This window comes from Dipteris shenzhenensis, chromosome 29 (genome assembly GCF_047967505.1).
Source record: "Dipteris shenzhenensis isolate YYH24624 ecotype China chromosome 29, Dip_SZ_1.0, whole genome shotgun sequence".
NCBI lineage: Eukaryota > Viridiplantae > Streptophyta > Polypodiopsida > Gleicheniales > Dipteridaceae > Dipteris > Dipteris shenzhenensis.
Genome location: NC_141624.1, coordinates 22435936 through 22508024, shown reverse-complemented (window position 1 = coordinate 22508024; position 72089 = coordinate 22435936). Strand labels below are relative to the sequence as shown.

At 43.6% G+C, this 72089-nt stretch overlaps 1 protein-coding gene across 3 annotated transcripts; it reads right to left on the bottom strand.

Annotated features, from left to right (window-relative positions):
* Nucleotides 1-23317: 23317 nt before the first annotated feature.
* Nucleotides 23318-58708, bottom strand: LOC147882594 (uncharacterized). Of its 3 annotated transcripts, none has more exons than XM_087400570.1 (7): nucleotides 57795-58708; nucleotides 57413-57652; nucleotides 55364-55453; nucleotides 37102-37251; nucleotides 24860-24984; nucleotides 24194-24323; nucleotides 23318-23787 (listed from the first exon to the last, which is right to left on the bottom strand). In XM_087400570.1, the coding sequence occupies exons 1-7, from the start codon at nucleotides 58539-58541 to the stop codon at nucleotides 23659-23661; spliced, it is 1611 nt and encodes a 536-aa protein (XP_087256696.1). In that variant the 5' UTR covers nucleotides 58542-58708; the 3' UTR covers nucleotides 23318-23658. The 3 variants fall into 3 exon arrangements, with proteins under 3 accessions (XP_087256696.1, XP_087256695.1, XP_087256697.1); XM_087400569.1 differs by having other exon boundaries at nucleotides 57413-57655; nucleotides 57795-58707; XM_087400571.1 differs by lacking the exon at nucleotides 37102-37251 and having other exon boundaries at nucleotides 57413-57655.
* Nucleotides 58709-72089: the final 13381 nt, after the last annotated feature.

Below are 72089 nucleotides of genomic sequence, written 5' to 3'. Positions count from 1 at the left end.
CCATGGTCTATCACCAACAGTCTCGACTGAAGCTTGACGCACTTCTAACAATCTAGCAAGAACTAGAAAAGAAGTGGCAAATCTAGTTTGACAAAATTGCTTGAGTTTCTTGATAGAGTGCGCTCTCTGAATACTGCATGCAATTATTGATGACTCTTTATAAAACTCACTACAACATTAGCATCTTGTAGTACAGGTTGTATAAATGGTAATTGTCCAATATCATTCAACAATAAGTTGAGAGTATGAGCACCACATGGTACCCATGTCAGAGTGGGATACTTTGCCATGACCATCTCACCTGCAATCTTGTAATTCAATGCATTATCTGTTACTAATGCAGTAACATTCTCACTGCCACCAACTTTGTAGATTGCTCTTTTGTATATGTTCACAATATATGCCGAAGTTTTTTCTTTTAGAGGCGTATCAATACTCTCCAAAAACATAGTTCCCTTGGGAGTGATGCACATTACATTTATCAAGGGTCTGGCCTACTTGCTAGTCCATCCATCAAACACAAGAGTGCACCCATACATAGGAATAAAGTCCAATATCTTTTTTTTCAAGAAATCCACCACAGTTTGTTTGACTCTATCAAGATTATCGGTACACATTTTATTATAATCTGGCAAAATAAATCCTGGTCTAGCACATGATTTCAAGGCATTACGAAACGTTTCATCTCTCATGACATTGAATGGTATACCATTTTTAATAAATGCTTCTGTCCATCTTAAGTGCTCTTCATGCACTTGTTGTCGAAGAAATCCATCCTCCATAGAAGATTGTTCTCCCTTTTTTATCTTCTTTACTTGACAGACATTAGTCACATCAAAACTCACCTGCGATCCGCTTGCTATAATATCTACATTACCTTTATGTATGGATACACTCCTCGCATTTATTGGTGCTTCTCCTTCAACTGTCTCATCAACCTCAGTGCTCACATCTTGTTGATTTGCACAATTTCTTATTAAGGTTGGATTAACCACTTTCTTCACTTTCTCTAAATACGATTTGCATAACAGAAGGACATCAGATGGAGTGCATATGCAAGCTCCAATGTCACTACCTATTGCGAGAAAATGTTGCTTGATGCAAGTAGAACCACCTGTGAATTTGTGTCCACAATATTTACACTGCAAGAAAGAGACTGAGGCATGTACTTTTTGTATCTCCATCATGTATGACCAAATCTTGCCGCGCACCATGCTTTTGAAGTTGCCAAAAACAAAATGCAAAAACAACTAATTTGAGTATACAATAGGAACATATTGTAACACATTTTATAAAAAACAACACATATTCTTTGAAAGACACGTTCAAGTATGCAATAAATTAATTATCATTCTATCATGCTCTTTTAAAATAATTCACATTCTATTGAAAGAATATTAAATATTAATTCAAAAGAAAGTGTAAAAGTGAGACAACTCTTCTAATAACTTTTAAAACTTTCAGTTCGTACACTTTAAAACTATGTATTCTTTCACATTCTATTGAAATAATATAACATATTCATTCAAAGAAAGTGTGAGAATACAAACACAATAAAATCATATTTCTCACATGAGGCCTAGCCCATTTATCACAAGAGATCTAAGGAACTCACCAAAGAACTCACCAAAGAGATCCTAGAACTCCCACGTACAAAATTCTATTCACATGAGATCTAAGAAACTCAACAAGGAGATCTTAGAACTCCCACAAACAAATTTCATAGACACAAAAACAAGCTCATTTCTGACAAGAGATCTAAGGAACTCACCAAAGAGATCCTAGAACTCCCACGTACAAAAATCTATTCACATGGGATCTAAGAAACTTAACAATCTATTTACATGAGATCTAAGAAATTAACAACTTCCACAAAAAAATTTCATAAACACAAAAACAAACATATTTCTCACAAGAGGTCTAAGGAACTCAACAAGGAGATCCTCAAACTCTCACAAAAAAATTTATCTCACAAGAGATCTAAGGAACTCAACAAGGAGATCCTAGAACTCCCATAAACAAATTTCAACACATAAATATCTAAATTATTTTTATCACAAGAGATTGAAGGAACTCAATAAAAAGAACCTACAACTCCCACAAACAAATTTCAAACACATAAATATCTAAAATATTTTTATCACAAGAGATCAAAGGTATTCAATAAAGAGAACCTAGAACTCCAACAAACAAAAGAAAAGACCAAAACCAAAACAAAAGAAGAAAAGGCATTCCAACTCTGACACAGATTCTAAAATAGAAACAAATACTGATGCAGAAGATGAGGAAAGTGATGCTACAGAAGATGACACATCAAATGATGAGAGTGAAGAGGAAGAGACCTCAAAGAAAAAGAAAAGATAGAGCAAGAACAAAGAAAGTCAAAAGGCAAGAAGAAAACAGACAAGCTCTCTAAGTTAGAGCAAATGATCAAGGATCAATTGGAAACTTTAAAAACACCCCCACCCCTGCCCAAAGTTACTTGTGCATTTTGGGGAGGACAATCATGAGAAAGAAAGATGCTGGTATATTCCAAATTATAGGGAGAGAGTTCCTCCTCATGTACAAAACTCAAACAACCAAGCCCCACCCATGGTAGCTAATCAAATTGCAGTAAATAGGCAAGGACAACAAAGATTCAACAATGCACCACCAAGAAGACCCAATTAGCAGAATTGGGGAAATCAACAAGGACAAAAGCAAGACCAACCATGAACATACTATGGCATGGAAAGCCATAGATAAGGACCTCAATGTGAGCTTTGGTGCAAGCATAGAGGAGAAAGAGGAATCCCCATCATCAATTACAATGCAAGAGGTAACTAGAATCAGTTGTAGCAGCCACCACCCAGTGTTCACATGGTGTACTTGGATCCTATAAATGAGGATTACAATCAACAAAATGAAAGAAGTCAAGGTAATATACATGCATTAGTAGTGACTAGATTTAAAGGTACAAAGCCCATGCCCGGCCTTGGAGACGCACCCAGAATGACAGCAAAGCCAATGAACTAGCCTAATCAAGCATAGGTTGAAAATAAAGCTCTATAGCAAATACTTGACAATAATGCAACAACAGAAGCAAGAACATCACAGCTCCAAAACAAGGGTAAGGCCCAGCTCGGACAACTCTAAACACACTCTGACAGTCTTCTGACAGAAAATGTCCGACATCAAACTACAACTAATCAACTTCAGCATGACAACATACAACTTAACAAGGTTCCAGACACACACAAAATAGCACACCTTCTTCCAACTGGAGATATATTCCAAAAGATTTATGATTTGTTGGCCAAAACCAACTCGGACTTAGTAGAACAAAAAAACAGTGGTGACAGAGTCCACAGCTGATAGAAATCAAGAAGGAGCAAGCTATTCCAATTGCCGACATCACACTAAAGAACAAAAGTCAAATACAGGAAAAGGCTAAACATGAACATGAAGACCCCACACTCTTCTTTAAAGGGCTTTTAGATTCCAAAGTTCAAATAACATTGGATCAACTTCTGAATCTCGTTCCAACTTTTAAGAGTCAATTACATCAGAGTTTGCATTTTACGGACGTTCATCAACCAACAAATCACCCATAGAGTGATGAGGAGAAGGAAACACCCGACATTTGCACATCAAGCATTGAATTTATGGATTACCAAGTCCCACTCATAGATGTGTATTATAAAATGCAAAGGATCCCAAAAGTATTAGTAGATGGAGGATCAGGAGTAAGCATCCTCTCTAAGGATCTATTTTAAAAAATTTATTGCAATGAACTTGCATCAGCACCATTTCACATCAGACGGGCTGACCAAAGAAGGATACAACCTCTTGGAATACTGAGAGGACATGAAATTACTATTATGGGACTATCCTTCACAGTTACATTTGTAGTACTCAAAATGGAGCCTGAAAGAGATTGTGCCTATTCCATGTTATTGGGAAGGCCATGGCTGAGAGCTTTGCCAAAGTAAAACAAAACTAGGGATCAGAAAGAATTACAATTAGAAAAGGCAAAAAGAAGTTTAAAATCAATCTCTCTTCAAAGAGGAGCTTCCCAAAACAAGTTCAGCCACTACAAGCAGAGGGCAACAACATGATAGCTGAATTTGACGAAGATGAGGAGGAAATTTTCCTTAGGAGAAATCCTATTGTTTTCCCCATATTTGAAATTGATGTAATTAAAATCATTGATTAGTATACATGCTCAAATCAACAAACAAACCCACCCAACCTACATTCGACCACAGAAGAACAAAACACAGTCGAAAAATAGTCAAAAGTAGATTCTATCAACCACAGTATCACAAGTGACAATCATGTCCACCCAGATGACACACTACATGAAGACAATAAAAAATTAGCTACATAGGCTATCCTAGAAGCTGAAGCTCAATTTGAAGAGCATATGCAAAAGAGTGCCAGAGTCTAATAGGATGACTTGGAGGAGATGAACCTTGGAGACCCCCACAACCTCAAAATTGTTTTGGTAAGTACATATCTCCCTCCACCTTTCAAAATGGCATTAAAAGATTTATTGACAGAGTATAAGGACATCTTTGCTTGGCATTATACTGATATGAAAGGAGTAGACCCTAAGTTTTGTCAACATAGGATCAACTTAAAGCAAGATGCTATCCCAATGATACAAGGAAGGTACAGAATGAATTCCAACTATGCAAAACAAGTCAAGGAGGAAATTGATAAGTTGTTGAGAGTAGGTTTTATATATCCTCTCACCCATGTTACATGGCTATCACCTATTATCATTGTGCCCAAAAAGAATGGAAAACTTAGAATATGTGTGGACTATAGAAAGCTCAATGTAGCCACCATTACTGACCCTTTTCCTCTACCATTTTGTGATTCCTTACTAGATGTTGTAGCAGGTCATGAAATCTATAGTTTTCTTGATGGTTTCAATGGCTACAACCAGATAAGAATAGCACCTGAGGATAAAGACAAGACAACATTTGTCATTGATGGGGAGTATTTGCTTCTAATGTCATGACATTTGGTCTTAAGAATGCCCCTCCAACCTTTCAAAAGTACATCCAAGAGGTATTTGTTGAGTATCTTACATCTTTCATGAAAGTATTCCTTGATGATTTTTCAGTATTTGGGAAAAAAGTGGAGCATCTACAACACTTGAGTTTATGCTTTGCCAAGTGTAGAATGGTTGGTCTAAGCTTAAACCTAGCCAATTGTGCATTTGCTATAAGTAGAGGAATTCTCCTAGGGCACATTATCTCACAAGATAGAATGGAAATAGATCCAAATAAAGTGTCAGCCATTCAACATGCCAAACTACCCAAAAACATTAAGTAGCTTTAGAGATTTATAGGCCAGATTAAATGGCACTGTAGATTTCTTAGATACCTTGCTGACATTTGCTATCCTCTTACAAAACTCACATGGGAAATAGAGCCATACATCTGGGGTGATGCATAGCAATATGCTTTTAATATCCTAAAGAAAATGTTGATGATAGCACCCATACTACAACCCCCTAAATAGACACTTCTATTTGAGGTTTTTGTTGATGCTTCTAATGCAACAGTAGTTGCAATGCTTATGCAACAAAAAACACCAAAGTGGTTCAGACCAGCTTACTATGTCACCAGAATCTTAACCAAGCATGAGAAGAACTATGCAGTCACAGAATGGGAAGAACTTGGAATGATTTATGCATTGTGCAAATTTAGACATTATTTATTGGGCATTAAAGTGCATTTTCATGTGGATCGTCAAGCTCTCATTTACCTAGTGATAAACTGCAATTAACAGGAAGATTGGATAGATGGATGCTCTTGTTGTAGGAATTTGACTATAGCATTGTGCATAGGCCTGGAAAGCAACATGCAATTGCTGATTACTTGGGCAAGTTACTATCAGGAGAAACTCCAATAGGAATACCAGATGAACTTCTTAATGTAGGCATTTTCATGGTAAGAATTAAAGAACTGCCAAGTTGGTATGATAAAATGCAGTTCTTTCTTACTGATAGTTTGATCCCTGAAACATTATCTAGGGATCAGAGAAAGAAACTTGTTTTACAGAGCAAGCCTTTCCTAGTCATTGCTGGTGTTTTTTATAGAAGAGGAATTGACCAGGTAATCAGAAGATGTGTCCAAGATCATGAGCAAAAAGCTATCCTAGCTTAAAAATCCTATGGAGGACCAATAGGAGGACACTTTTCTAGAGACATTACAGGTAAGAAGATTTTGCAAGCTGGTTTATGGTGGCCTACAATTTTAAAAGATGCTCATAATTGGGTCAAAGCATGTTTGCCATGTCAAAGAGATGATAGACCACTGGACAGTGATAGGATGCCCCATCAACCAATTCTGCCCTTGGGACCTTTTTTAGAAATGGGGACTGGATTTTATTGGACCCATGAAACCTCCAACAAAGTTTTCACATAATCAATATATTTTGGGTGCCACTGACTATTGTACAAAATGGGTTGAAGCTGTAGCACTCAAAACATGCAAGGCTAGGACTGTGGCACATTTCCTTTATCACAACATTGTCACCAAGTTTGTGTTCCTATTGAAATAGTGTCAGACAGAGGGACCCATTTCCTCAACAAAACCATTAGGAAGATGACTAAAATGCACATGATGTTGCATAAAAAGTATACAGCCTATTACCCACAAGCCAATGGGTAGGCTGAGAGCTCCAACAAACTAATGAAAAAAGTCTATAGACGAGCAGTAGCTGATCATCTCGAGGATTGGAATCAGCACTTGGATTTAGTACTATGGGCACTTAGAACAGCACACAAGGTTGCAACTAGATTAACACTATTCAGGTTGGTGTATGGTTGTGAAGCAGTAGTACCTATGGAATTTCTGGTAGGTAGCCTAAGAGTGGAAATAGAAAATAGATTATCCCCAGAAGAATCCATCAATGCAAGATTAGAAGAACTTCTGCAATTGGATGAGGATATGCTCACAAGTTCACATATTGCTAATATTATTTAGAAAACGAGGGCTACATGGATTAATAGAAACATCAAGTTCAAATTGTTCAAAAAAGATGATTTAGTGTTAATGTTTAACAGAAAGTTGGGGAAAATGCCAGGAAAGTTCAAGCTCAAATATGATGGTCCCTTCAAGGTGCTTGAAATTTTTGATCAAGGTACCTTCAAATTAGCTGACCTACATGGGAATGCATTTGACAAACTAGTCAATGGTTTCAAGCTCAAACCTTATATTGGACCTGACCCCACTCAAGCAAAGATAAATACAATCTCTCTACAAACCTGCAAAGACCTCAATCAGGATGATATATATGTTTCAGCTATACAAATTGACAAAGTTGTATTCAACACACTCTAGTTGTAGTTTGACATACACAAATGAAAAGTGTTGTTTCATCTACATAGACATTTAGGTGTGATCTATTCCCTACCAGTCCAATCCAATAAGTGGTGCAGGTACACCAAACTTAAATGAAGTGCCCACAGTTGTGCGCTTGGACCCAACGACCATCCGCATCCGACGAGGCAAGATCTGACTCCAAGTCCCCCTCTGACTCCAATATGATGGATATAATGCAAATGACTGAGCACTCCGAGAACACTCCGACTTTGATGCCAATCTAACAAGCGCCTGTGAGTGGGTGAATGTCTTTGACTCCAATCTGCCTGACACATGTGACATTACTCATCCCATCTGACCCCACTTTGACTCACATTTGCCTCTGACATCCACTTTACACAAAAGGGAACACTATACCTCCGATCTGACTACTATTTTGCCATCTGACATAGCTTCAACGTACAGAAGAGTCTCTGATAGTGCCCGACCCTACTCCAACAATAAGAGAATTTGTCTCATGCAGGACCATCTGATGGACTATTTCCAATAAGGGTTCGAGTCTTCCACTTTTTTGCAAAAAATTTTACCACCGAGTCTGCCAGGTGTTGAGGGTGACCTCTCCACCCATGTGGACTTCACCCAAGGAGGGGTTAATACACCCCTAGTAAAGGGAAGTTACATTAGTGAGTAGTGGATGATTTTGTAACTGTAGGGGCAATTATAACTGTCCTTAATAGCGAGTAGTAGTGGCCTTATCCACCACATCATGTTTTGAACTATGTCTGTTTTTTATTGTTACCCGACTGAAGTCGAATGATGTTATAAGCTTATCTTCATCTCTTGTATCAGGGTGGTTGTTGTGATCTACTGAAATACAAACTATTAGCAACATTTCCACTCTATAAGCAGTTGTCTTAGCTCTTTCTATGTTTTGTACTATCTTTTCCTCTTGACATTAGTCAGACTTAAGCCCGACCCTGGCATTTCCATTGTCAGGAGTGGATATGTGTAGGTGTTTTCTAGTATTTTAGAGACACCACTAACAAAAAATATGTAATCATTTTGCTTTTATTATATTTTTCTACAACTTTTTTGTATAAGCTAATGAGAAATCATTACCTTTGCAGTACTGTTCATTCAATGTAATGGGGGACGAGCATTTTCTGAGCGAAATCTTCCGAGCGTCCGAGCGAAGGAAAAAAAAAGCTTCCAACTATGCATAAATATGGCAAAAATCGATCAGAAGAAAACATAGTTTCACTTAGAAATATGCAAAGTATTATAGCAATGCCTATTTTATACAAAAATCTTTAGGTGAATCTGTAGGAATGGTGAGAGCATAATGGGATGGCTTTTGAAGAAACCCACATGTCGAGTAGACTTCTCTATGAAAATTCCCTTATGATCCTTCTTACAACTTTTACTTAATAGGGGGTGACATTGAAAACCCTCTCTCAACCTATCTTCATGAAAGAGTTTCTTCAAAGAAAACTCATTGAAGCAAGCCATCCAGGTAGTTTCGCCAGCGAAACCCCTTTGAAGCAAGTCTCCCAAGGTAGTTTCGCTGGCGAAACTACCTTGGACAGCACTTTTAAAAGTGACATAACTTTCATATCCAATGTCCAAATATAGTCATTCAACCACTCAAATTGATCGGAACACCCCATTTGAGCACATCTATGAAGTTATATTTTGAAAAATCTTTCATATATAGTATTAAATATTACATGTATTTTATGAGAGTGATATATAAGCCCAAGTTAATACTTATTTATAGTAATTTAAACTTCTTTAGAAACATGTCCATAAATATGCTATAAAAACACTAAAAAGATATTGCCATATGATATAAATGTGTTAATAAGTAATTATATATGCATAGTATTATTACATTGAGAGTGATTATGAGGAATGTTTCTTAAAGGAATCAACACTTTTTTAAGGTAATAACAGGGGTACAAAGGGATGTCTCTAAATAAGAAAATTATGTTGTGTAAAAATGAATGAGTGACTAGTCTGTATATTTTTATGATAAAGGGATCTAGTTCTAGTGAAAATAAAAGTGTAAAAACCATGTTTCCTAAAGAAAAACATTTTTAAAAATCTCTTGAAAAACACGCTCGGATAAACCTGCTCATAGGTTTTTGCTCGTAAAATTGACGCATCCCAATGTAATGTGGGCATATGGTAATCATTACCAAGTAGAGAAAACTGATATAAGGCACAACACATTTGATCGAGGAGTCATGGCCAATTTTTTGCAAGAGAGTAGAGCTAGTGCAAATCTCATCGTAGGTGAAATGGATTATGTTGGAACCATACAAGATATTTTGCAAGTTTGCTTCAGGAAATTCCAAGTATTTATATTTAATGTGAAATGGTTCAAAGTCATCTGTAGAGGTGCTCAAGCTTCGGTCACGAAGGATCCAAGTGGATTTTTGGCCATTGACTCAACAAAAATCTGGAATGACCTTAGTGACACATTTGTGCTACCCACGCACTATGAGCAAGTAGGAATTTCTTATATGGATATCATTTGCCATTCAACTTCATCAAATATTGTATAAACATATCATGGATTTTTGTTTTAGGTGGTCTTTCAACCCGATCGAGCGGACAACCAGTGGTGGTTTTTTGTGATTCAAGTTACACCTAGAAACTAACATGTATTTCAAGATGCGAAAGTAGAGAAAGGAATAAGAGAGCAAGAAATAGATGGATTAGAAGCTAGCACTTCCAGTACCCCTTCTACCATAGTTTTAGAAGGTGAAGATAGCTTAAGCTCCTCAGAGTGTTCCTCAGATACTAATTCGGGAGAACTTCATCTACATGCTGAAGATGTGTAAGACTTGGCCATGAATGATCAATGAGCATTGATCTCACAATGAAGATTCTAGTGACGCTTCAATTGATTAAGAAATGGAGAAAAACATTGATCCAATATATGTTGCAATGTGAGAGCATTTCAATTTGATTTGAATTTTGCAAGGTTTAGCAAGGATGACTATCGATGCTTTTTTCAATGCTGTGTTTTTCTAGACCTTTTTTGGTGGAAATATCAACGCTAATATCGACATTACTTGTAGTAAAAAATACTAATATCGATGCTAATATGGATGAAAAAATAGACGTTATGACTTTTTGACTGTAATATCAACGGAAAGATTCTTGGCCAAAAAACTGTGTGTTGAAAATTAGTGTCAAAAAACGAGCTAATGGTAGTAGTGATTTGAATTAGTTCAATATAAATACAAGCCATTTTGTAGGAGTAAGCTTTGATGATGAGGTTTGAGCTCTCCTGATTTTATGTTCATTGCTAGAAAGTTGGGATGGCTTGGTCATGGTGGCTATGAGTAACTCTATTTCTAGTTCAAAACACTTTCAAGTTTGATGATGTTGTTAGTGTTCTCCTTAGCAAGGAAATGCAATGGACAAGTATAGCTGAGACATCAAGTAATGCTTTGACACTTGAGAATAGGGGAAGACAAAGGGAGATAGGAAAAAGCTCAGGACATCATGATAAGTCAAGAAGAAGCAGATCCAAATCCAAAGGGAACTTGGAGTGTTGGCATTGTAGGAAGAAAGGACACCTAAAGAAAGACTATTAGTTATTGAAAGAAAAGGGAAGGACATGGACAACAAGAGAATATGCAAGAAGAAAATGTAGCAGGTATTGTTTTGCAAGATGCCCTAATTCTTTCATTGGATATTATCATTGATGCATGGGTAGTGAACTCAAGGGCTTCATTTCATGCTACACCTCATAGGAAATATTTTCAAGACTGTTCAAGGGGATTTTGGAGAAGTTCATTTTGCATGCCCTTTTGTAACCAACTTTGCCTACACTCCCATTAGCCTTGTGCTTGGCTTTAGGGAGGCCTAATTAAGAGGGAGAAGGCACTTTCAATGTGGACCCTTGATCTAAATCTAAGATCAATGGCTAGGGCAGATCTAAAATATTTGAGGATTTGCTACCTAGTACTAGCAAAAATATTTAGGAACACGATGACTCATCCCTAAGGTAGTGTGCAAATTAGGCACTTAAAAAGCTTATTCGTCCAAATCTATGCTAAAATGCACTAAGACACTAGAGTAGAGGACATTGTCGAGGATATGAAATCCAAAGAAGGATAACCTTGATCTTTTGGCGAATAAAGTGACCTTCTTGCCATTAAAGAGAGATTTGATCTTTTATTACAAGAATAACAAAATATTCATGGTTGACTCAAGAGAAATAGAACATTAGGCTAGGACTCCCATTGCCAATGAGAAATTAGTATTTTATTTTGTTTTGGGTGGAGCATAGGACCCCAATCATGAAAACTATGTATTTTTCTTGCCCTCCCTCAAATCAATGAAAATAAATATTGAGAACATGACAGAAGAAAGGAGAAAGCCTTGGTTGGTTGCTTCGCTTGTTTGTGCTATCTTGTTTGCTTTGCTTTACCTTGCCTTTCCTTGCTTTGCTTTGCATTGCCTTGCTTGCTTGGTATGCTTTGTCTTTCCTTTCCTTTTCCTTGCTTTGCTTGCTTGCTTGTTTTCTTAATTTGTTTGTTTTCTTGCTTTGTTTATAGGACTAAAATATAGTATTTTAAGTCATTTTCACACGTGCAAGTCCACCAAAATTTTCTAATATTGTTATGCTACTTTATTTCTATTTGCAAATATGATCTCATAAACTCTACATAGCTTGTTATGGAAATTGTATTTCTAATATTTCTTGCTATGGAAATTATTTTATTTTAGTCGTGTGACTATGGCAAAGTATTCCATAGGAGCGCGGGAGGGTTCCTAGAGGATGCTTTGTGTATTTTAGTTGGGGACACCTAACTAGCCTGTGATTTGCCATGCTCGATGATCAATATTGTGGGTGATTCCATATTAATACTAATGTCTCTAGTGTTATTGGTGTTATGTTTGATTATTGTACTTTGGGCACAATTATATTGGGATTGTTTATCTTGGTGATTTGTTCAATTGATTTTTAACAACTAATGTAATTGGTGGCTTGAGTATGGGTGATGTAATGAGTGTCGAGGGTTGGAAAATAAGTGCGAGGATATCGATTTAGGTGTTGCACTGTGCATAGTATATGGCTATGGGCCAATTTTATATAGTTCATTGATATTGTAAACCTTGGGCAATATTTGTGATTACATGCATAAATCATATTTGCATAAAGCAAGCCCAAAGTGGCTTTATAAAAAGTCTGGGACGTGCCAAAGTGGCTTTGTAAAAGTAATCCCCTACGTCGGGGAAAAGGATTCTTTTGGATATACTATTTGTGGCTCTTTACCTTGGAATATGCAATTATAAATACTCTAGATGGGAAGCAAGAGCCACCATCTAGAGGGGGTAGATTGGGCCATGAGGCATCGCTCTCTCTTCTCTTTCCCTTATTCATGTTTCCTTTGTTCTTTGCATTATGATTTTTGTGGCTCGTCAATTTATATGGTTAATCTCTGAATTTTTGTAATATATCTATTTAGTTTGTAGCTCAAGCTTTTTGTGTAAGTAATTTCTCAAACTAATTTAGTCTTTTTATTTGTTTTAATGCTCTTTTCAATATAGTGGCTATGTTTACTAGTTATGTTTACTAGTCACGCTCTAGATTAGAGCTGAGCCAACAATCTGTGTATTCATGGATCTCCTAGATGAGTCTTGACTAGATGGGTGAGTTGGTCTCTAGCATGAGCTTGTAGCAATTTGAGGCATTCCAATGGGCCATGTTGGAGAGGTCTCATTAGACATCCACTCATCCCTCTCCTTTGAGTCTTTATATTAGCCCACCTCATAGTTGGGGGGCGATATGCCTCGTATTGACATTGGGCTAGGAGCCGACATCATCATGGGACAGGGAGTAACAGTAGATGTTGCAATCCATGTCAAGATTCAGATGATGTGGTAGAATCTGCACATCAAAGCTGAGAGCTTGTTTATGAGACATATCCCACTAGTAAAGTCTCCATCGGCCCCATTAGTGGAAGAGCTACATGAGCCCCAATAATTCCATCTGGTATCAATCTTGCTCTAGGAGCCACCGCCATGCCATCTAGCATAGGTAGTGCCAGAAGAGATAGAGGATCCATAAAGATCACCACACCACCACCCCATTTGCCACCCCTAGGCCCATCCACACCCTTCTAGAAACCCCCTCCCCTCCCATAGATGTGCCATATGAAGTTGATGACTCATGAGGAGATTTTGTGCATCTTCTTTCATGGCGATTCTCAATAAAGTCCTTGTGGCTTGCCCACATGTTTTCCATATGGCCCTCACTTTCGTTAGAATCTCTAAAGTAGAGCTAATCTTTCAAAGACAAATTTGATCATGATTGATTCTTTCAGACTCAATTAGATATCTGTGCTGGTTCTTGAAGATGCATGTAGTACTAGAATTGGGGTATCCTATAGAAGATCTCCTTTGTATTTCTCTTCTATTTGAGTGCCTCGTTGGCATTATCATTGCAAGCATATGCAAAGCCTTGACCATCTTTAGGCTCAAATGTGTAGAGGAGTAAGAATTGTCTCCTTGCATCTTTTAATATGCGCTCATGTACCACAATATCAGCTCCTTGTCCCATAGCTACAACTCTTCCTCCAAGATAGTTAGTGACCTCTTTCTAAAACTCCAAAGGCCCATGGAGAATGACCATATCATTCTAGCTAGGTTTGTGAGGTAGATATCTCATTAGACAGAGCACTACATTTGGCTGTACTAGCTTCTTTCCATCTACCAAAGTGTCAAATTTTTGTTTAGTCAAATCCAGTTTTCTATTGTTTGTAAAGATGCTTGCTCTCTCCATGGAGGCATCTTCCATTAGGGGAGAATTGGGGTCTCAAAAGGGCCTCATAAGGAATTGATTAAGAAATGGATTAAGTTAATTACAAGTGAACCACTATGGTAACCCATGGTCTAAGGGCCCCTTAACATTTACTCAACTGACATGGTTTAAAATTGATCAACCTTGGCCTTTGCATGGAGATGGGTGGTGGATGGATCAAGGGCCAAGGACGTGATAGCCTCCAATTTTGGCATAAAAAATGCTAAAAGATTGTGGTTCTTCATCGAAAAAATCTATTTTCGTGCACGATTATTGGCATTTATGCCTATCCATTGTAATAATTAATATATTTTTTGTCGTTGTAAGTGATGGCATATCTACCGGGTCCGCACTTTGTAAATGCCATGCACATTTGCTCATTTCTTTGGTAGCACATAGGAACCTTAGGTTGCAAAATAAGGCTTAACGTATTGGAAATTATATTGCAAATGAATAAAAAAATCAAGAAGTGGTTTGGGTGGTTGAGGAACGGCATGCTTCATCAAAAGGGGAGGTGTCTCTTCTTTCGTCCCTCTCTTGCTTTCTTGCTTCTTGCATCTCCTCTTGCAATCATGTCTTCTCTCAGTGATGGAGTGGGTGAGGCTCATGAAAGCTTCCTAGCTTAGTGTGTATGCGGTCTTGAGCATTTCCTTGTGCAATCTTCGTTCCTTTCTCCTTCCCAAAGCCTAAATCCAATCTTTCAACATAGACTTTGCTGGCTTCTTACCCCATTTTTGGACTACAAAGAGGGTTCTTCATTGGTGCGTCTATCTGGAGGAAGCAAGCTTTGGAAGGTCAAAGAATTTTGAGGTGAAGAGCTTCCCATCATGCACAAAACAAGGAAGAAGGTGCTGGTTGTGTTTCAAAATGCTTCAAAGGAAATAAGTTTGCTGGTTTTTTTGCTACTTCAAAATGTGTAAATTGAAGGAAGAGATTATTGTTGCTGTAGCAAGCATGCGGGTTTCCTTCATCCCGATCTAGAATTCTATTGTTGATGGCCCATCATGGGTTGTTTTGTGTCTTGAGGTTACTTTGTGGTGATACTACAGGAAACTTGTGTTGCGCTTAAAATTATGGCATCAAGAATGTAAATTGCCAAAATATGAACGTGTTATTCATTCTATATACACATCGTTGTGCCATATCCTATGATGGGCAACCATATATGCACCTGCAAAAACATGCAATTCATCTAAGTAACATTCTGCTACTATTCCGAGAGGCATCCAATCGTGTTTGCAGCTTACAATAACCGTTTCTCCCAAGAAATTAAGATCAGCAAGAGAGTTGCAGGTTCTTGATAATTGCCATACATAGCCGTTTTCACATCTTGATAGCTAGCAATGGTGAATACAAATCGCTCATGGAAAGAAATAGTAGCAGCTACAACCTGCAACGACAAGCAAATATGCAACATGCTCACTTCCTCTCTAAGAAAACTGCTCAAAAGATCGATGTGTTTACTCAGAATCGGCCAACATCCCATGAGCCTCTATGACTTGCACGAGGAGAAGAATGATTGAAAACGAACAGCATCGACTGTGCAAAAGAGAAGCGCATCTCTTTAAAGAGAGACTTGCATGTGATAGTGAACCAATCGGCCTGATCAGCTAAGATAAGTTTCATTAGCTTTTGACATTTATAGTCCAACGGTTAGGATAATTGCCTTCCAAGCAATAGACCTGGGTTCAACTCCCGGCAGACGCACCAATGAAGGACCCTCTTTGTAGTTCAGAAATGGGGTAAGAAGCCAGCAAAGTCTACGTTGAAAGATTGGCTTTAGGCTTTGGGAAGGAGAAAGGAACGAAGGTTGCACAAGGAAATGCTCAAGACCACATACACACTAAGCTAGGAAGCTTTCATGAGCCTCACCCACTCCATCACTGAAAGAAGACATGATTGCAAGAGGAGATGCAAGAAAGCAAGAGAGGGAAGAAAGAAGAGACACCTCCCCTTTTGATGATGAAAGAAGACATGATTGCAAGAGGAGATGCAAGAAAGCAAGAGAGGGAAGAAAGAAGAGACACCTCCCCTTTTGATGAAGCATGCCGTTCCTCAACCACCCAAACCACTTCTTGATTTTTTAATTCATTTGCAATAGAATTTCAAACACATTAAGCTTTATTTTGCAACCTAAGGTTCCTATGCACTACCAAAGAAATGAGCAAATGTGCATGGCATTTACAAATTGCGGACCCGCTAGATATGCCATGATGGGGTTTGGACATGGGAATGGAAAGATACAGGGAAGATTCCTTTCTTATAGGAGAATAGAATATTCACGTGTATCTTTCCATGGGAATGGAAAGATACATGTGAATATTCTATTCTCCTATAAGAAAGGAGAGGCAAAATAAAGCTTAATGTGTTTGAAATTCTATTGCAAATGAATAAAAAATCAAGAAGTGGTTTGGGTGGTTGAGGAACGACATGCTTCATCAAAAGGGGAGGTGTCTCTTCTTTCTTCCCTCTCTTGCTTTCTTGGTTCTTGCATCCTTTCCCATCCAAACCCCATCATGGTATATATCGTTGGAAAGCCCTCAAAGAGTAGGTTCTAAGACTGCCAAGTTTGACAAGTTTTGAGCTAATCTGCAAAAAATTATCCATGCCCCCCTTTTTTGAGAGAATATTCTCAAGGGAAGCCCTTAAAGGGCCCCAAAATGAGCTCCAAATTTCCCTAATGCTATCTCCATCGACCTTGGAGTTTGGGCCTTTCTGCTGCTGCAACTTGGAGCATTGAAGGTCACAATTTTTGCATTTGGGACTGGTTCTTGCAATCTTGAAGCCTTGGAGCATGCTGCTTCCAATCCAGAGATCTTTCTTGCTCTCATTTGTTGTTTTTTCACCTCAAGTTGAGAGTTTTCTACCTCTGGATGCTATTGTACATCTGTTGTCCTTTTTTCTTCAAGCTTTTCACCTTTCTTGAGCTGCATACTTGTTGTCCACTCGGCATCTTATTTGGGACAGCAAGATATTTGTGCAGTTGAAAGCCTTGAGGTTTGTGCAGTCACTAGTACTTGCAATTGAGAGTTGTATCTCTCCTCTTTTGCCTTTGTCTGTTGTGGTACTTGTTTTCTGTTTGCATGAATGGCTTCCTGCAAAGATGATCTTTTTGTGATGCTTGGGGCTGATGACAAGCTTGATGTCACTGATTACCCCATGTGGTCATACATGATGGGGTTGTATTGGTTGCCAAGAATTTGTGGCACATTGTTTCAGGCTCTGAGGCCAGGCCTACACGTAATGCAGCTACTAGTGCTCCACCTTCTGCCTCTAGTACTACTTCAGGTGATGGGTCTTCAAGTGATGGATCTAATGCTACATCAAGAGTATCTACATCTACTACTACGGGTACTTTGCCTCCTACGCAAGAGGAGATTTAGTGGGATGGTCGTGATGCCAAAGTACATGCCTTGATTTCTCTTTTAGTCAAAAGGGTTATTATCCCTCATATCTGGTCTATTGCAAGATAGCTAAGCAAGCATGGGATCAGCTTGCATCCTTATATCAGGTGCTGAATGAGGCAAGGGTTGCCTATCTCCGCAAGTAGTCGAAGGACTTGAAGCTTGAAGAGGGTGGTAACATGGATGCCTATCTTACTAATGTGAAGGATTTGAAAGAGCAATTGGTCAGAATTGATGAGGTGATGCTCGATTCTCAGCTTGTTTCTAATACCCTTGATGGGTTGCCTGATTCTTATCAGAGCTTTGCTACTACATTGAGATTGGTTGCGGGTGGTAATGCCAACCATTATTCCTTTGACCAGCTGGTTGCTCTTCTCCTTCAAGAGAAACAAAGTCGTGCAAATCGTGATGCTTCTATGGCTAGTGATCAAGCCTTTGCTACCCAACATAAAAACAAAGGCAAAGGCAAGGTTTCAGCTGGTAAACCCCCTCAGTCACATGCTAGTCATTCTCATGGTGCCTCTTCTTCGGGGGATGACAAAAAGGAGAAGAGGTGCAACTATTGCAGGAAACTGGGCATGATATCTCTGAATGCAAGAAGAATGATAGTTTCTGATGCATCTAATGCCTGGTTCTTTGATAGTGGTGCTAGCAAGCACATCACTTCTTGCAGGAAGTTATTTAGCTCACTTGAGCATACATCTAAGGGGGCAGTGTCACATGTGCCAATAATGCATCATACACAGTGAAAGGTGTTGGGCACGCTGCTCTTACTTCTGTTTCTAGTAGTCTTGTCACTCTAGAGAATATGCTTTATGTGCCAAGCATTCACAAGAACCTCATTTCTATTTCAGCAATAGCTACATGTGGCTATCTGATTCTTTTTTATGGTGCTCGGTGTGCAGTATATGAAGCTACACATGCCTTTATTATGACCTTGACCTGGGGTGCCAACTCCGTTTAGAAAGAAAACCTATCAAAATCTTGAGTATGAGATGAATTTAACAATATGCCATGAGTAGAAATTATTTAAATTAATATGGTTGTGTTCTACACTAAAAGAGCTTCAAATATGTCTTTACAGCTTGAAATTTGGCTAACACATGAAAAGGTTACATTAATTTGAAAGGATATGGGTTTTCATATTTGAGTGTAATTTTTGTTTTACCCCCCCCATCCAAAAGGCCCCCCCCCTTGGGCCTCACATATTATGAGAAATATGTACAAATCTTAAAATCTTGCATATTTTTAAAGGTATATACCTTATATTTTATGGGAGGGGGGACATGAAATTTTCATATTTTTCCCTTGCATATTTGAATTTTTTTCAAGGAAAGCCATGCATATTATATATAGACCTTGTCCCCCCATACCTTAGATTTTGGGCGAGCGTAGTAACATATTACATATTGAGTTGGCACCCCAGGGGTCTTGACTGGCACATTGACTAGAGTTCTGTATAGACTTGATGCTTATGACATATGTTTGGATGATGCTGCACTTGCAGATGCATGTGCCTTTGCTGTTGATTCCTCTACCGTGGCAGATACCCATTTGTGCCATGAGAGGTTTGGACACGTCAACTTTGGGGCATTAGTGAAATTATATAAGGATTGCATGGTTGTTGATCTTCCCCACATGCATATGCTTTGAAAGCATGTTTGTGAACCTTGCTTGCTTGGTAAGATGCACCATTTTATATTTCCCAAGGATGGGACGGTTGGTGCCTCACGCAAGCTTTATTTTGTTCACGTCATGTTTGTGGACCCATGCAGGTTGCACCTCTTGGGGGGCTCTATTATTTTGTTACATTCGTTGATGACTTCACCAGGTTCACTTGGATTTCTACGTTGAAATCCAAATCTGAAGTTTCTGCATGCTTCCAGCATTTTATTGCCTTGGCTGAGAATGAGAGTGGGCTGCACATTGCTCACCTTAATACAGACAGGGGGGGTGAATATATGTCAAAAAAGTTTGCTATTTTTTTTGCCTCAGGTGGCATCATCATCGATGCACGGTGCCTTATACTCCTCAATAGAATCCCGTGGCTGAGCAAAAGAATAGATCAATGATGGAAATGGCCAAGTGTATGTTGAAAGGCAAGCACTTGCCTAACAAGTTGTGGTTGAATGTCGTTATGTGTGCCAATTACATTTTGAATAGATGTCCCACAAAGGCATTGCAGACCATCACACCCTATGAGGCTTGGGCAAGTCATAAGCCCCGAATTTCTCACATGAGGATTTTTGGATGCTTGGCATATGCCCATGTGCCTTCTCAGACATGCACCAAGTTGGAGGATAAACATGTCAAGTGCATTTTTATCGGGTATAGCTCATGGAGCAAGGGCTATAAGCTCTACTAGCCCCGCACGGGCAAGTGTTTTGTCAGTAGGAATGTTGTCTTTGATGAATCCACCAGTATACCTTTGCTGGACTGTCAAAAATAGCCCGTTGTTGAAGCCCCGGATCTCTTTGACAACTTGATGCCTTTGTTTCCATCAAATTCTCATGACGATGTCACATCTGAGGTTACTCCTCCTTCCTCTATTGGTTGTTTGTTGCCACATGTGCAGTTTGAAAATTAGCATGATTTACTACTTGATATGCCTTAGCTTGACCAGGACATTGTGCACAGAGCTCTTGACCAAGAAAGAGCTGAAATTCAGGAGCCCAAAAAGTTCCCCTGTTGGCTCCTTGACACATTAAAAGACAGCAAATAGGATACTCCTCTGCCCGCCCATACTAGAGCAGTTGTCCGAAAAGAGCGTGCTAATTTTGTTGCTTCTGCATTGGTTGCCACAGAATGCAATGAAGAGCCCCTATGCATGAGGATACCTTCAGAATGATTCTTGGTTGAAGGCTATGCATGCTGAATTGGATTCTATTAATCAAAATAACACATGGGAGTTATGTGACGCCTCCTAGCAAGAATGCCATTGGAACTATGTGGGTTTATAAGATTAAACAAAAAGCTAATGGTTCAGTGGACCATTACAAATCTCATCTTGTTGCTAAGCGCTATGCTTAACAGCAAGGTATTGACTTTGAGGAGACTTTTTCTCCCACATCCAGGATCACTACTGTTCCATTGTTATTGCCTTTGCTGCCCACTATCATTGGGAGTTACATCAGATTGATATCAAGACAGCTTTCCTTCATGGGCACTTGCAGGAAGAGGTCTATGTTTCCCAACCTCTTGGCTTTGAGGTTGAAGCTTCTGAATGCAAGGTATGCCGCTTAAAGAAGGCCCTCTATGGATTGAAGTAGGCACCTCGGGCTTGGTATCCCAGAATTCATACTCATTTGCTCACCCTTGGCTTTCAGAACAGCCCTACAAAGGCTACCCTTTACATCCGCAAGCGTGGGACAGATTTGATGATTTTAGTTCTTTATGTGGATGGCATGCTTGTGATTGGGACACATACTAAGCATATTGCATATTTTAAGCTTGACTTGCAAAAGACATTTGCTATGTTTGATCTTGGTCTTTTGCACTACTATCTCGACATCCAATTTGCTAACAACGAGGGGGGCATTTTGATGTCACAATCCAAGTATATTGGACAGCTTTTGCGGCATTTTTAGTTTGAGGACTGCAAACCAATCTCCATACCATTACAGCCTGGTTTTCAGTTCTCTTTTGAGGATGGCAGCGATGCATGTGATGTCACTCTCTATCAGTAAGCAATTGGTTGTTTGATTTACTTATGCCATACGAGACTTGATTTACAATATGTCATCTCATAGTTGAGCAAATATATGCACAGCCCCCCTACGCACCACTAGCATGCCGTAAAGCATGTATTCAGATATCTCAAAGGCACTCAGCATTTGGGCTTCTTTTATGAGGCTGATTCTTCACTTATTATGCATGGATTCACTCACAGTGATTGGGTTGGCTGTTCGAACACCCGTGTGTCATATAGTGGCAACTGTTTCATGCTTGGTACTTGATGCATTTCTTGGTTCAGCAAGAAGCAGAGTAATATTGCTACTTCTAGCTATGAAGCTGAGTACAGAGCAGCTTTAACAGCTACAGTGGAGTGTGTGAGGCTCGAGAAGTTACTTGCAGATCTTTATGCATGTCAGACTACTCCTACCGTCATCTTTACTGATAGTCAGAGTACTTCGACTGTTGCACAAAATCATGTTTTCCATGCTCGCACAAAGCATATTGAGGTTCACTATCACTATGTCAAAGAGAGATTATCAGCAGGTGATATTCAATTGTCTTATGTTCCCACTAAAGACAACTTCGCAGCTCTTTTTACGAAGGCTCTACCTTGACCTAAGTTTGAAGCTTTTCGACAAGCTTTAAACTTAGTACCTTTTGTGACTTGATCTCTTGTACTTTGTACAATCATAGGTTGCTATATCCCTATAGGATGAACATGTGCAACCATGCCATTAGATACTCGAGTATACTGCGTCATGTCCAAGACCTAGTTACAATCAATTAGGTCAATTGGTACAGTTAGAACATGTACCACATAGGACAATTAGGACATTTAGCCTTGGGATTGTCATATTGGCTCCCTCTTAAGCCTCCATTCATTGTAGCAACATTTTCAATATAACAACTCGTTTTTTAGCTTTCCCACTCATTTTCTAAGCTTCCATTGCCTGCCCTAGCCCACAGGGAAAGTAGGCATGTTATGTATACATCTTTACTTGAGGTTAAGTATAGATGGAGAGAATTTGAGTACGTCAATTTTCATATCGTTCGTCTTACCAAGGCCCTATTTAATCACATCGCCCCTTGTCTTAGCGTCAAAGTTCAACTAATAATAGATTTTGATATTCGTCCAACCTTTCAAAGATCCCATTAGAAGAGAGATGGTTGTTAGGCTTGGGCTTCAAAGGAATTGAGAGATTGGACAATGCTACCTTCGCCTAAAGCTTTGCTGATAGCGACACATTATAGAGGGCTATGTCCTATTGTCCTTTCAATGAAGGTCAATGCCAAAGGGCTTGGTCTCTTCACTTAGAGCAAAAGATGACATTGCTTTTCAAAGAGTAGCTTGCATATGAGACCTATTCAAAGGATAACACAACGAAAGGGTTATAGGCGACGAGTAGTTGATTGCCGCCTTGTTATTGTTTCATGTTTACAAACAACCAAGGCTTGATATTGCATTGCCATTCAAATCGATGAGAATACCCGATGAGAAAGGAACAATTTAAAGGAAAACCTAAGAGCACAAGTGCCATGAGCAAAGTCCTAATAGCAAATTTACAATGGGATAGGAACGAACTTAGGGAACGGAATCAAGAAGAAGATGGCACTAAGTGATTTCGAAGGGGGAAGCAAATCTGAGAGGAATGAGCTCTTGTTCCCTTTAGGTAAGGTGTTGCATGAGGTGCCCTTTTCTACTAAAACGCAAACTCAAACCAATAGTAATAGGCCTCTACAAACTTAGCAGCCTCCCCTCAACCGACTCCTTACAAATTTGAAATTCACTTGTGTTCTTGGAATGATGTTTGGACAACAAGAAGATCCCCTCACATTAAAGATACTGCCTCGAGGGACTGCCTTTTCTAAAAACAACCCTCTCTTCCATGACCCCTAGTAGAACCAACTTGCATGTCATCCTCCTCTTTCTTAACCAAGTTGCCCTTCCAGACTCAAATATTTCCCACACACACTTAACAAAATGCAAAAGCAAAACTCCAAAACACTGACAAGTCCACATCATATTCTATGCGTTCTCAAAGAGGTGTGGGCATAACTTTAGGCATAATTTCAAGTAACCATTGAAAACAGCAAAGATCAAATTCTTTTATGCTATATAGATGCATACTGGCTCTGTCATCATTTTAAATAGTTTCATATTACAAAATATGGCATCTTAGCACCCAGCACTCCTGGGATAATGCTGTAACACACCATCATGACTCATGAGGCATCCCAACGCAATCTTCCATACGTATATGTATATAGCAGTATCTACAAATTTGCCTGCCACCAGTTCCATGCAACCTTTGGCAAGTGTAGCATCTTAGAAACCAGCATCAGTTACACCAAAACTTATTCCTTCAAGGGTTTCAGTATACAGAAGAATGCCATTTTAGAAGAGGAAGAATGTACAAGTTGATGTAAGGCATTGTCAGAACTCAACACCACTGGTCAATTGAATAGAGAACGATGCTCTACTTATGTTTTCCATTGGTGTCTCCACCTGTAATGTTAGGCCAGAACTTCCGGAGTGACTTCCATTCTGTTTGGCTCTACCCAACTGCAAATTATCCGAGTCATTTAGCCTTTACATGTACGAGCAATTGAACTTCACAAATATAGTGAGCAATTAATAGAAAGCTATGACAAGACATCTAAGCCCTGAAACATAGATGCAAGCAGTAAAAGAATGACTCAGCTACACGAACTGCCCTGCAAGGAAATTTCAGTAAATTACAGATTCCAAGGACGTGCACTTGCCACACACCCATATGCGCACACATTAACACACAAGGAGATCATGCAAACCAGATGGCAATATTCAGACGACATACAACAAGTGAAAAGAGAGACAGAGCTTAACGGCACACAACCAAATAAAACGACATCATGTTTTTTTTTAAAAACGACATCATGTTAGACATATATATGAAATAAAGCCCTTTAGCTCAAGTAAGAGGACGAACAGAGATTGAAGCAAAAGCAGTAGGTTGAATTGTTAAAGAACAGCCACAAGCCCAACTAAGCTTCTCCTTAGGCGAGTGGATTAGTTCAGCCCTCCAGCCCGCATTTCTTCCTCCAACAGTAGGTGTAACACTGCACAGCACAAAAATACAATATTAAGCCCATGATGACTTTAATAACAACCCATCCCTTACAGATACGTGGTCAACCAACTCATGGACTCGATTGCTAAAAGGGAAAAGGCTAAAAACAGACCATAGTAATACGAAGCTATCGACACTACAGTACCTGCTACGACAGGAAATTCTGACATCCTACCTATATAAATATTGGCCATGCTCTGTGTGTGTGTGGGTGGGGGGGGGGGGGGGGGGCGCAGCGCAAAGGGCAACCGCGAAGGTGGAAGGAAGATGGGGCTAGGGATGAGAAAAGACAGTGACAGTGAACAAAAGGAAGAAGGAAGGTGGGAGTAAATGGTGACCCATAAATGCCCCTAAATTTGGGACATGCCAAATTGGCAGATTCCTTGACTTTCTTCCAAAATGAAAACAGGGCATTGAACGTAGCACTCATCCCTTCACGTCTGGCTAGAAGGGTTTCTTATGATCCCAGGCACAACACTGCAAAATGATGCTCAGTGCTAACCTCCATTTAAGTAAATGGCATACCTCAGCTGAACCGTCGGTCTAACAATGACACCTGATCTTTGCCATGCTAATGGCTGCATAACACCAAGGGAAAATGATTTCTCTGGTAGCTGCACAGCAGGAGTTATTTGCATTCCCCAACTAACCTGCAGGTACACAAAAAGAAAGCTCAGCAAAAAGCACAGGCCTTCACATTGGTACAACCCATGAGCCTTGATTTTCATGAATTTTTGTAGCTAGAAACCTTTGTTACCTAAAGAAGCTTCCCCAATTTTCCCTTTATTTCCTTCAAGGTGGCAAGGGGGGGGCGAGGTGTTCTGGTCTTAGGAAAAAAATATGCAAGGTGTTTAAAAAAGATGATGAGAAAAACGTCTGGAGATTGGCAAAGTATGCACTTAGAATCATTGTACTGGTGTTCTTGGAAGTTTAGAAATTGTAACTGTAGACAGCAAGTTATCACAAGAGTAAAAGAATCAGGTTATGAGTTGCAAATTCACGAGAGAACAGTATCTGGATCAGAAATCGCAAAGGCAGGAAATGATGCTTTGGAAAGCAAGAGTTCAAAATGGATGCATAGTTATCTGTTGATGTTGACTTCCTTTCCCAACTGCATGCTTGCAGGATTGTCCTTGCTTGCTCAAAACTGAAATAAGCATAAGATTTACAGCAAAATTTGTCTAATTACTCTGACTGCGTCAGAAACATATAGTGGTGTGAATTGGTCCTTTGCATGACTGCCAAAGCCATCAAAAAAACACGTCCCCAGGGTTTAGCAGCCCCTCAAACATTTACCGAAACTGCAAGCCTCTGCTGACATGCCACAAAATGGCGTACAAGCATAAGGGCCGCAAAAGCAATATCCTACTCCTGCTGCTTGGAGCCCTTGCAGTTACTCCCTCAAGTCTTGGCCTCACTTCAGTCACGGCCTCCTTTGCACTTCAGGCCTCATGTGCGACCTGGAGTGCTCACTGCCATCATTCACGGCATCAAAGACATCATCTGAAATTGTGCAGAAAGGAGGTGAGTGGCAAGTGACTCGTTTCATCAAAAGGTATGGCACATCCGGCACAAAAGTAGTCAATTTGAAAATCTGCTGGAGAACCTATATCTAGCAAGCGAGGCTCCATGTGCACGCCCATTTCAGTTGGCAAGGAGGCCAGGGCCCAGAACATGATTCTAGAAGATAAGTTCCTCACTTCAACACTCTCCAAGTATGAGGTGGCTGCCGTATGTGGAAAGAGGCAGACAGTTGGAGGGGTAGGAGTGGATTCCCTTCACCGGATCATCAGAACCTGTTGGGGAGGGCTAGTGGTCTAACCAGCCTTTGATCAACAAAGGGCAGTGTAACTGACTCTACTATCTCACAGAACTAAAATACAGCCAACTTGAAACATTGCCATTGTCCACAAACAAAACTCAGATCATATAACTTCACTGCATAGCATCATTGAACCATTTCAGACAAGGGAGGCTAGAATGCCCCTACTCAAAAGCATGAAGAGTGACACATGTTGGCCCCAACACCTGGTGCCCCTTGCGGTTCCAAGCCATTACTGGCTAGCCACTGCGCCCCCAAGAAGAGAGTATCACAACCAGTGCCCCAATCCTCTCCCAGGGCATCCAACCTTGCAGAAACTCAGAAAGAATGGCAGTAGAATAGAGTAGGAAGATAAGATGAGAATCCAGCCAACAGAAAGAGCCTGTTTCAGCCCGAAACAGCTCTAGAGGTAGGTTGAATAGCAGACATCAAACTCTGGTAGGAGGGAGCTGCCTATGAGTGACTTCCAGCACCAGAAAAGATCTGAAAAGAGAGGGTTCAGCAAGCTGAAACAGATCCGCCATGTTTTCGACCACCAGAATGGTGATTCCAGCCCACTAGCAACTCCGTTTTCAGTGCACCGTGCACCCGGCAGGAGCAGGAAGAGAGGCGTCCAAGAATATGGCTTCAGAATCAAGAAAGGAAGGCTTTCGTCGCCAAGAAAGTCGAGAAAAGCTCCAAAAGTGGCCTAGAATGGAGGCGTCCAGGTCCAAGAAGCATGCCAGCAGCAAAGAGCACCAAGGGGAGGAGAACTGTCGCGAAGAAAGCTCGAAAATCGACTTCAGCCAGCAAGAGGGAGGCTGCAAAAATCCGCCATCTTCACAATGAGGCTGCCTTGGTAGGGGAGAAGACTCAAAACAGCAAGGAAGGGCTCCAGGGCCTTCCAGGGGTGACACCTACGTGTCACAAGGCAAGCAAAGAGGCCACACACAGACACATGTACAAAATGAGGCGTGGGATTTTAATGCCCCTAAGGGGTCAGATGGCACACCATGACCCTAATGCTTGGGAACCAATGACCCTAGTTTGTATGATCTCTAGGGGGTCAGTTTTTAAAGAATGACCCCACTGAACCAAACCAATGACCTTAGAAATTGAAACCACTCTGATAGCACTAGGAGTTGCACTTATTGCACATAAAATCATAGGTACCTTTTGGGCATTAACTAAGGCCCCTAGCTTGGTACCCTAGGCTAAATTCACTGACAGTTAGTTTGTACACTTCACCATCACCACCACGTCCCCATGACATACCCCCTCTTGAAACAACAAACTATCTTGTTTGCTGTCCCAAAATTACAGCAAATAGAAAAGGGTGTCACAATAAGCATAAACAGCCCATAATCAATAGTAGTACATCACATGAAGTACCAAAAATACAATGTACATACAGCAGGACTGCAGATCCATCCGTATGGCAGTGTATCAATCAACTGGAGTGTCATGATCACTCATCACAGAAGTCTCACGGCAGAAACACTGTCAGCATCAGTGCCTCGGGTGAAACCGCAGTGTCACCAAGCGACTTCTACATATCCTGTGAGCCTGTCTGCATTGTGGGTGCAGATGTGCTACCCCCCCCATGAGCGTGCCCCAGACCTGTGCTCTGCTAAACCGGCATGAGTCGCTACCGCAGTAGGCTCGAGATCAAATGCCTCAAGGTAGAGTTGTAAAACTTGTGGTGAATCTGCCAATTCACTCTCTTCCATCCAGATCGTTCGCAGGATAATTCTTGCACTTCACGCGATAGCGTCTGGCAACTCTACCATTAACCTTCCGATCCTTATGTGCCACAATCTGCTCAGGAATCAAGACCTCATCTTGCTCATCAACTTCAAGTTGCTCTTCAACTAGCATATCCCGTGGCATTTCTCCATGAAAAGGCTTCAACAAGCTAACATGGAAAGCATTGTGGATTGTCCACTGCTCAAGTAACTTCAACCTGTAAGCTACCTCATTGATCTTCTCAAGAACTTGAAAGGGGCCATAGTACCTCATATTCAGCTTGGTGTACAGCTTTACCTTCGCTTTCTTGCTCCTGAGGCATGCCTTACGAAAACGCAGCAACACCCAATCACCTTCTATGAAGACCAAGCTTCTGTGATGCTTATCTGCAGCTCTTTTTTGCTTGTCCTGGCTGCGTTGGAGGGCATACTTAACCTTTTCATAGGCTGCCCACAAGTCCGCCACATACTCATCTGCCACAAAAATCTTCTCTTTTGTATGCAAAAGAGGAGAAACCTTTCTCGCTCCTTCCACTATTTCAAATGGTGCCTTACCCGTGGAAGAGTGCACTGTATTGTTGTATGCATACTCAATCAGCGGCAAATATTGTTCCCAGTTTGCTTTGTGCTAAGATACATAACATCGCAGCAAATCCAAAGCTGTAGAATTTGCCTCTTCTGATTGACCATCAGACTGTGGACGATAAGAAGATGAAAACAGCAGTGAGGTACCCATGTCATCAAACAAACCTCTCCAGAACATGTTGGTCATCCGTGGATCTCTATCGCTCACGATAGACTCAAGCATCCCATGATACTTGGAAACAGATTTCAAGAACTCCTTTGCCCTCTGCTCGGAAGTAATCTTCTTCCTTACTGGAATGAAATGAGCCATCTTGCTGAATCTGCAAATTATGATCCATATGCCATCATGACCAGGAGGAGTGCGAGGGAGATCAAAAACAAAATCCATAGCGGGCTGTTTCAGCCTGTCATACTTCACCTTTTGACAAGTGATGCATGTCCTGACATAAGCCTCAACATCCTTCCGTAAAGAAGGCCAATAAAAGCAGTGCTCTACTGCTTTGATTGTAGCCTCAATACCCCTATGCCCTGCATACGGTGGGGCATGATTTTCAGTGAGCACCTTATGCCTCAATGGCTGCGTTACACACAGTTTTCCATGCATCATCATAAATCCCTCCTTAAGTGTATAATGATCATGCCGATTGCCCTCCATAAGCTGATCATAAATACATGCAAAAGCATCATTTGTAGCATACTGCTCCTTCATGGCATCAAGCTCATTGTGATAAGCAATGGTAACTACAGATACCTATGGTTTCTTGGACATAGCTACGTGGCCTTCTGGAAAGTGCATCAGCCACTACATTTTTCTTTCCAGCCACATGCACAATCTGAAAACGAAAAATGGAAAGGAAGTTTGCCCATCTCATGTGCTTCTCTGACAACTCTCTGAGTGAGAAAGTATCGCAGCGATTGATGATCAGTTTGCACATAAAAATCAGCACCTGAAAGATAGTGCTTCCACACAGTAAGGGCATGAATTACAGCTACCAATTCTTGCTCATACACATTCATGTTGTGTTCAGCATCTCGGAGCAACCTGCTCTCATATGCTACCACTCTGCCTTCCTGCATAAGCACTCCACCAACACTATTGCCGCTTGCATCACATTGAAGAACAAAAGGCTTTCGCAAGTCTGGCAAAATGATGACAGGATCAGAGCATAGCTTTTCTTTCAGCTCATTGAATGCTGCAATTTCCCCAACGGAAAGGCAATGCCTTCTTCTGCAAAGCATGTAAGGGTGAAGCTATCTCAGAAAAATAGCAAATGAAGCACCTATAGTATGAACACAAGCCAAGAAAACTACAGACTTCATGTACGTTCTTCAATGGAGGCCAATTCTTGATTGCCTCTATCTTGGCAAGGTCCATCCTCACTCCATCTCGTGAGATAATGTGTCCCAAGAAATGTATCTCTGGCATGAAGAACTCACTCTTCTTTGTGTTGACCAGCAAGTTGTGTTTCTTGAGTTCTGCAAATACAACTACCAAGTGTTGCCTATGCTCCTCTCATCTTTCAAGTGCACAATAATGTCATCAAAGAATGTACCCACAACCTTCATGTGCTCTCTGAAAATGCGATTCATCATGCGATTGAAGGTAGCAGGAGCATTAGTCAAACCAAATGGCATGACAAGAAACTCATAAAGCCCAAAAGTGGTCCTGAAGGCAGTCTTATGTACATCTTCGGGCCTGATTCGTATTTGATGGTAACCACTCTTCAAAACAATGCAACTGAAGATGGCTGATCCCCCTAATCGATACAAGATGGAAATCGATTCTTGATTAAGATCTTATTCAAAGCCCTTTAGTCAATACACATTCTCCAAGATCCATCCTTCTTCTGCACAAGTAGGACGGGAGAACAATATGGAGAAGAGCTTGGCTGAATCAGCCCCTTCTGTAACAATTCATTCACCTGACACATAATCTCCTCCTGCTGTGCCGCACTCACCCTGTATGGTGGTCGATTAAGTGGAGACCTGCCACGAATGATATCAATGGTATGATCTTCTGGCCTCTCAAGAGGTAACTCCTCTGGGAGTTTATTTGAAAAACGATCTTGAAACTGAAATAAAAACTCAGTTTGCAGTTTTTCCAGCTTGGAAAAATTAGAGTTATCCTCAACTGGTTCTTTTTCTTTGACAAAAATCAAAAACGCTGAAAGATGGTTTTTCATTGTAGAAGAAATCGCCGAAGCGGATACAACTAGGACTGATTCCCCTTTCGAGTTTACATCTATGACTTGGGTTTTACCCCTATAAGTCAAGGTAACCTTCTTATCATGTGTATCTATGATAGCATGCACACAGTACATCCAAGGCATCCCAGCAAAACATCACACTCAGGTAAAGGCATCACATAGAAATCCTCATAGTCCACATATCCCTGAATGTGAATCCGTAGCTTCCCTATGATAGGAGTGACAGGGTACTGAGCTCCGGATTAGCCATGTTCGCCTCACAAAGAGGGCCAATCTCTTTTGGTCAAAGACCCAACTGAGCTGCAAGTTCAAGAGTTATAAAATTTTCTTTGGCTCCTGAGTCAAAGAAGTACAGACAATGCTGATCCCATAGATTGCCCCATGCTCTGCACATCTCTGTCATCTTCTCGTCATTCTCACCCCCAATAATGTCAGGAATGTGGCCAGCACTTGGCTTGGGTTTCTTGCCTCTGGGGTCCTCTCTAGTGCCTTGATTAGAGTCAGCCCGAGTTGCTGCAGGTTCTTTCCTCTTCTTGTTAGGACAATCTGCAGCCCTATGACCCGTCTCTTTGCAGAGAAAACATCTCCCTTCAACAAACAACTTATTCCTCTCTTCAGGAGTGAGAGAAGAGGGCTGATGTTTTCTCCTTTGTCCTGCCACAAACTTTGATTTGACAAGGACTTTTCCAGCTTGCTGTGGTTTCTCTGGCTCCTACTTGAAGTTGCTTTTGAAACCTGAGACTCTGCCCTGCATGAGTGAGTAAGCTGTGTTGGCATTCCCTATCAACTGTGGCATGCTGGAAATGTGTGTCTTGGTGCAATAGATCCTCAACTCTTTGGGAAGACCACAACAATACTTTTCAGCTTGCTTTGAAATGGGGACTGTTCTGTAAGAGCTCACAGGTAGAAGCGCATCCCAAAACTTCTTGTTGTAATCTTCTAGATTCTTGCATTCCCTAGCATTCAAGTTATGCCACTGAGTCATGGCATCCACTTCAAAAGTAGTGGTGAGCCATGCGGCTGAGAATGCCTTCTTAAATTCAACCCATGTAGCCAGTGTTTGGCTCCTTCAATGCCGCTGAGAATGCCTTCTTAAATTCAACCCATGTAGCCAGTGTCTGGCCCTGAAGGAGAAGGTTAGACCACCACTGCATGGCATTACCCTTAAGGAATGTGGCTGCCCGACGCTTTGCTGCCTTTGACATCTCCGTGGGGTTCGCCTCTAGTTGTCCGACTATTGGTGGTACTGAGAATAGAAACAAGACATAATACACCTAGTTGATGTGGCTCCGCTTGTTATTGTCAACCATAGCTCTAGTAGTGTCAAAGGTCGACGGTCGAGTGTAAGTCACCATGGTGGGAGCTGGAAGGATGGGAGGCTGAGTGCAAGAGAGCGCAAAGAGCATGAAGAGCTGAAGTGTGATGCACAGGGTTACAAATGACCAAGAGAATGCGCGATAGCAAGCAAAAATGGGCATGCAAGGGCAAGGAGTCATTTGTGTGCATGTTGGGTGATGATGACTTTTTGGGATGTGGCACCCACGAATTGCAATTAAGTTGGAGCACATCATTTCACCTAGTGACTTAGCATCCAGCCAAATTAAATCCACACGTTATGACCGGCTCGTCTTCCAATTTCTTAGGGAAGGGATATTGTGGCATGGAGACAACATAAGGCCTAAGGTGGTAGCCATTTATTGGATTTTTGATTTTGTAAACAAAAACTTTTATGAAAAACAAAAGGAAGACATACTTAGCAAGCAAAGCAACACTTACGTCGTCATCAGTGCCCAAGCATAAGCAGCTTTCTAAAGACCCGCGGAGTCTCTTGGGCAAACCCAGTGCTTACTAAAATACGTCAAATAAACAAAAGAGAAAAAAAACAAGAAATAAAGAAGAAAGGAAGCAGATGACTAAGCAAAAATAAACAAGCAAGTCAAGAAACAAAATCTTCCAAAAAACTGGAATATCGCTCTCTCTCTCACTCACTCACTCTCACTCTTATTTAAAACATAAAAAGCTAAATGGTCCTTTACACTTATGTATCGTTTCCTACAAAGAGGCAAAAATACATTTCTAACTTAGAAAGCACAAGCATACTCAAACAAACTCTCTTTTGAAACAGACAATCTAATAAAACAATAGATAAATAAATAAATACGCTGAAACACGCACAAACGCACGTGTGTGCCCACTTACATAGAGAGAGGCATGTATTAATGAAATTTCCATCTTAGTGTCTGTGGGAGGTATGAGCTGAGCTGGCATTCTGGGTGGTATTAATGTCTTTGGATCTGAAATACATTCTGGTTGCAGGAGCCAAGTTTCTTGCATCTATTCACTTAGGTGTGTAGGGCAATTTGTACTACCTTTTAATGCCAACAAATTTTAATAAAGAGCTGAGGTTTGTATTACTCCCACTTTTAAAAGAAGGACTTTGGTCCTTTCCATCCAACTGTGCCTTGAAATTTTGAAAAAATACAAGTCATTTGAACTGTGAGCCATCACGTACACCCAAGTTTTTATCGACTGGTCATCTTTGGAATGAAATCGTTGAGAGAGAAACAGCCCACCCAAAGATATAGTCTAGATGGATCCTAAATCTGATTGTACAAGTTCTGACATATATGTTGCCAAGTATGCCTTGGCCACCTTGAAAATCAATCCCCATTCTGTTTTCCATAGAATTCTTGCAAGAAAGTAAGAGCCTTCATCCTATCTGCATGACCATTAAAGGTCTCAAACTTCACTGCTGCCCCCCCTTCCTTGTAATCCTTCATCTTGAGCATGGGCTCCAACTGATCATAGCCAAGGGGCTGCAAATAAAGAGGCTGCTGTCCTTGGGGTCCTTCTGGAGCTTGAAGAAAACCCCCACAGCTGGGTTTGGAGGCACAGGTGGTACTGGCTGAGTGTGTGACATCATGGGACTGCTGTTGGAAAGGTCACCTCCCCATTTGTAAGCCCCCAAATGAGGAGAGCATGGGGGAGGGAGACCTAGGGCAAGGTATGCCTAGAGAAAGGGGACAGCCACTGTATGGATCAGTATGGGCTCTTGCAGGGCAATGTACGGAAGGTGTGCAGGGTGCGCCAGGGTCCAGACAAGGGCTGAGCAGAGGCGGATCAGTAGCAGCATGGAGTCGCACTGTTGCAGCAGGTATTGGGCAGGTCTATGGCCTGCAAACAGGGCTGGCAGGTGGCGGGGTAAGCAGTCCAAAGGGGCTGGGCCCTGCATCGAACAAAGGGCTGGAATAGGGCCCTAAATAGGGCTGGATAGGCAGCCAACCAGCCAACCATCTGGTCGGTTGGTTAGGGCTGCTACAGACCAGCCAGTCGGCCCAATTAGGGCTGGCTGGTCGGTTGGCTCTGGAGGGCCTTGTGCCCTATATAAGGAGGGCCTTTGTACCCTCATATCTCATTCTCTGGAGCAGCAGATTTACAGCAGACAGGGCTTCCTTGGTCCTTTTCCCAGGAGGTGAAGGAGACCTAAAGAGGGCTGCAGACTGAGCTAGTAAGTGCTGCCCACCTAGGCTGATCTACAGGCAGTAAGGTAGAACCATTCTGGACAGAAAGTCTACAGACGCTCGAGGTGGAGCACGCGGGCTCGAGTCTAGAGATAGCCAGCAGATAGGAGAAGTACCTTGTGGTAAGATCAGAGGACCACACCATTGGTGGGACTGTGGATCTCTCTCTTTTGTATTGTGTCCATAGCTTTGGACAGAAATATATTATTTTGGTGGTTTCTCTATCTGGCTGGTTCATTGTCTATTGATGAGTCTACACATCTATTTTATGCACATAAGTTAAGAAGTTTGTGATTCCACACCCCACACCACACTGTGTGAGCTCCTCGGCTATTCTATCAGTCTTCCGCTGTGCGTACCCTGTGTTGGGTCATTTCTAACAACTGCCTCCCTGCAGTCCAGGCTGTATCCCCACATTGGCATACAAAGAATTTGGGGCTGGCTGTGAGGTCATGGCCTGAAATATGGATCCTCCTGCAAAGTGTGTAGGCTGAACCACATACTGTGGTTGGGCTTGCTGCACATTCTGAGCATTGCTACCATGCTCATTCCCATTTGGTCCCTACCTCTGTGGCTCTGCAAGTGGCTGTACCACTGGTGTCGGTGGCTCTGATAGTGGCTGTCCCACATGCATCTGTGGACCTTGAATGGGTTGTGCCTTTGCCCTCGGCATCAAAGCTGGATTATGCACAATCTCAGCAAAACTCTGAGTGAACTGAGTCAAAACTTGCAACACAGAAGCCCTCTGTGTTTGCATTACTGCCATAGCATTTGACTGTACACTTCGGTCAACACCCAATGCAACTGTACCCACAGGATTCTGCGCTTGTGGAGCTGGCTGCCCCAATGCATCAACCTGAACATTCTGCCCTTCATGGGCTGCATCTTGCACTCTTATTCTAGGGTGTGCTCCCCTTATCTGTGGCTTTGGCTCATACTCTTAAGTCTGCATCATAACCAAGCCTTATATGCTCCATATCCAAAAGCAATGGATGGCTGTACCAAAATCAGCAAATGCTTTCTCTACCCAAGCTGCCCAGGGACTCCTTTGGATGATTTGATGAGGGTCCCAGCAACAGAACCACTGTAACCGGCCTTTGATCGACAAAGGGCAGTGTAACTGACTCTACTATCTCACAGAACTGAAATACAGCCAACTTGAAACATTGCCATTGTCCACAAACAAAACTCAGAGCATATAACTTCACTGCATAGCATCATTGAACCATTTAAGACAAGGGAGGCTAGAATGCCCCTACTCAAAAGCATGAAGAGTGACACCTGTTGGCCCCAACACCTGGTGCCCCTTGCGATATTTATTAAATTACCGGTTAGCTCAAAATACAAAGGGACACCCTTCAAGAGCTCACCCGCAGGTGCAACCCAGTACAATGCCAGCCCGTGGCTGTGCTAGTGACCAACTCCCAGTGCTATTCCATTGGTTCCTTTCAGCAGTCATGCATAACACAAATAGAACAACCTCACAGCATGCCAAGCAATGCATTCACACATGTCCAAGCCATTACTGAGCCCAAGGCTAGCCACTGCACCCCCAAGAAGAGAGTATCACAACAAATGCCCCAATCCTGTCCCGGGCCAACAGCAGGGCATCCAACCTTGCAGAAACTCAGAAAGAATGGCAGTAGCATAGAGTAGGAAGAGAAGATGAGAATCCAGCCAACAAAAAGAGCCTGTGTCAGCCCGGCACAGCTCCAGAAGTAGGTTGAATAGCAGACAGCAAACTTTGATAGGAGGGAGCTGCCTATGAGTGACTTCCAGCACCAAAAAAGATCTGAAAAGAGAGGGTTCAGCAAGCTGAAACAGATCTGCCATGTTTTCGACCACCAGAATGGTGATTCCAGCCCACCAGCAACTCCGTTTTGAGTGCACCTTGCACCCGGCAGGAGCAGGAAGAGAGGCATCCAAGAATATGGCTTCAGAATAAGAAAGGAAGACTTTCTTCACCAAGAAAGTCGAGAAAAGCTCCAAAAGTGCCCCAAAATGGAGGCGTCCAGGTCCAAGAAGCATGCTAGCAACAGAGAGCACCAAGAGGAGGAGAACTGTCGCGAAGAAAGCTCGAAAATCGACTTCAGCCAGCAAGAGGGAGGCTGCAAAAATCCGCCATCTTCACAATGAGGCTGCCCTAGTAGGAGAGAAGACTCAAAACAGCAAGGAAGGGCTCCAGGGCCTTCCAGGGGTGACACCTACGTGCCACATGGCAAGCAAAGAGGCCACACACAGACACATGTACAAAATGAGGCGTGGGATTTTAATGCCCCTAGGGGGTCAGATCGCACACCATGACCCTAATGCTTGGGAACCAATGACCCTAGTTTGTATGATCTCTAGGGGGTCAGTTTTTAAAGAATGACCCCATTGAACCAAACCAATGACCTTAGAAATTGAAACCACTCTAATAGCACTAGGAGTTGCACTTATTGCACATAAAATCATAGGTACCTTTTGGGCATTAACTAAGGCCCCTAGCCTGGTACCCTAGGCTATATTCAGTGACAATTAGTTTTTACACTTCACCATCACCACCACGTCCCCGTGACAAGTGGTGAGACAAAATCCCATCACACCTGAAAAGCCTCACATCCTACACAAAGCTTGGACCCCCTGAATGTACCAAGCATACCCTTGCTTCATAAACCTAGGTCTCTCTCACAATGGGAGCATCTGCAGCAGCGACACATGCACAGGGTACTTTAAGCAATAAGCAATATACCAGCTTGCACTCTTTCTTTGAAGGAGGAGGCTGAGATTGCCTAGGATAGGATTTTTATTGGTGCAAACATAACTTCAATACTGCACGCACACCAACTTTAAAAAGGAACTTTTTTTACCAGTGTAGTTCTATAGCCCAGGAGGTGGTGCATCAACTACTCATTAATATAAACATTACCTTCTTTGAGAAGCTTATCTTAGTATCACCAGGTTGCCGGCTTTGAGCTTGGAGAAGGCCCCCAAAGATTGGCAAGAATGCACTACTTGTGAATCCCTCTCCAGCAACAAAGGTACATTGACCGTTTGGAAATTGCAAGTCCATAAACGACTGAAACACCAATAATGCAAAAATATAATCACTAGGCAAATTTTGTTTGCTCACTCCAGCACTAAAACCATGTAACAGGCATATACCATCACATGCATGCATAAAACCTCCATATACTAGTAATTTCAATCTTTTAAACAAGTTAACATGTACCTCTGATATAATTCTCAACCCTAGAAATTTCACTTCGTATATGACAAGGATAAAAAATTTGCTTACTTAAAACTGCTTGTTGCACCAAAGGTGTCAGCACTCTAGAGATCCACATGGACAGCTCAGGGTGTCCTAACTACAGACAAAACGATGTACTATCCAACCTGACAATCTGCTCCAATATCTGCTGGTCTCTCCTACTAAAACGCAGCTCCAATATTCAATTCGCATCAAATCTGAGCACTTAGCACTTCAAAAACGATTTTCAATTCTGGCTGGAAACCACAGTACAGCAAGAAAACTTAACAATGAAGCTGGAACTTCAATCGCAATAGAGGGAGGGGGGGGGGGGGATATTAACGTATGCGTGAGGCCTCACGGACCTATGGGACAAAGTACAGCAAATGGAAAGAAAACTCATATAGGCCTCAAAGGGTTGAAGCAAAAGGGCGCGCTAGGGCACTTGTTGAGTGCTATGCTAATCTAAGATATAGCTATATAGCTCAAAATCTCAAAACAAAAAAACTGGAGCTGAAACGTTTCGTAGCTCCAGCCACACAGCTTGTTTGTATCAGGATTTTTCAGTCTCATAGACCCATCGGTCTTTCGAAGACCTCTCTTTCTCTCTCTCTCTCTCTCTCTCTCTCTCTCTCTATCTACACACACACACATATATATATATCCACAGAAAGTGCACGCACAATCGAGGTCCGACCCATCTCCACCCTCCTTAGAGGAGACTGCCCGAGATGAGGCATCACTCTTGATATAGCGCATCGGATACATAAGTAGAGGAGACCACACCCTCCGCCACAGCGGTAGACAGCTTTGACAGAAGCAGATTCGGGATATCTTTGCAGCCCACCAAAGAGCCACCACGCTACCGGGTTTTGGATACTGAGTCTCAGCTTGGAAATAAGTGAGCCCGCCAGATGATGGCCATCTCTGGAGATCGTAATATGTGATCAAATCACGGACTTCAATGCAAAATGCAAATGATAAGTGCTGAGTGCTACATAGTCATGTCAGAATGATGAGTACTGAGTTCTACATAGTCATGTTAGAATGATGATCGCCTACACAACACTAACATCCTCATCATCAGAGCGTGGAGGGGGATGAGGTAGTACAGACGAGGTCCTATGTCGTCTCCTGGTCGTAGCTCTGTGTCTGATAAGGGCTAGGGTGACACCTGTCGATGGAGCCCCAACCCTGAACAAAGAAGAAATATTCCCAAGCGTAATCTGTGGATCAACCCTCTGTCTAAGCTGTCGTGTCGCTAGCTCTCTGTCACGATCATGGCGGGGCCTCGTGGTGTGGGAGCCCGCATGGTCTCGCTGGAAGAACTCGGTGATCGAGCTCTTAGAAGATTCTATCAAGGAGGTCTGCTCCTATCTCCGTGATCGAAGTAGATGCTCGTGGTGTCTGACTGCCTCGTGATGAAGGAGGTTAAGCATCTTTGGTCTCAAAAGGAGAGAAAGCAAGACAATATCCCAGAACTATCTCTGAAGAGGTAATAGAAGCGTCCTCGGATCTCATAGTATACGGGGCGTCTGAAAATGAAATGCTCCTCCGACTCAATCTCTTGGATGTCACATAATGTGCATATGCGCCTCTCCCTGGGCAAACCCTCAGCCCTACCACTCTCAATGCGAAGTCTACGTGAAGAGACCTGAAACTGCTAATAGAGATCCTCAGTAACTAGGGTAGGTGAATCTGCGTATATCCTAGTGGGTCAATAAAACCCTCCGCTGTGATATATAAACAATGATCCCTGTAGAAGCTGAGCTTCACTGGAAGCTCGCTCGGTGCCAACCAAGTCCTTAATGCGTGTAGCTGCAAAAGATCCGCATGAATGACCTGGTTGACATCATGAGACAGGAGAGGGGAAAAAGGCGTCTCAATGCTATACTGAAAGGGGGGGAGTCTATCCATGTGGAGCCCCATTCACTCAAACCATCTCTCTATGCGTGCAAACCAACATCTCTGATAACCTGCTGCTAATAGTGCCACAGAGGAGGACAATGCTAGCCACGGTAATCTGTTGCATCCAAAAGTGCAATCTTCGTACCCCTGACCCAATATAGGTAGATGATAACCTGAAATGCTCCATCAAGTTGTAGTAGAGATGACCCACACTCAGCCAGAAGTGAGGAGCTGATGGCTTACTACGAGTCATCCGTGATAGCATGAGAACCTATAGGCACTCCACTCGAGCCCACTCTATATCTGACAGATCCGGCCCCCAACTAGGGCTATCATACATCCCCACTGGGCAGAACAAGGAGTCAAAAAGCAAGCCCTTGGTCTACGGGTCTTGAAAATGAGAGCGAAAGCACTGCCTCTCTAATTTGACCAATGAAGCGTATCCTCTGCTCAGTTGGGCCTGCATCGCCGGTCTCATTGTAAAGATAGGTCTAGAAAAGAGAACCCTTAGATATGTGTATTACGAAACAATCTCAACCGGTGACCCATCGAAAGTGAACTGCTCCCGGTGCATAACGGCTCGGAATGTGTTGAAGATCATGACCTTGGTTTTACCGGTTGCCCATCAAATAATGGGAATCACAAAAGGATTGTAGTGCATCTAGGTGTCTCTAGAGACCCTCTGTTGAGGAAGATAAGAGTGCCATGTCATCCGCGTATAACAAGATTTGAATCAAAGTGCCAGTGAGAGAGCATCCATCCCCCCCCAATGGTTGGTGATAAAGGGCACCCTTGTTTGACCCCAATAGTACTCGTGATCTCATCTGTCCATCAAGACCCTATCTGAAATCTGCCTAAGACCCTCTCGTAAAGTGCCGTGACAACCCAAATGATCTCCTGGTCATAACCCAAGTCTTGCAAACGCCTAATGAGGCAGGCTCTCGGAACTGTATCAAAGGCTTTGCGGAAGTCCACAAGCAGCAATAAACAGAGAGCAGCAGGGGGTGGTCAGACCACTACAGGACATAGAGGATGACCGGACACAACGGCACGTCACAGACTTCTATACATTTGAGTCAACCCCCGGACACAGTGGAGTGGAGGTAGAGGAGCTAGCCGATATGAGAGCATTCTGGATAAGCAACCGGCATAGTACCGCCGAGAGAGGGGCGCAAAGGCCACAGTGCGATAGAAAGCCCCCAGAGTACACTCTATTGAGGTTCGACCTATCACAGCTTTCCTCAGAGGAGACCGACAGAGACAAGGGATCACTCTAGACATAGCCCAGAAAGTCCAAAGAGCGAGCTGTTGTGAGGGAAAGAGGGGGGTGGAACGGTAGGAGACAGTCGACACTAGGGAGTGTGGGTGTGTAAGAATGTGTTGAGCCACACCACAAACTCAAAGGTTTTATTAGGATTAGGTATTCACCCTATGACTGTCTTAAGACAGTCATAGCGGTCGTAACATTTTAAAGGGTGGCAATGTGCCTTTACCCCAACAACCTCCCACCTAAAGGCCAATGTGCCTAAAGGGGAGAAAAGAATAAAAATTACAGCAATATACAGTCACTGTATACAAGACCATAAAATAAGAATGGTCTCAACCTAATCCCATGATGCGGCGACAATGTGCAAACCGCTCTGTAGGCAAGCTCTTAGTGAGCAAATCTGCAGGATTATCATCAGTATGCACCTTCACAAGCTCAAGCCGCTTGTCTTCCAGTACCTCCCTGATGAAATGGTATTTCACATCTATGTGCTTGGTCTTCTGATGAAAGACCGGATTCTTTGCCAACATGATAGCACTCTGACTATCACAATGCAAAACTGGCATATCTCCTGTAATGCCCAAATCTCCCACCAGCTGAGTAAGCCATATTGCTTCCTTGCAAGCCTCAGTGGCTGCAATATATTCAGCTTCAGTGGTTGACAGTGCAATGCATTTCTGCAACCGAGACACCCATGATATAGGACCTCCTGCAAATGTGAAAATATAACCGGTAGTAGACTTCCGGTTATCTGCATTCCCTGCATAGTCTGAATCTGTAAAACCATGCACCAATGCATCCTGCCTACCATAGCATATGCACAAGTCTTTGGTACCCTTGAGATACCTCAAGACGCCTTTCACTGCTTCCCAGTGCCGCTTGCCTGGGTTTGCCATATACCTGCTGATGACTCCCACCGCAAAAGCAATATCCGGACGAGTGGCAACCATGGCATACATCAAAGAACCAACTGCAGATGCATACGGAACCTTGGCCATCTCAGCCTTATCATCATCTGATCTGGGGCTGTCCTTACTGCTGAGTTTTAAATGAGGAGGCAACGGGGTACTAATAGACTTCCCCCCCTCCATTTTAAACCTCTGCAGTACCTTGCCAATGTACTCTTCCTGTGACAGAAACAAAAGTCCCTTAGACCTGTCACGAGTAATCCGCATACCTAGTATGTGATTTGCATCACCCTAAAACATCATGTCTATCTCCATCACTGTCCGCTGCTGCAACATTGACTGCATCCAAGTCATCTGCCTTGGCCTTGCCTTTGCCTTTGCTTCCACTGCCGCATCCTTTGTCTCAGCCTTCTTGGCTTTCTGATCCCGTATAAACTTGAAGCACTTAGACTTCACGTGTCCCTTCTTGCCACAGTAAAAGCATTCAATATCCTTTTTGCCACGGGAATGACTGCGGGATTTGGACTTGCCAGCAGATCTCCCCTTCTGCTGAGTCCTACCTCTTTCCTGCACCTGCAAAGCATTGGAAGACTTGCTGCCCATATTGTTCTTCCTGCTCATCTCCTCCATAAGGAGAGAGCTCTCCACATCAGCATACATAAGAGTGACATTTGAATTTGACAGGGTGGTCTTGAAAGTGTCCCAACTCTCAGGGAGGGTACACACAAGAAAGTAGCCTTAAACTCCTCATCAAGGTTCAATCCCTGTGCGATAAGCTGTGTAAAGATGGCATTGAACTCACTCAGATGTGAGGTCATAGCTGTACCTTCCTTCATGCGAAGGTCAGCGAGCTTTTTCAGCCAATAAACCTTACTGGCTGAGCTCTTTTGGGCATACAACTCTTCTAACCTCTGCCATAGGCCATAAGAGGTCTTTTCTGCCTGAACATTGAACACAAGAGAATCAGTGAGAGTAAGCATGATAGACGCCCTTGCGGACAAATCAAGCTCCTCCCACTCATCATCTGCCATCCCAGATGGCTGGACACCCTTCAACCTTATGGGCTTAGAAATCTTCTTCAACAGAAGTACATTCAAACACTGTTCTGCCCATAATGCATAATTGTGTGCCCCTTCCAATTTCTTTATGTTCAGCATTGAGGATTCACTTCCCCCTGATGCCATATCAGACAAGGAAAGTGCCTGACTCCCTGTAAGTCAAAAAATGACTAAATAAAATTCTGATTTCTCAGAAAACCTGCTCTATCAAGAGCCAGGAGCACTCACAATAGTGCTGTTTTTTACTGTCAAAAATCCTGCAGCAAAACAGAAAATTTTCCCTCCAGTCACCGTACCTTCTGACACACTGTACCGTGCTCAAATAGGCATAAAACAGTAACTACAAAATTGCTGCAGCTGTTCCACAAGTGTTTTATCAGTGCATCATCATCTGACGAAGCACAAAACACTGCTGTCCTGGACACTTCTCCCACCTCAAATGAGGTATTGCACTGATTTTATATGCATAAACCACTTGGCATACACCGTTTTGTCCACTGAAAAAAGCTCCAAACACCTCAGCCTGTCACAAACCTGCAACAAAGCATGGGACAAATCCCAACCAATCACCCTTCTGCCAAGGGGATAAAAGGCATCTGAAGTTCTCAAACAATAACTCAAGTGCTCACAAGCAAAATCTGAGCAAAAGCCCCTTGATTTGACACCTGTACCAAGTGAAAAACACCTCAACACTGAGGTAGCATACAAAATACAGTTCTCTGGCACAATCACCTGACAATGTGATGCATAAACTGCCCTGTGTACACAGTAACAACACAGATCCCAACGTACAAACACTGAAGAGAAAATCTTTTGAGCACTGTCAACAATGGACAGTTAGGGACCGAGTAAAACTCGATGCGCCCTGGCCAAGCGTGGCTCAACTGAGATTTTCAAAGTGTCGTACACAGAATGTGACCTGCAAGAAATGTCACTGAGTACACTACGGAAACAAGACCAATGTGGGCACCCTAGCTCCACACTGCCCCAAGGCATACACTGCATACACTTCCAGGCAAAAGCCCTTTGTAATAGTCACCCGAAAACTGAGATTTTCACTCAGTGTAAGCATAAAATCCCTCTGCAAATCAAGGCATCTGACCTTCCCGAAAAATAACTGTGCAACCACCACACACTGTGGCACTAGTCACCTCAAGCACGAGGGACACGAGTGTACTTGCTGTACCTCAAACACATAGTTTTAAAACTGAAAAAATTCCGGGAATGCATCAAGAAAAAAAAACTCGTTGTACTTCTGTACCTGCGTGTACTTGCAAGTACCACGCAAAAGAGCAGAGTGCTCTCACTTTTTCCTTCTTCCCCAAACAAAGTCTGTTTGTGCCTGTGCAGCTGTACCTTCTGTACTTGCGAGGGCACGGATCCCCAAAAAAAAAAGTCAAAATTCTCAAAAAAAAATTTGCACTCGAACCTTGGCTGAGGGTACAACCGGTACGGCTGTACCTGTACGTGCACGCGTCCCGAGGACGCTGCTGAAAGGGAGATCTGTGCGTGGCCGGTTTGTGCACGGCTATTCACAGCCCGCTGATGGAGGTCGGCTGCCTGTGTGCAGCCGGCTGCTGCTGGTCACACGACCCAGCAGCTAACAGCTGCACGGCCGGCTGCCTGTCGCAGCTGGTTGCGGTCGCGACCAGCTGCCTGTGCAGCCTGGCTGCGCGCGGCCGATGCTGCGCGCTGGCTGCGCCCGTCTTGGAGCTGGCGATAGGCGAGCTGAAGAGCTCGCTGCTGCCCTTGAAGAACCGCGTGCTACCTGCTAACAGAGGGCACGAGACCCGAGGGGAGAGGGAGGGGTAGACCGGAGTGAGAGAGGGAGGAGGTAGGCTCTGATACCACTTGTGAGGGAAAGAGGGGGGTGGAACGGTAGGAGACAGTCGACACTAGGGAGTGTGGGTGTGTAAGAATGTGTTGAGCCACACCACAAACTCAAAGGTTTTATTAGGATTAGGTATTCACCCTATGACTGTCTTAAGACAGTCATAGCGGTCGTAACATTTTAAAGGGTGGCAATGTGCCTTTACCCCAACAGCTGTTTCCGTGCCCTCGCCTCCTCAATGATACACCTAAGTGTGAGAATGTGATCCATGGTCACATGATCACGTCGGAATCCAGCCTGTCCATCTGCTCAAAGTCCATGCATCTCTGCGAGTCGACTAACCTCAGAATCAAGCACTGATGCATAAATCTTGGACATGACATGTCCGATCATAATGGTCCTGTAGTTCTCCGGGCTCATGGGATCCCCTGCCTTGTGGATGGGTGAGATAGTGTTAACAGTCCAAGTGTGTGGGAACCCAAGACAAACAGCTTCATTAAAGAGCTTCGCTAAGATCAGGGCTAGGAGATTAATCCCATATGCAATGAATTCAGTGCATAGGCCCTCATGATCTTTTGCTCGGCCATTATGAAGTTTCATCACAGCATCCTCCTTCACCCCCCCCCCCCCTAGTGAAGGGTGTGCAGGATGTGGAGCGGAGTATGTGTGAGAGGTCAAGAGATATATTGTCATCCTCTTGCTCCATCTCCATACCAGAAATTGGGTGTGTCCATCTTCCACAGTTAAGGTCCCAACCACCCCTCTGGCTTTTCAATCTTCTCTTACTAGGTCACTTAGTGCTAGAGCTGCCAAGTGCAATGGATTCAGCCATATTAGGCCAAAAGATTATGATTTTCTTGTTGATCCAAAAGTGATCGGCGCGATATCGCAATTTCGCTGATGTTAATTACTGATTCTTTTTCCCAAAAAATCAGTATAAATATTCAATTACTGTCTTGGACAGCTCCAAAAGCTTCAAACAGGAACCTGCTTCAAATTTGCAAGCAGTTATCGACTTCTGGACTGCAATTCGTCAAGAACTTGGGCTTGTCAACAATATATAATTTGTCAAATAAGATCACCAGGAATTTGGGGGCTGGTTGAAAAAAAAAATGTCAAGTCAAATTTGTCAGAGATCACAATCTGCTTTACGCCACAATCTAATCGCTATTCATCTTCTGCATCGCTTCTCAAGCGTGTTGGTACTCTTTCCGTGCAGTAATCATCCTTCTAGCAATTCGTGAAGACTTCAAGCTGATCACCAAGATTCGAGGCTGGAATCATGAACTAGCAGTCTAGCTGATTGTCACACGCAATAATTGTCCACGCAGCTGAGATGACTAGGAGCTCAAATTCGCAGCAAATCTGAACACGTAGCACATCAAAAACGAATTTGAATATTGGCTGGAAACCTCAGTACAGCAAGAGAGCTAAGCGATGAAGCTGGAACTTGCATCCCAATAGAGGGAAGGGGGAGAGAGAGAGAGAGAGAGAGAGAGAGAGAGAGAGAGAGAGAGAGAAGGGTGGCACACTAGGGCCCAGAAATAAGAGTTGGGACTCCCCCAAAGGTCTTTATTGCAATAGAAAACTCTTTACAATTGGCTCACGATGGAGCATGAAGCTGATGCAACTTGGATCCTCAATCTTACAAAGAGTAGCATTGCTCAATTATTTATAAGCTTGGCAAAGCTGGGACTTGCTTTAAGCCAAAATAGGCAGGCTTTTCCTAGAAAGCAATAGCTTTCTTCTCAAAAGGCGATTTCCCTGCTTTTAGGCTGCTCATCCCCTTACCACGTGCTTTCTATGAGAGTGCAGTGGAAACTAAAGAGAGCACACACACAAGAACCAAATTGCAGAAATGGAGAGAGAGAGAGAGAGAGAGAGAGAGAGAGAGAGAGAGAGAGAGAGCAATGGATCTCAGGGGAAAGCCCTCAACTGCTGGGTAAAACCTCTGCACAATGAGATGAATACAACAATGGGAGGGGGGGCCTATATGTAGCCTCACCCCCTCCAGTCAGCCTACGGTAGTGGGCCAAACAACCTGCCCCAAGGGGGCCAACCAGGCTGCCAAAGGTGGCCAACCAGCAGCTCGGTCCACCCTGCTTCTGTCCTGGATCCTGAGCCTTGGAAACCCAACCAGTCAGGTCGGGTCTGCTGTCCAGGCGGTGGCCACATAGGCCCCCCATGCTGGCCCATACAATGCCCAGCAAAGGGGCTGATCACATTAGCAAGCATGCCTATACAAGCCCTGAACAGCACGGTTCTGACCAGCACCCGTCCTGGAAACACCCACAGCCAGCACGACTCCAAAGTGGCCTGCCAACATGCACACCACAACCCCAGCCATGGAGTGCCGTACTGGTCTGCCTAAATCTGCTCCCCTCAGGGAAGCCCAGAGGCGGCTGGATCCAGCACAAGACCCTGGCAGACAACCATGCCCAGGTATGCATCCAACCCTCCCCTACACTATCCTCACATGGGGCGGGCACACCCGACAAAGGCCCTCACTCATGATCTACACATGTAGATCAGGAGATGCTCAACTCCAACACTTTGTCCCCATAATTAGGCGCTCCATATCTGCTTTCCTCTTGTGGGACCTGCTTTTTCTGCTTCTCCCCTTAAAATGAGGGCCTTTTTGCACTCTCCAAGGTCCTGCCACCAAATCCAACACACTTTCACCCATGAGAGGTCAGCTAATGCATGCATTCTAGTTCTTGGACTAATCTGGTCCCTTGTGGACATCCTACAGTGCTTACCAATCTTTTTTTATCGAAGTCAATAATAAAAAGGTTTCTCTTTATTTGTTGGGAGAAGTACGATCTCGTGACACCTCACTCTTGATGCATGCCTATGAAGGCTTCAGCAGATGGAAATGACTGAAGAGAGAAGCCCAAAGAGCCCTTTATATGGAGGGGGGTGACGGGCCTTGACCATAGATCTAGCTAACCTAGGGCATACGTGTGAGAGTTTTATATGAGTTCATGTTTCAGAAATTACACATCCAGCCAGCTATTTTCACGAAATCAGGTCATCTTCAGTTACAAAGATCCATTGTCTGTGGTTTTTACACCACGAATTCACACCGACTTTGCTATGGCGGTGGCCGCCTTCAAGAGGGTAGCAACAACTAAAATTTTATACACATTAAGCTATGCTTACAACCCATGTTCAGAACCCATAGGTCTTGGTACATTCTTACCAAATCACCCTCCACCTATAAGCATACCTCCTGAGACTTGGATGCTCCACACATCCACAAGGTTTCGATATCCACTCATAGATTTTATACGCCATCCAAATATCCTAGTACCTTCAAATTTGGCCTAAGAGGTGAACTTTGGCTTGCTAGGCAACAATGCTTGGTTTATGAGGACAAAACAAGATTATTTAGTCTTCATGTGTGAAATGGACATAACCTCTAGAGCTAACAACCCATGAGTGAATTCTCAAGTAACCTAATCACTTGCATTTCCTAGCAAACCTAGAAAATGCAATTTGCCCTAAGACTTATTTGTGTAATAAGCTGTGTGCATGGGTAGAGGGATCAAGGGTATATTTTCTGAAATATTAATTCATTACAATATTATACTTAATTTTCTATTTATTAAGAATAGAATATTTAAATCAAAAAGTACTCACATGAACTATATCTAAATTACCTCTCCATTAATTGCTAGAGGGCTTGAACTGGCACATCTAGCACTTGCAGTTTACTCTCACTTGCACGTGTATGTCAAGCCACCATCTACCTACAACCTATAGCCTTATTTCACGATTGTGATTTGATCAAATCACATGTTGCCAAACGTTTGGAAACACGTTTGGAAAATTTTCCAAACGTGTTTTGATTCAAAATTTTCCCCAGGTGCCTGTTTTACAAAAAATTATATGCCTACTATATAAGTACACATTCCTGGGAACTAAAATGCATGATTTCATGCACTAATGGCACCTAGGACACTGAGGAACATAGAGGAAAACATTTCAGCAATCTAATATGTTCATACACTTAGAAGTGAGCCCGGAAAGGCGTTTTCCAACAGAGCGTGATGGCGACAACTCCTTTGACTGTTTTGATAAAAAATAAGGCCAAAAATTGACCTTAGGGCCTTTTGCCCCAAAAACCACTGCCAAAAAAACGTGTTTTTTATTTCCAAACGTTTGGCAACATTTGAAAACGTTTCAAAAAATAAAAAACGTGTTTCATTGCAACTATGATGTCTACTCAACATTGACCCAATCTTGCAAGTTCCAGATTTCTCTTGCACAGTTTCGGCCAACCCACATGCAAGTCGTCACCCTAGCACTTCTTGAGCTGACAAATAGCACCACAAGGCATCTCTATGAATTCTGATCAACGCAAGAGCCCCTTCTTGCAATTGTGATTTGACCAATGGGTAAATGAAACGTTTGGCAACGTTTGAAAACGTTTCAAAAAATAAAAAATGTGTTTCAGTGCAACTCAAAATGTCTAAGTATATGTAAATTCTAAGAGAAATCAGAATTGTGTCTGAACATGCCACATCACACCAGTAAGAGACTATAAAAAGAAAGAAAGTCTCTCCAAAAATTGTCGTCCTCACCATGCAAGCCTAGACGTCCCCTACATCCTCAACCAAATGGCCATCAAGGTATGTAAAATGTCTATTTAGATGCTAGCCAAGGCATGAGCTACGTGGACCTGGGTGCCGCCTATAGCCTCTGTATATATGGATCTCCAAATGTGCTAAGCGATGATGATGCTTGCAATGATATCCACGTCATGCCGACCAATGCGAGTGGAGCCTATACTAAGGGGCAAGAGGAGGGTCAAGTCGACAAAACTCTACAAGATGATGCTGACTAGAGATAGTAGAGAACAAGGAATAATTGTATTGCTTGAGTGTCTGGAGTGTGTCATCCATACAGTTGGGCCTCTCTTATATAGAGAGTGAAGAGCCACACATGAAAAGAGGTGTGCTCCCAAAGGGTATGTGCATGAAGAGGTGTGTATCCCTTGTGAAGGGCGTGACCCTTGATGAGAGGGTACATTACAATAATAAAAGTAGTAGTCTGGCACCTTTCAGCTCTGTCAGCCTGCCTGCTCACCAAGAGCTTCGGTGGGCTGGCTTTATGCTCCTCCTATGTACAACTCTTAGTGATCTTCTCCCTGTTGGAGATCTCAAACTTTGTAGGCATTGCTGAATGCCAAGACCTTCCAATGGGGCCTCTATATGGGGCATAGCTGATTGGTCTTTGCATGGAACACATGATTCTTTGCCAAATACCAGAGTACATAGCTGCACTATCATTTTGTGAGATCCCAATCTCTGCGAAGGAGCCTCACCATAAGTTTCATCATGTACTTAAAACCATGCTCATCCTTTGGACCAGAGCTGTTATCAGTGACATTAGCATTTCTCCCTCTTCCTGCAAGTGATCTTCCTCCTCTGCCTTTGCCTCCGCCTCTATCTTTGCCTGCAGAAGTACTTCTCCCATGGCCACCTTCCTTTTCCAACAATTTAAAGTCCAGTGACCTGGCTTTCTATACTATAAGCATGGCACCTCCTATGCTCATCCTAAGCTTGCTTTTTCCTTTCCAACCAACACTTTCTTTCGATTTTTTCAAGCTGAGCACATTTTTTCTCTTTTCTCCTCTTGCAAACAACTCCTCAAAAGATGGGAGTTTCCTCCATGCTGCCAGATTGCTCTCATAAAACTGAAGCATGATTCAACCCATTGAGTAAAATCTGGACTGAGCCACTTTGCTAATTTATATCAGCAAGTTCATTTCGGTTCTCGTCTGCTGCAAGCCTTGGCTTGCCACTGGCCCTGCGCAGGCTTGCGCACCCCTACAGCAATGCTGAACAAGATCTGCCTCTGCAGGAAATCGTGCACCTGAACAAGTCCTACAATGGCCCACAAACCCAAACAGTCTCCGAAGCCAATTGTGGGAGTGATCACAAAGCGCATCTCCAGGAGTGGATAAGCAATTGACAGCCAACCAGTCCTGAAAACATCAGGTGCAATGGGCACCAATGCAGTTCTTTCTCCCGCAGCCATCATCTCTACTCCGACCACTGCCTCCCCCACCAGTGTACCACTCAGCCTGCCCCCCACAGGAGAGGGTCACAGTTCCTCACCCCCCACACAGCTCCCTTCTGTCTCCACCACTCTTATGTCCCCCCTTCCCCTCACCCAGGAGCCTTTCTCCACTCCTCTGCCATATACAGCCAGCCTACCGCCCACGCCCCCTCAGCCATACACCATGTCTCAGTTCGCACCCTCCCGGGTCCCACCTGAGATGATAGATTACATCTTTACGGAGCTACACCAACTACGGGATCATACCGTAACACAAGATCAGCTTATTCAGAGCATGCGCCAGGAGATCACTCACCTCCGCCAGGAGGTTGTCTCTCTCACTGCTACAATCACAGCGGCCCCGCGCACTACACCAGAGGTGGAGGAGCGGATCGCTACCATCCAGACTGCTATTGCGGAGACTACTAGATGGGTGGACGTTGCGAGACGGGCACCCAAAGCAGCAGTCTCAGCCACCATCGCCGAGCAGGAACAGAGGGCCAGTAAGGCTCTCAACATCCGAGTACGAGGTATCCCCGCGCAGATTCACTCACCCCCTTAGCGAACGCGACTGCTTTCGTGACCTCTACCCTCGGCCTCGCCGAGCATGGGATCGAGCATGCATGGCGCACAGGACGGGACCCCACGCGCCCACAACCACTCATCATCCGATTCAGGGATACTCAGGCTCGACTTGCAGCACTCAGGCAGCGTGCTACACTACGGGACCACCCTACTATCTTCATGGATGAGGATCTCACACCTATGCAGGTGGAAGAGCGGCGCACCTTGCTTCAGCAGCGAGATGTAGCCCGTCAAGAGGAAAAGTGATCTGTCGTCCGAGATGGCCGCCTATTAGTTGGCCCCTGCCGCCGAGCCCCACCAGGTACTCCAGACACGGTAGCAGACTCCCCCCCCAAATAGGGAGACATGGTCTATGAGATTCAGACTCAGCACACAGTACCCTTGGCATGCACCATATGGAACTGTAATGGTACCCTATGGTCTGACCCTAGAAACTTCTCAAAGTCTTACACTGGACGTGACATCGTTTTCTATACAGAGACACATCAGAGCCCCGAGCGCCCTCTCCCCTCGGTCAGTGGATATACCTAGGAGTCAGTATTCCGTGAGGAGACCAGATATACTGGGGGGGTCCGAGGGTCAGGCGGAGTTGCAGTACTCCTTCGTTCAGCGCTCACGAGCTTGATATCCGTGGTTAGACGGGATGTCCATGCCCGTTACCTATGGCTCCGATTTCGACGCCCCTCCACACGCGACCTCTTTATTGCACTCTGCTACTTTCCCCCTGAGACGTCACATTTCGCACGGATGCTTTGTGAGGATACAGGGGTATCCCCCTATCTAGATCTCTACTCAGACATTATGGAGTTCTCCAGACGCGGAGAGGTTAGTTGGGGATTTCAACGCAAGGACAGGTGCACATCGAACATCACTCCTGGACTTCCACACAGATCCGGTCCTATTACCTGAGATGGACACAGAGGACTCGGGCTTCCCCCGCCCCTCGGCTGTCAGTCGCGCTCCCGTTACTGCGTATGGGCACACTCTTTTGGACCTTGGACGTATACATGATCTAGTCATCTACAATGGACTAGACCGGTGGCCTGCCTCCTCTGGTTTCACATGTTTCCCACATGGCGGAGGAGCCAGTGTCGTCGACTACATTCTGGGATCTCCTGCTTTAGCCCCACAGATCACTGACTTCCGCACTGCACCCTTACCCCCAGGAGCCGATCACACTTACCTGTTCTTTCATATTCTTGCGCCCCGAGCCCCCCCCAGCCACACCCCGCACTACACTACCTATCATGATATACACTTTGATCATAACCTCTCACATGATTACTCAGCCCACCTAGCCTCCCTCCTCAGACACGTAGGCACCATACCCTCTCTAGATCACCGAGCCACCCTTATCACCCACTCCTTTCACAATGCAGCCCGCCACATTTTTCCTTCCACTACTCGGTCCACCACAAAGTTTATTGCCTATGGCATCAAAACTCTAGCCCCCATCCTGGCAACGCTGTTCAATGAAGCTGTCTGCCACGGGTTCCCCAGAGCCTGGACCCTGAACACTATCACACCCATCCACAAAGCAGGAGATCCCATGGATCCAGGGAATTATAGGACCATCATGATTGGACATGTTATGTCCAAGATCTATGCATCAGTGTTAGATGGCGTGGTCAGTGCTCGTGCAGAGGTACAGGGGCTCAGGGCATCCGGACAGGCCGGCTTCAGGGCGGATCACTCGACTTACGATCACATTTTTACACTTAGAGGGATCATTGAGGAGGCCAGACACAGGAGACAGAGAGTATATTGTTGCTTTGTGGATTTCCGCAAGGCATTCGACACCGTTCCCCGCGTCTGACTTGTCATACGCCTGCAGGAGTTAGGTTACGACTTGGTGATTATCTAGGCAGTAGTAGCTCTCTATGAGCGGGTGACGGGGCAGGTTAGGATTGGTACCAGCTGGACCCAGAGATCACGAGCACTATCGGAGTCAAACAAGGATGTCCCTTGTCACCGACTCTATTTGGCCTCTACATCGACGAGCTCGAGACCACCATCAGGACACTCGGAGGTGCAGGCTGCTCTCTTGCGGAGGCTGTCATCCAGATTCTCCTATACGCAGACGATGTAGTACTACTATCCTCTTCTGCTACTGGTCTTCAGCAACACCTGGATGGACTTCAGGTCTTCTGTGATACACATGACTTGAAGGTCAACCTTGGGAAAACCAAGGTGATGATCTTCAACACTTCCAGACCCGCTATGCATCGAGAGCAGTTCCTCTTCGCCGGCGACCCTGTTGAGATAGTTGACTCTTACACATACTTGGGCGTTGTCTTCTCAGGCCCGATCTTCACGATGCGCCCGACCATGCAGGCCAGGATCAGCCGGGGATACACCGCTCTTGCCAGGCTGGAGCGACAGTGCTACCACTCCCACTTCCAAAACCCGCAGACCAAATCTCTCCTTTTTTATTCTTTGATCCGCCCAGCAGGCATGTACAGTAGCCCGTGGTGGGGAGTCGACCTTTCAGACACAGAATGGGCTCGAGTCGAGCGCCTACAGATACTGATGTTTGCTCGGATGATCCGCAGCAAACCATCGGTACCACACCAGATCATTCTAGCAGAGTTCGATGCCTCACCCCTACAGATGCGGCTTTTCAGGCTATCACCTATCTCCACAGAGTCAGGGATTTCAGCTCCTCCGCCGACGGTCGCCTCCGCCTACCTTGGCTAGCCCTATCCTCCTCTATGGCCTTATCCGCTGATGGGGACCTGCGATGCTAATATAGTCATCTTTCCAGTTGGTTCACCCGACTGGGCCTCGACTTAGACCGGTTGCCTCCTTTTCAGTACAGCCTCGACGCTCCACCATCTCCCCTCTCCCCCACTGACCAGGAGGTCAACCGGCTCATTCGAGCGGATCTGCTCCAGCTCCACACCTGGCGGACATGGTTTCTTCACTCCGAGCTTCCTGTGAAGCTCGACTTCTACCGCCGACACTACCTCCAGATCTCACAGGAGGGCTTCATCACACCTCCGGGTTACACACAGCTTCATCTACCACATGCGCTCCGGATCTCCCTCGGTCAGTTTAGGGTCTCGTCACACCGATTACGGATCGAGAGCGGACGCGCAAAGGGTATCCCACGAGAGGACCGCCTTTGCCCACTTTGCGACTTGCAGGAGATCGAGTCAGAGGAGCACTTTGCTTTCAGATGTCCTATCTATTATGCCATTCGAGGCCAGTACCACTGCCTCTTCCACGACGGATTCGGCTCCCTCCCACACATGCTGCAGTTCTCGGATCAGCGATGCCTAGCCGCCTTCTTACATGAGATGACTCGCCACCGAGATACCTCTCTCCGAGCACGGCGACACAAGCAGCACGCACAGCGTGAGGACACCCAGCGGCCTATCACTGATTTCTTCCAGTCACAGGATACCTCTCCTCAGTCTAGCCGACGACGCGGACGTGAGCGAGAGCCAGAGCCACGACAGCTGCGCCAGCGGACAGACTCACACATCCGGGTCCATGACATCTCGTCTCTGCTCTCTGCCCGCCCCACCGGGGTTACCGTTGCCCTCATCCACAGGGCCACCCGCCGCCCCCGACGACCGAGCTCGACTAGGTCGCGTGCCGTCAGAGGCCAATCATCTATCGTAGGGTTTTTTCCGGCCTCCCATTTGACGGCCCCTCTATGATTGGTCTCTAACGATCACCACCTGCACATTTTTTTGTAGAAACGGTTGGCTGGCCCGTTTTGAGACCGCCACCGTTATGCTCATTGTATCAGTTATCTTTAGTCTCATAGACCTTCACGGTCTCCCGAAGACTTTAATAAACTTTCTTTCTTTCTTTCTCTCCTGGTATAAGAAAGTATAGCTTATTCTTCAAAACAAAAATATGAGCCATCTTCCTTGCTGCATACAAGTCCCTAAGGACTTGTACAAGCGGCATCAACAGTGGCCACTTCCTAAATCTGAGGTATAACATACTCTCTCACAGATAACTTCTGACACTAAATATTGATTACTTTCAGAAGTTCGTTAACTAACGACAATGAAAACGCTGCTATACTTTGATTTCGAACTAGCATAGCTATTTAATCTATTTTCCTTTTCCATCTCAGCTCTTGCCTCATGTCATCAGTGCCCAACAGTGCGTGTAGACCATAGTATAAACATGTGCTATCACACATTCAAACCCACACCCCCACACTACTTGAGCATCCATTCATACAAAGGTCTTCGTACTGAGTTTCTGTCGGCCCTCCATTATTTTTCATGCCAATAATTATAAATCGGAATACAAACTCTAGAAGAGATCAAAGGGTAATCTGTTTTGATGTACTCACACAAGTAAAAGGATTGAGGCATATCATTGACATGAACAACCACCTCCGATGTTTTGACCACACAGCTGGGCACAGAGAATGTAATCCATTCTGCATGGCATTTCAAAACAAACGTGACGTAATCAGTGGGAGATTCACATGGCCAAATCCAATACTTCTAGCTGCATCTTTGATAGAACCATTCAGGGAACTAATAATACTTTCCCACCAAAGGAGAAAAAGAGCATGCCAGGAGATAGTCAAATAAACAGAAGATGAGCACACAAAAAATAAACAGGCAAACAGCATACAAGAGATCCCAGAAACCTGAAAAGCCCCAGTGCCTAACAGTGCACCATTTAGCAAACAAAGATAGTAAGAAGCGCAAGACATATCCACACCATGAAATCCTGATAGCCTTTAGAACTGAATGTCAATACCATTCAATACTTCATATCCATCCTGATCAACATGACCCAAAAAGTTAAAACTCAGAATAATAAAATTTTCATTTCATTTGAGCCCACCAATGTGCCAACCTGAAGGAAAGTTTCTCACTGTATACATCTGCAAACATCACTACGATACAATTCCTCGTGAGGACATCAACAAGCAATTAACCAATAATAAATAGGCAACATAATTTTAGGGTAACAGAACCCACTTCTAAAAGACCAAGTGACTCAGAAGTAACGCAACCTTAAATTATCAGGCGGCTCAGTAACCAAAGCAGGAAACCATTGGACAAGCATTAGATGACAAGAGATTCATGAATGGGCCATCACATAGCAAAGGCATCATATCCAACAAAATCTTCAAGAGCTCTAATTCATGCTTGCCGCATTAAAAACTTGCAAGGGTCTTTGAAATACATAGAATCATAGCTAGAGCTTCTGCATTGAAATTGCTATTTTTAAAACATCATAGAAAAGCCACAATTACACCAATTGCACCTACTTTTGATGCAATGGTGGATGGATAATGGGGCCCAGAATTCATAATAAATAGTGGCGCCCGGAAAAAAAAAAGTGTGCAGGTATTCAACATTGTAAGGCTTATACGCTTGAAAAACATAAAAACCAAAATCATCCAGTTTTAGAGAAGCCAAAACCATCCCATTTTGGAGAAAAGTTGGTAATTTACTGCTCTCTTCACCCATCTCTGAAAGTTCCTAGAGACTAATCATCTCTTTTCAAGGCCACAGCAGAAATGCTATTTATTTTTGGATATGTCTATTTTTTGGCAGCAGGGAGAATCTTCGCAGCACAAGGAGATTGAATTCAAAGAGGCATCCCCCTGTTCTCTTAACACAGGTCTGTGTACACTCCCGGTGTAGAAAATGTACAGCCACCGGAGAGAATCCTATCCTTTCCAAAGTTTGCAACTGGCATCACAGAGCAAAGATATCCACAAATACCTTGGAACCACAGATTCACAGTGACGGAATGATTGTGAGTTAAGAGGCAGCAGAAATGAGAGACAACGCACAGCAGCAGGGACAAAGGAAGAGAGCAGCAAGGGTATATGCAACTCAGTGAGCCAGCAAAGCAGCAACAGTTGACCCACAGCAGCAGCATACAAAACTTAAAATGGGGGAGTTTTTGGCTTTCATGTCAAAATAATAAAGCACATAATCAGCCTTCAGGTACTTTCATCAACCATCCATCCCAATTACAATCCTGATAATGCCTAGATTTGACTTTTTAAACTACAGATAAAATACTTATGCTGCCCCATACAAATACTAAAATAACTGGCGTTCTTCTATTGTTGATCACCCCTATTATTGGATAGTCATACAAACACCCTAAGAAAAATACATCATGAATGTTCATGGCAGCTTTTATTAGCACTAAAATACTCTATCTCGATAAACAGTACTTAGTTAGCGAGGACTTGGAGCTCACCTCTCTCAACCCTTTTCCGCTAAGGATAAATAGCCAATAAACCACACGGTAGTGCCCATGGGCATTAATGCTCCCACATTTCAGAGATAAGTTTGAGCCCTACAAAAGGATTTTTCAAAGAAAAGGTCTCAATCCAATGTTCGAGGGCTAGTGAGAATATCACCTTTCGGTCAAAGCCGTACCACAGCAAATGCTGTTTGGAAAGATGGATGGGTAAAAGCAGGGTGGTGTCTCGTACAAACAAAATGGGTCCTATTTGGAGTAAGAATAAGGGGGAGGATCCATTGGCTGCCGTGTTTCCACCATGAGAAGCCTCCGCACGCCATAAATCGCCCCTAGCCACAATGGAGCTGTCAACGTCCTGTGTTCGGCTGTCGAATGTTGTAGTCACACTTACGCTTCCCTGCTATAATCAGATTTCCAAAAGTCAAAACCAAACAGAAAATGCTTGCGAGAGAGTCTCTCACCAACCGAAATCGTTGCCAAAATTCAAAGAGTAAAGAATTTTTTTGATGACGATGACAATGAAGCATTCGAGCGGATACCTGTCTTTGCATTTGTCCATGAGGTTTGGGAAAAAATGCGAAGACTTCTTCGTTGGACACATCTTGATCCTCAATGGCCCCTTGCGAGGATTGAGAACCTTCATCTTCCCTCCGATGCCTGCCATTGCCCAATCGATGCCAAGCTCCGCCTACAGCAACCCTTCCTTTGTTCTCAGACGTGCCTGCTTCGTCTACTTGTTTCCACTCTATGTAATCCCCCTGAAATTCCAACGTTACAGCAGATTGTGTTTGGCGAGGTGGGGGAATCGATTGGGGTTGCGCTTCTCCTTGAAATGGCCAAGATAAATGTTTCACTGCTTCTCGAACAAAGCCACCGACGCAAGCCCCAAGATCAGCCCCAGCTTGGCCTAAGCGTTGCCCGAGCTCCTGAATTCCTCCTGCACCTCCATGGCCAACCAAAAACTTATCCTCGACCGCTCCATCATCCACAAACGCGCACGTCCGCCTTCTACCATTGAACTGAACTCTGTTCAAGCGAGCCTGCGCTCTTCTCCGCGGCTTAGCCGTCCAGGGCCAGGCCAATTCAGAGGTGGGCTGCTCGTTGCAAGCTGATTCAGCGGAAGGAGCAAACGGGTGGTTCAAAGGGTGTAAAGGGATGCCAGAGGACCTTATATGGGTCTCGAGCATACATCCTAGTCCCTGAGCAAGCGAGCTGAAACGGTCGGCGATGTCCTGACCCTGCCGTTGGACTTCCTCCCATCCTTCGAAAGCGCGCTCGACGGACATGATGAGGAGGGAGGCAAGAAAGAAAAGAGGGGAATTAAGCGAAGGGAAAGGGGAGAGAGGAAGGCATTGTGGGATGGGACGCCATAGCCAAAAGCTTCGGATAGGACGCAATAGCCAAAAGCTTGAATAGAAGAAGAAAGAAGAAGAAAGAATAAAAAGGAAAGAAAGAAAGAAAGAAAAATGAATGAATGTGAGATTTTTTTTGTTGACCCAAAGCGTCTCTTTCAACTTCATAGGCTGGGTCATAGGCTGGGTGGGTTCTCACACTCACATCTTCAGTAACCCCTGTGGTTTTTTAGAGGAGTGCACACGATGCTAGGCTGGTGATGGTTTCTAGGGGCTAGACCAGCTTCCAGTACCATTGATGCTCCTCAAATCTAGAGGGTGCCATTTCCAGCACCAGAGCACCATTCCTTCCCTAGCAGATAGAGTTGCAGTGCCTTCAATGCTCAGGAGATGGTACAGATGTCGATGGGCAGGCCAATCAAAACTGCCCAGCTCTCAGATGCAGAGCTCCCTGCACGTACTCAGACCTCTATTAAATATTTTTGACTTGTTGAGCAATTTAGGCGTGTGAACTAAATCGTGTAATGGCACCAGTTGCGCATCTTCCTCTCCCTTAGACAAAGCGGCGCCTGACTGCACATCAAGCACCAAAAGATTGGGCGAAGGTGTTGAGCTGGATGAGTTTCTGCAAATCTTTTTACCATGAGTGTCTATCAGACGGTGTGAAGTTTGAGTAATTTAGCTACTTTCGTCTAATTGGATGGTCAATTAATGGAATGTGTGCCATCGGGCTCATCCGCAACCATAGTGTGTAATCTCTTACACACTAAAAAAGAAGCATTTATAGCAAGCAACTGTGGATGGCCCACATGGTGTACCAAAGGCAGGTTTTCGATTGGTGAGTGTAGGGCTTAAACTCCCTTGTCATTACAAATTATGGATGGATGCCCCCTTTTTTGAGGATCTGATCACCATTACACACATGGCAGCCATGTCATAGCATGCCCCTTTTGTCCATGCTTGCGCAGTTGGTGTGTACCGTGCCTCAGAGCAGCTCCCCATGCCTTTGCTTGTACAACCCAATGCTCAAATTGGGGACGGCTTGCCCAATGATGCCATGGTCCCACATATCCCTAATTAGCAAAAGCTCTACCTAGTGACACAACGCTGGGAAAGGAGGGGCTATAGTGTTGATGAGTTGTCAATCTTTGCCGCTAGAGCCTACACTAGGGCTATTAGCGAAGACTACGTGCAGGTGCTCTCTAAAGTTAGCTTACAGGGTGTCCCTATGTCATTGCCTAAAGGCCTTACACAAGGTCGACAAATGAAATGATCAAAGTTTTTTGAGTTATATAATTGAATGCTCCATAAGGGCAATAATGTGCCATATGAAGCAGAGTAGGAGAGATGAGGCCTAACAGCCTCAATGTGATTGGAGCCACCACCATCTCTTAGTCTATGGTCCCTTACGTTGCTCATAGCGTTTAGTAGAGTTGCTCACTAGCACGGAACCTACACTTATGTCCTAGTGGTGCCACCCTTTTTGGGAGGCATGGGGATTATTGGCAATCCTAGCACATGTATTGCCTTGCTTGTGGGATGTGGACCAAGCTTTTCAAACATATTGTAGTTTATGATGTTTATTATTACTCCTAAAATCTACGTATCCACGTAAGCCCCCTCTACCTCCATGATGATAATACCAATCAAGGAAATGTCATTTTCCTTATGGGAACGATTGACTCTCATAAATTTGAAGAGGTTTTTGAACATTTATAGGTAGTGGAACAAGAGCTGCAAAAAGTTTAGTAGTTTTTAGAAAGCCTCAATCTAGGTGGGCGTGCATGCTAGCAAATCAAACGAAATAGAGCCAAAGAGTGCACATGTGAACATGGTGATGAGAACCATAAATGAATGCCAAGGTCCCATGAACTCAACAACATCACATGCCCTGCACCCTCACATGTTGGATTTGCACAAAAAATGTACCAAAGAATGGGCATTAGCTTAGGAAAGATTATTCCCTACTAGTCAATCCCTACCATTCAAACACTAGCCCAAAGCAAGCACAAAACATTCCACAAAGCCCATCATTGAAAAGACAATAGCACAGCAACCCTTGAGCTAAGATTTTGAATTTGGATTAAAAATGCACAACAAAAGGGACTAAGCAACACGGATAAAGGTGTGTTTGTTATAAATACAAGACATCTAGTCACTTTAGATGATTTTGGCTCCCATGCTCACATTAAGTTTATACAAATGGCTTTGGCAACATGCATCAACATTATCACGTTGCCATCACACACGCGTAATCAATGGTTGAACCAATATGAGGCATCTAGTCACTTTAGATGGTTTTGGCTCCCAAGTTCACAACATTGAGTTTATACATATGGCTTTGGCAACGTGCACATTCATGAGCCATGTAGGATGGCCTCTCAGGCTCTTGCAAAATCCTTATCGATACCAACATAGTATCATGATTCAATAAGTCGTAATGTTGTAAACTCTAAGCAAGGGTAGGTACCTAGCAAATGCAACCCACCACTCTACCCTTCCCTCCTTCAAAGAGGATTAGTTATTGATTGTTCTTATTTGCATTCCTATGTATGCAAGTAATAGTGGCAGTCATTTTTGCATTTCTTATTACATACAATTTTCTCCCGCCCACAAGTGCTTCCTCCCTCAACTTATGTGTTAGAGTGCTTTACAAATGAAGCCCTATCACAAAACCATGTTCCAAGCACCCCTTGCAACTCCATAATGGAAATTCATATTTTAAGAATCCATCCACAAGAACATGTTGCATAGCAAACCAAACCCCCCTATCACCATGTTCATTGGAGCATGCATTCAAAGTAGAAGCTCAAGAATAGTCACTGTAAGAACCAAAATACACAAGCATACACAAAAAACATGGCAAAGTAGGAAGTAAGTATGCTTAGTATCGAGGATATGCCTTACCTGAAGGTGTCTAAAAGAGAAGGAAAAATGTCCATCAAACCATGCTGCTATGAGTGCTTGGGAGATCCTCCTTGGTCACCTATGCAGGGAAATAATGTGTCAAAACAATGTGTGTTAAACCATAGTACGAATGTCCACGAGATCCTCCTTGGTCACATATGAAAGGGCATACCATGCAGCCTTTGGCTCTTGCCACACCCACCTCTCCATTTATTTCACTTTCATTTAGAGTAACCGTGCACAAGTTTGGGGCCCAAATCTTTTGCAACAATGTAGCACGTTCTAAGTATAGTTGTCACGCTTTGTAGAACAAGGGGAAGTTAGAAATGCAAAATTAGGGCAAAACCAAAAAAAATATTGTGAAGGGCCTATGTCCCATTGGCAGCTATAAAAGAACTCCTGCCCATGTGCTAACAAGGGATGATCCAACAATGGCGGAGGGCACAAGAAGGGGGCTTTGGGGAGGGCCTCCAAGTTTAATACTTGAAAATTGGCCCCTTCACCACATTGGCTTACCCTTAATTTTACACATAGCATCCTATTTAGTGCGCCCTTGATTTCCCACCATTGTGAGACACATACCTTTATATTAGTATCACAATGCTACAAGCTAATAAAGACAGAGACAAATGAGCTTGCCCCCTTGCTTTTCAAGGAGGATAGTTTGCTCATGGCCCACCGTGCCAATATGAACATGTTGTAAGGAGCATGTGACAACATGCTAATGTCACCAATATGTCTACATCTAGGCACCAATCTTGTGGAGGGCCATTCTCATGAAACTAGAGTGAAGTATGACGACATGGTGGCCATACTTTTCCCAAGATATGAGAATTTTTGCTTATATGATAAGCCTACCTTGCCCTCATTGTCTTGGTATATTAGAGGGTTAAACCCTCTTGGTAGGACTTAAGATGGCACTTAGAGGCCTTATCTCTAAGGTAAGGGGATCATCAAAGTAGCCATCAAGAAAGGTATCAATTTGACCATCTGAGACACTTGGTTTGTACACTAGATCTTTCCTTAGTGTGAAATTTCACAATATTTTTAAGCTATATGCATGAAGATGCCCGAAGCAGCTGATCAGTGTGCTTCTTGGCGAAGGCACATGTGGTGAGACAATGCTAGCTTTGAAGTGGTTCTTTTCTACATCCAAACAGACAATGTGTTATATATTTTATGCTTTGTCTCAAAAAAACGAAAGGTGTCAATTTTGACAAGCTTTTTATTGCCATTGTGGATGAGCATTCTCTTAGATAAAACTCTAGTCTCTTGCAAGGCATTGTCTTAGCATGTGGCTCCAATTTCAAATGTTAAAAAACCATTGTCGAGAAGATAAGGTTTTACACATGTTTCTTGGTGATTGTAATGATAATTCAAATCCTTTACAAATCTGGCATGGTTACAAACATTGGTGAAAAGAATGGGATGTGAAACAATTGGTATCATCACTAGATGCATTCAATCATCATCATAGTTACCAACATTGGGGAAATGAATGGCATGTGAAACAATTGGCACCATTAGTGGATGCAGTTAATCCTCATCAATGTGATGAGGCATGATCTTTGCTACCACACACTAAAGTAGGTGATCTAGCCATACATAGCTAATCCTTGATGCACTACGTGTGTGCTATCATGTGATCTCAAGCCAATACGAGCCAGCCTAACTACCATGATGGCTCCCATGGACCCCAGAATAATGAACGCACCCCCGCTTCCATTATCAGTCTTGCTCTCACCTACAATTCCTAGAATTATCATTCATGTAACATTACCAACCCTCGTCTTAAAGAGGGTTTCCATCCTTGCAAACAAAATCCAGAAAGCATTTCCGAAGTGTGCTTAAATTTTTCCAAGTAGATCCTTCCTCACACCTATCTTTCCGCTTAACAAATCATTCATGGAATGCATGGTCCTCGTCTCTTGGGTATCCAAGTTCCTCTCCAACTCATGGGGCAAAGAGAGAGGGGCTTGCTAAGGTCTACAAGTATCTCATTTTCAACAACGGTGTCATTGGCACCAAGAACCTTTGTTAGTCAACTCACATGGAAGGCTGAATGCACTATTCTGAGCCTATTCTGAGCCACTGGATTCACCATCCACATAAGAGTGACCTGCATTCACATCAACCATGGGTTGATCTACTTTCTCTTTTCCTTTTCGTGATACTTGCATACCACTATCTGCATTGCTTTGAGGAGATTCTCCTAATCTCAATCTGCCTGTCCATGGCGAAGTATGTGAACCACTGCTAGAGGACACTATAGGTCCACTAATATTTTGTGATTGTTGCTGTGAATTCTGTGCAGCATTACCATTCTGTGTATCTACATCATCAATCACATTTACTGGTTTATACCAGCTGCTCATCTCATCAAAAACAACATCTCTACTCACTGTAAACTTACGAGTAGAAGGGTTATAGCATCTATACCCTTTCTACTGTAGAGAATAACCAATAAAGATGCACTTCTCAGCTTTTAGATCCAACTTGGATCTCAACTCATCTGCAACATGAACGTAGGCAATGCAACCAAAAACTTTCAAATGAGAAATATCTGGTTTCCTACCAGTATACATCTAGTTCCTCTAGTGCTATAATCCCTTACTGCAAAAATCTAATAGATAGCTCTTCTATGTTTTGTTGCCCCCACTTGTGAACGATGGATTGATTTTTTGTAGTTCTTTTTACCAAACCTTTTAAGCTTCCAAAGAGTCCTAATTTTTTGAATGTGGCTCCTTAATTTTTGTCCCCTCATCTTCTTTTCAAAGGTTTCTTTTGGAAAAGTCAATCGGGGAGTTGAGTTATTTATTTACGCTCCCTTTTTGGCTATTGATTGATCACAAAGGGAGTTTTTGGGTGCCATTTATTGGATGTTCTCGCTTCTATTGCCTTGCACATTTTCCATCATTATAACTCAATGTTTGTTTTGTATTAAAAATGTCTTTCCTTTGGAAACATGAAGCCATTTGATGGGGAACATCACCACTAATGAAGAAGACATTGAAGAGCAAGCAATGACCATCATTAGCCTTGAATTTTCACCCCAAATTTATTCACTTGGTGGCAGGGTCTATGTCTTCAAAAGCAGCATGGAATGAACTGCAGAAACGATGGGCAACTATATGAAGTGAGGGCTAAGCATTCTTGTATAGGTTTCAAGGTCAAGTTGTTTGGCCCACATTCTTTTGAAGAGAGAAGCAAAGCAATTTCATTAGTGAATTATAGATCATCATCATTCAAGTGGCCACCATTGGTGCAAAGGTGGAAGAGGAGAATATAGTTGTTGGTGCTCTTGAAGAGCATGCTTGAACATATGAGTGATGCCTTGTCACAACCTTGAAGCATCTTCCCTTTCATTCCGTTGATGAAAGATTTCCATTCATGTGAGAGGAATTTCCGTCCATTCATTTTGTGAGAGGTAGCTCCCGTTTGCAATTGTTGATGGAGCGGGTTGCTTGTTGTCGCTTGTCGCTCAATATTTGAGTTGTTGGTGGAGCCTTGCTGAGCATGCCGAGACCGGCGTGAGCTCAGTGTGTTGAAGCTGGCCAGTGGAATATCGTTGGCAGACCCATTGACATACTCCCATTTGTCTTTAAGTATAAGAATTTTCTCCATTAGGTATTTCCCATGTGCCATAGTTAGAGTTGTATAACTTAATAGATGCCTCCGAATTGAGGTTGCTAGTGGTAGACATGGTGCAAAATAGTACTCAGAGTGTGTGAAAAATATTGTCTGAATCAACTGCAAAACACTGTCTATATCAAGTGCAATTGAATTACTAGTGAAGATAGAACTGCAATATATATCAACCTATTTTACAAGGCTTATGTGGCCAATGATGCCGAGAATAGCCAAGAGGCATTACAAGGCTCATATGCAGTGCACAACACAAAAACAATAGCCAATAAGGCCTTTACAAGGGTGGCATGTGAGTGTAAAAAGAAATGATGTGCAATCTTCTCTCTATTTCGTTCATTCTTCCGTGAGAGTGAGTAGCTCTTCTTGTGAGAGATTTGTGAGTTTGTTCTTTTACTCTACCTTCCGAGAGAGAGAGAGATTTGATTCTTCTCCTATAGGGAGAGAAAGAGATAGCTTCCTTCCATGTTGAGAGTTTTTTGAGTGAAAGGTTTGTATCGAAAGAGAAGAAGGGAAAGCCGATACTTCTCCAAGGAGTCCTTGAGCATCGAGACTGTCTGAGGTAGCAAGCATGCAACAATAGCACCCCCAACGGCTTGTAGAAGAGGCTCTACCAGCCATAGCTAACCTTCTAAGGCTCCACGGCTCACAACACAGACTCCAGACGGACTCCCGACACACCATAGCAATGACTTTCTGCAGCACAATGGGTTACAAGACAAGCCCTCTCCAAACGTCACCAGCCAGCACCCAGCAGCTGCAAAGCCAAAGCGCGACGCTGCTCCATAACCTCTGCACCAACAAAAATGCTCCTCTGCACCTACCAACGACCAAAGTGCTTCGACAGTTAGTAATCATCAAGCCATCAAAAAGGCTCATGGATGATCAGCCAAGGCACCTCCAACGTGGCTCCTCCAATATCTCTGACTCCATCAGCCCGCAATCAATGCCTATAGGCGACTCATTTATGCTCACCACAGCCACGGGCTGCCTCACGATGGACCAGCGCCTAGAGCCTTCTTAGCTCCTTCACCAACGATCTCTTGGTTGAAGCACAGTCCAAGGCCAAGCACACAAGCCTCAACTCAAGCTACCAACAACTTCGCCTTACAACGCTGCACAAGGCTGACCAACAGCTTTCTCTACAACACTGGCTATGAGCTGGGCTAACAACGACCTTCTGTCTCTATCGCCTATGAATAGACGACGGCTCCATCGCCAGCGCCATAGCCTTGCGAGCTCCTTGGCCTGCTCCAGCAAATAGTGAGCCTCCCCCAGACATCGGCTCCACGATACTCGTCGCAACGAATCTCATCACAAGGTGCCATCTCCATCGCACAATCTCGTCATCGCCGTCGTTGACCATTGACCTCCAGGGTCATCTTCTCTGAGAGAGAACGTGCCACATGGCAGATAAGGCCACGTGGCACTCTTCAAACCACACCTTGGGTCAAGGTAACCCAGGTAGCATCACTCTGGTTAGAGGTGGATAGGGTTGGTCAGCCTAACCCTAGTCAGTTAACTAGACAAGGTTGGCCCCTAACTGTGGTTAAGTCAAGTGAACCACTGTTAAATCAGTTTGTTAGATTTTTGCCACGTGGCACCTTATCTCCCTGTGACACATCATCCTACCATGTCATCGACTACCACATCATCAACAGTGCACGTCAGCAATCCACGTCATCAGTGACACCTCAGCAGTGCCACCTCAGCACTGCCACCTCAGTTGTCCAATCAGCACTGACCCCTGTAGGCACAGTCCCTTGCCAGGCACACTGTGCACACACTGCATGTGCACACTCCTGCCACCTCAGCACAGAGCTTCACTAGCACACCTCTTGCTAGGCACAATGCCACATCATCATTGCATGTGACTCACAGTGACACATCATCATTGAGCACCATTTGCACTCCTTTTGCCCCTCCACCTAGATCAAGTTGTATCTCTTGATCCAGGAAGAATTTGAGGGCGCTCCAAAAAGAACACAATTGCTTGATTGATAATAGCATCATCCATACATACACATCATAATCAAATAATGATATGTACTGACTTTTGAAGAGACATCACTATATATAAACATACCTATGATTGATGGCTTTTGATATTCACATGACTCCTAGGCCACTAAAGTAATGCTGATTTCTTGCCGACTTTGCTCTGCATCACTTTGCCTGAATGAGTTACAACATTAACATCTGGTGTAATGGTTGGGTCATCTTCCACAATTTGCACCATAGATGTGCTAGGCATCTTGCCCGCCATCTTCTGACATTTCTATTTTTGGTAATCCATTCTTGAGCCTCAGGGCTCTCATTCTACCAGTGACCTTCACCTAGGTAGAAGAAGCACGTCTTTGCTCATGAACCACCTTGTCCTCTGCCACCTCGTCCATGACCACGGCCACCTCCACTGCCACCTCTAGCTGGAGGTTGATCCTAAACTCCCGTAGTCCCAGCTTGCTGCACATACGTCACTTTGGGCTCCGTTACTAGTGGTGTTGGCCATTGAGGTTGGCCCTATGTGCACGAGCCACGTCCATTGTAATGGCAGTCTTCCATTGTGTGAGTTTTGGTATGGCAAATTGCACACCATTTCTGATTCAAAGCACACTCCACTGTGGAGTGCCCCGGATTCCTATAGTGCACACACCAAAGATCTACATTGAAACATCCCGCTGAGTGACTTTCAGATGCCGCAGAGCTCCTTTTACCTCCTTTCGAGGTCTTTTTGGGATTTTTTTCCTCCTGTGCCTCCAATTCATCACTGTTATCTTCTGATGAACTTTCTACCGAACTGTCCTCGTTCGACTCTTCATCACTCTCCCTGCATTTTTTTCTTGAAGACTGCTTTTTTTATTTGCCCTTACTCTTGGTTGACCATCAGTGTTTTGCCATTCCACCCTGCAGTGCTTCACCCGCCCGGATTGCCTAACTACTCAAGTCATTCAAGGGTAAATTGACTTTGTCCACCATCGCCATTGCAGTCCACACATCCTTGGCTAGGAACATAGAGCACATCTTAGACTAATTCTTTTGTACCAGTGAAATTATTCATAAGGATAACACCTCTCCCTTGAACTGGATTTGGTGTATTGTCTGTTGTGTAGATGACATTTTTCTGTCCTTCCAATGGTTTCATCTCTGTGAACCATTCCTAATGATTTGTCATATGAGATGATGCACCGCTGTCGATGTACCAAGGATCCTGTTCCACTTGGTCAACTTGATAGCTGAAATCCTCTTTGGAATTGAAATCATTGTCTAGGTGCCTTGTATCAGTCTGATGCAATTCCTCGCTTGCAAGAACATATTTCCATGTTCATTTGCAAAATGACTGTGACTAGAATACCGATGATTTCCTCTTCCTCGAGAATTCCCTCGATTACTGCTAGATTGACCGCCTTGGTCGTACTGCTTCTTGCGGCAATCTCTTTCATAGTGTCCAAACTTGTGACAGTAGTTGCACTGAATGTTTGACACATTGGTGGATGCATTCCCTCGTCCTTGAAATCTTCCTCGATTGGAATGATTTCCTCTTTGCTAGTTCTGATTTTGCTGAGGATGATGCTGATGCTGATGCTGATTCTAATGCTGACTTTGATTTTGTTGATGATGATGACCACTTTTCTGGTATGATCTACCTCTGTTTCTGCCTTTGCCTTTGCTTCTATCTGAAGCTGTGAATGCCTAATCATTAGAATGAGCTTTACGTGCTTGAATGGCCTGAGTCTTGAGTTCTTCACCAAGTAGAATTGACTAAAGTTCTTCCAGTGTTGAAATTTGCCGTTGGATGGCAATACTCTGGACTAGATTCTCGTATCCCTCTCCTAGTCTATTCAAAATTACTAGAACCACTTATGCGGGGTTCATAGTCTCTCCTACTTCTGCAAGTTGATTGTTGTAGTCTTTTATGCGGAGTACATAAGCATGACCGGTTTCAATACTGTTGAGGAAACTTTGGTTGATCTGGTTTCTCAGGGTGAGAATCCTGGATGTGTTCTTGGACTCGTAGAGAGTGGCAAACATATCCCATGCTTCTTTTGATGTCTTGACTGTGTTGAGCTGTCCTAGCATGACATCTTGCACATTCTGCTTGATCAGGTGATAGGCATACTTGTCTTTCTTATCCCATTCTACTTGAGCTCGGGCAATGGTAGGATCTACTACTGGTGCGGAAACTGTTTGTGTAGATGTAGATCCCAATGTAGATTCCGTTGCTGGTGCTATGACAACAGATGGAGTAGAGCTACTGGTGGCTAGATCGGCTAATGGTCTAGGTGTAGACCCATTGACATACTTCCATTTGTCCTGAAGCACAAGAATGGTCTCCATTCGGTATTTCCATGTACCGTAATTGAAGTTATCTAACTTAGCAGATGCCTCCAGATTGAGGTTGCTAGTCGACATGGTGCAAGAAATGTACTCAAAAGTGTCATGAAGATCTCTGTATGAATCAACTACAAATACACTGAATATGCCAAGTGAAATCTTTGTACCGTCGATGAAGATAGAACTGCAGTAGATAAAATCTGTTTTGTATTACAAGGCTCGTGGCAATGATGCCGAGAATAGCCAAGAGGCTTTACAAGGTTGAAAAAGATGTGCACGATGCTGTGAGATAGTCGAATAGGCTTTACAATGGTGGCATGTGTGTGAAATCAAATGCTATCTGCCCACTGAATCAATCTGCAATGCCTCTGTACTCTAAAGTCTGCTCACTGAACTGATGAACGTAAGGTTTCAGGTAATGTAATGATGTGAAACCGTATGTGAGCATATGGACTGACTCCGAGTAGGTACTAGTCGTGAATTTCGGGCATGGCTTAGATTGGCAACTTGGGGAAATTCAAAGCGTCCCCTCTATGGCGATCTAGTCTACTCTGATCTAGATCTAAACCAACCGTCGATCGATGAAAGAACAGCAAATAATTCCTTTTCTTTTGTTCTTTTTAAGTGCTGGGTCAGATGCGTCGATGTAGAGGCAAGTGTGCATGAAGGAAGTGGTTTTGTAGAAAAACCCTAAAGTGCTTTATAAAAGACTATATAAAGAACTTCAAAACCCTAAAATCCCTCATTTCTATGGCAGTTGCAATTTTTGTTTTTGTTTTGTTTTGTTTTTTTTCAAGAAAGAGACTTCTATTAAGTAAGAGAAAAAACCCGCGAGAGCAAGCTCGGAATACATCATGAAATCATGAGGATAAAAAACCCCCCTCAAAATGAGGTGGAAAGAAACCAAGGCTGAGGCTAAAAGTGCCACCTCAACCCTGTAGGAGTCTCAGAGAAGAAAGGAGAATCCTTCCATTCCCTAAAGAAAGAAGCCCTCCTAGTTGAGGCTGCACGGGAGTCTTCCTGCATACTCATCCATACGACCATTAAGGTATGTATCTGTCCAGATTGTCTGTCCAGATACTAGCCAATGTGTGCGAGGGATGAACCTAAGTTTCCTCCAATGCCTCTGTGCATCTGTCTCTCCAGATATGCCAGGCTACTATGCTTGCTAGAATCTCCCAAGAGGTATCCACAGAGGCATGTACAGCTGCAAAAGGAAGGTGTGGTATCACATCCAAAGAATAGGACTCAACCTGATGATGTCGAATCAAAATGGCCCAAGAGGAGTCAAGTCTCTCATAGAATACCTGAGGCCCTATAAGAGAAAGCCAAGCCACTGAGCCCCATGTCATAAAGAATGGGGAGTGGGAAAAGTGACTGAAAATCCTAGCTACCCCCATCCAAATCATCCTCGCCTATCTACAATCCCATAAGCAATGCTGAATAGTCTCCAAAGTAGAGAGGCAACAAGGGAAAGTAGGGTCGGCTCCGAACTTGGATCTCCAAAGGTTCACTACAATCCCACCATGGATAGAAAGCTAAAAGAAAAGAGTGATCTTTCTATTCCTGTGGGATTTCCAGAGTCTCTTTCAGAAGCACCTCTGCAAATCTGTAGTGATATCAAATGTTTCCCAATGAGGAACTCTGGAAGGTCTCCAACCTCTACTACTGAGCTGGAATCTCCTAGCATTACTGACCGTGTAATAAAAGAAGGGGTTGCTCTTCTCTCGATGCCTTGCATCAATCCACTCCCATTCTCCACGGTCCCACTGCAAATACCTAATGGGAACTCCCCCATAGAGCCAAAGCCTCCAAGATCTGATGGAGAGAAGCCGGGGGTCTGGGTCGAGGAACCACTCTAAATCTAATCCCTGCACCAAAAGACCTACAACCCTGATAGGCTGAAAAGTAGACTCAAGCAAGATGTCCTCTGTGGACTTGAGCAATCTGCCACCATCATGCATACTAAAAACCAAAGCATCCTCATGTGCATCTCGAAAGGCCAAAACCTGAAGAGGAACACTGCCTCTCATAAAAGTACCTGCCCAAGTGGAGCAAGTGAGTGGATATTATCTATGTCTACCCAATCCGCTGGAAGGGCTACCTCAATCTACAAGATCCTCCCTGCACTCCCTCTGAGATGTCCTATCAACTGAGATTTGGTCTCCTCTGGAAGCCTGCAAAAAGCTTTCCATGACCCCAATGATGAGGCGGGTACCCTCTCCCACTTGGACCACTACATGTAGAGTGAGGCACCAAGTGGTCAGCCATGATCATCCAATATACTGTCACATGATCGGTTGCCTATCAATCTCTTCATGAGAGGAAGGGGGAATTCTCCAAAGAGTGCTCCTAAAACTAGCCCATGCTTTCAGTATGGCAACCATGAGAGGGGACAAAGGTGATCTGAGGTGTGTTGCGGTGAAAATCCACCTAATACTGCCCATCCAGTCTCCTCTCAAAGAAGATGTGCACGTCTGTATGCTGCTAATAAAAAATGCCTTCCCAGGGCTCCTACCCTGGCATAAATCCCCGCACCACCATCATGCGAGTAAAGCTCTGCACTATAAATCTAGATCAATAATATTGAGACCCCCT

Coding starts and splice junctions, on each gene's coding strand:
- LOC147882594 (XM_087400569.1), bottom strand. CDS start 58,541: ATGTCCGTCGAGCGCGCTTTCGAAGGATGGGAGGAAGTCCAACGGCAG. Junction 24,324..24,859: donor AGACCGACGGTTCAGCTGAG/GTATGCCATTTA, acceptor TGTGCTGTGCAG/TGTTACACCTACTGTTGGAG. Junction 23,788..24,193: donor CTGCTTTTGCTTCAATCTCT/GTTCGTCCTCTT, acceptor GATAATTTGCAG/TTGGGTAGAGCCAAACAGAA.